Here is a 72089-nt window from a genome sequence, read left to right on the forward strand (position 1 = left end):
TGTCAATTGCCTGAAAAGTTTCCCCGAAGTTTCGCATATTTGCTAATTTTGATTTTGTGAAAATAATGTTATGATGTTGTTGAATGCTATAATATACAGAGATAAATGTACTTAATGTTACTACAGAGAATATCCACGATTCAAGAAATTTAGCAACCACCTCACGCAGAGAGGAACAAATCAGGGGGGCAATGTCAAACCGGAATGATTCCGACCCCTAATAAAAGTATAAAGGTGTCTTGTATTCAACAAAAACTCGTTAAAAATCGCCTTATTATTACTTGAATACAACGTGTTTCTTTATCGTGATATCTTAAAATTCTCGTGGACTTGAATATTTGGAATTGTCAATGAAGATCCACTAACTTTTTCGGCATTAGTGAAAATATTGTAATGATTTTGTTATATGACACAATTTATTTATATATAATACCACAAAAAGCATACAATTTATACAAGACATTTAGTATCCAGTTCACCTATGGCAGGGGTCAGCAATCTTTTGTCACTCGTGGGCCAAAATTACGGGTTGCAAGTATTTGGCGGGCCGCACATATTTTTAGAAAGTTAAAAACCGAACGACACATCTCTCGAATAGAATATAGATTTATTACTTCTTTGAATTGCATCTCAAAAAATTCCATTCGAATATTTTTGGCGCCATTGAACCCTTTGCACTTAGCATCAACTTTTCTGCGTTTCGTTGTCATTTGTCTATAATTATAATCAAATTATAGGCTCATTAAACGAGTAATTGTGAATTATATACTCGTTGGGTTATAATATAATTCAGTCAACACGTGTCGCACAATAAATTCTGTTATGTAAAGAATATAATCGTCAAAACAGCTGTTTTGTTACTATATTTCAGTGATGCGTCGCGGGACGGATTATTCAACTCGGCAGGCCGGATCCGGCCCGCGGGCCGTAGGTTGCCGACCCCTGACCCAGGGTGTAATACATTGGACAGGACATCCCGAATCGGAATGATTCCAATCCTTTATAGAATCCGTAGCCTTCTATAAATCGCCAAATATCAGTTTATGTTTGTACAGGCCTTGTTTGGAGAGAAAGTCACAAACCAAGTGTCGCATGAAAATGTGAGACCCATTTCTTTTTCATGTCTACACCAGCTGGGCAGCGAATCTTATGAACCGAGTGTCTGTAAAAAAGAGACTGTCTGAGACTCAATTTCGCGGCTTCTCGGCTGAAGCCAGTTGGGTTTAATATGGCCTTTCTGGATGACTTTATGACCTGTACAACGATGGTTATCGATGCAAAGCAACGATTCTACTGTTACTGACGAAAATATGAAAAATACCATTTCATTTAAAATATATTTCAGAAACCCTTCAAAACTGAGTATTCAATAGATAGTGCGTTCCATAGAAGCACGATACATCTTTTACCATGAGTGGCGTTCAAATACCTAGGCATATCATGAATGTAGCGATAGTTACCGTTGTAATGCAACTATTCTATTGTAACTGACGACAAAATGAAAATGTTGTCAAATACCATTTCACTCAAAAAATATTTCACAAGCTATTAAAACTGAGTATATTTTATAGATAGTGCATAGGGCACGCTACATCCTCGACCATAAGTGGCGTAAAAATAACTCCGCAGAACATCAGTCGGCCACACATGAAGTATCTTCAAATATATTTAGACTGCAATAAAATTTCATGCTTCAGCACTTTTGTGTTTACCGTTCAACAATACACTCAGGTAACTGAATGACCGAAGTAATATTTGCTATTTTTCGCGGTGCATTGAGCCAACAAGCCTTCCCTCCGTGTGCGATAGCGATACTCTCTTTGTATTGCAGAGGCGAGAGAGACAGAAGGTCGCTGCTACTAACTGTTTATTACAGAATTTGGAATAGAATTGATTTTTGAAGAAAATTAAAAAGGTACGTTATAGATGGTTTTTGAGATATAATTCTCAATGCTGAGATTATTATCAAACAATTATTAGGCTTATCATTACAATTCTATTTTTACACATTTTTTTTGAACGACGAAAAATTAAATGTATTTTATGATATATATGTAATGATATAAAGATGGGGTGGATGTTATAGTTTTATTTATTGTAACTTCACCAGGAAACAACATTCATGACCGCGATGAAATATCGAATTTATTTCACATGTTATTTCTTAAAGTTTTATATGGTGCTCCCGAAGTATGTACACAAAGATGGCGCACAACCTGAACATTGTATGTGTACCCGGATATGGTTCAGATTGTGCGCCATCTTGGTGCAAATACTCAAGGGGGCTCTTTTTAGATTAGTTATACTTGAGAATACTATTATCGAGGTCACTGCTTTTGAAATTCTTTGAAATGCTATACGTATTCCAGTATTCGCGGGCTGTCAAAGCTATTTGTTTCGAGCAAGACTCGAGTTAAACAAATACGAAGAGATATCTATCTATTCAATTCTCTATGAGCAAGCCAACTTGTTTGTTATAGGGGGAGATCTTGAACACTCAGTTAGGATCGCAGATTTCTTAACTGTATAACCAGCAAAGCGTTATTATTTGACTGTTTATTATATCTCATCCTTTTTGTTTCAACATAGTTAACTTTTTGAACAATTTTCTCGCAAAAGCCTAAAACGTTTGTCAGTGTCTCGCGAGTGATTTTATTTGACATCAGATTTCGAATGAAATTGATGTTTTCTTGCACGGTTTTTAAATATTCGACAATATCATTTATTTCCATACGGAAAAGAATATAGTAGATCTCCTACCTATAGATATCGTTGGCCGCTTTTACAACGCCTTGTTCGCAACGGAACGCAAAATGAGGTGTCAAATGAAACAATAATTTTACAAAACAAAATTTATTAAAATAAATATTACTCTCTAAAATTATTGTCATAAAAATCAACAATTCGATTTAAATATTAAATAATATAAAACACACACTACACTATTGGGATTACAACATTTCGAGGCAGCATACAGATATTGAAGTCTTTATAGTATTATAATGACCTGAAAATTCGGATATCTTCAAAAAAGTTAGCGATTTGCGTTAAAATGCTAAAAATATTATGCAACAAACAAAAGAATATAACTTTACGCGACAGTACACAAAATTTCATTTTTATGTTTTACTTGCAACATATAGAAAACTCGATGATATTATTGAATTGTATTCATGAATCATCCACGTACTAGTTATCGTTTGTTTTGGCTAATCAATTAAATATATTGAGTATGATTGATAAGGTTTATCGAGGCGTATGCTATTCCAATTCGTTATCGTATGATGAATGAAGACTAAAATTGAGACTAATTATTAACAAAATAATATTTATGAAGTGAATTTAAACTGAGTCCAATGTACTTATAACGTATTTCCGCTTGAACGTGACTCTGCACACGCTGCTACTGCTACTACGATGTAAAGGGCTGCTAAATTCCAGATCTTCTTAACTGAGGAATATTCACTAGAGGAGAAATATATTTTAGTGTAGTGCTTTCTTAATATGAATATATTACCAATATTTTAATCAAACAAAATGTATTTTCGAAACAAATTTAAAGAGCATTTTCGTCATAGATAAGAAATGCCTTTGTTGTTCCAATTTTATTGTGTTTAGATGCCAAATTGAACAGATGTTGTTATTCTAACACACACATTTTGTTCCCAGAGAGCAAAAGACATAGTTTGTTATTTCTCATACCTGGGAGGTTCAATTATAGGATGTCCACAATGTCTTGAAAATTTTTAAAATTGCAAAGAGAATTCATCGATACCATGTATTGTTTTGGCCCTCGCAGATGTATATAGAATGAAGTAAAAATACTCAAACAATTACTGTTCAAAGACAACAAACCTGGTTATGATATATTGAGAACAGACTTCCTAACAAAACTGAAATTGTAAAAGGATTTTATGGACACCCTGTATGTTATCTCATGAGTAAAATGTTCGATTTCTCTCTTTAGATGCAAAACAAATGGAAATGGTTGATCGGCGGGCTCAGTGGTGCAGCTGTGGTTGTTGTTATTGTTGTTCCGTGTGTTCTACTCATCCCTGGAGGTTAGTGTGATAAAATTGTTTAGATTTTGTCCAACTCAATAGTACTCAAACCAAAGATCTTGAGTGGAATATAAAAAATTAACCCACAAAAAACGGTCGCCAATTAAATTAATGAAACAATCGCTATTTTATTTATTTTTAAGTCACCGCGGTTATATTGAAAATTTTATTTGCAAGGATTATTAGACGCTTTTTTCTATATAGCCGCAACACTTTCGCTATAGCGGCTTTAGAAATGACGAAAAATAGAACCATATATGTTAGCTAACATTTGCTAGCACAAATACTTTGAGTTTTCATCATTTGGCCATATATTGTTATGCATTTGGCCTCATTGAAGCCTTTATATATATATATATTGAATCATGTATTTTTGCGTCGTGAAGTTTGCTTATTTTTTACCACAATTGACATGAAAATTTAAAATTCTGAAATTTGAAAATTGGCGTTAAATTAATACTGATTCTTAACCCAAAACAACAAATGTTATTCAATCATTGTTGATTAATGTTATAGAAACATATTAGTTGTGAAACACTTTGGAATGATAATTGAGTTTAGATTTTACAAATTGCGTTATTTCAGAAGTCGAAATTTCATGCTATACATAGACTAAGTGAAGAATATAAAGATTCTATAACACAATTGCAAATTTATTTACAATTAAGCGCGGTCCTTACTCATTTTGAAATATTTAAACTGTTTTCATGCATGTCCTCACTTGAAACTGAGAGCCAGTGTGTCCATGTAATGCAAATATTGCACATACCTAACAGCGGTTAATGTTTGCCCAAAAGCCAATATTTAACAATGCTGGATACACACAAAACAATTTATCGAGTATGACTACAATTTCACTAACATATTAGATATTATCACAAGAACGACCCAAATGTTTTTCAAAAATGTTTCTAAATGATCAAAAATATTTATTTGTTGAAACGCGCCTTTTTGATATCATCGATCGACAATTTTTCCAGAAATCTGCATTTCCAAACATTTCAGCATTACAGATTCATTTTAGTTAATTTTCTGAAAATTGTTTACAGTGAACGGAAATGCAGGTTATCATTTGTTTGCTGATGCGTTGGCAGAAATTTCCTCCATCTTGTGATATAATTCGAATGGCTAACAAATTGTCTATAAAAAAAATACATAAAAATTAACTGTTATTTTTGGGTTACGGGAGACTAACTGCCTAACTATATCCTTCTCTTATGCTTTTGCAACAGTCAAATGTTTCCCAAGCTTTTTTGTTGAATTCCTCCCTTCGTCTTCAAAAAAAAAAAAATTTAACCAGTAGGCTAGTTGTTATTTGTGAAGACTATCTAACCATCCTTCCTTTATGCTTTGCACTTGTGGTGCGGTTCCCAACTTTTTCGTTAAATTTCTTCCCTCGCCTATTTTCAAAATATTTATTCTTCCGACACTATGCATAAAAACTACTTTTAAATCTTCAATGTATCTTCAGCAAATGCTATGCGCAAGTTGCAATCCCGTTTTTGTACAGTTCAAATAGTTTAAAACGCGTGCATAAGTTATATAGGTATGATAGCAATATTCAAAAACTAAAGAATATTAGTAATATCACATCCTATCCTCTCCAAGAACGATCCAATATATTGGTAATAATTTGAATTAAAAGCATTTAAGAAGTTCAAAGCTGTAATATAACCTCATAGTACCATAAAACGTGATGCCACAATACTCCTTTCCAGTAACAAGGAAATATTTGGAACAAGAATAATAAACCTGATAAAAAAAATGAGACAAATTAATACACTTTAGAAATGAAAGAAAGAAAAAGACATGAGAATTAACTGTTATTTGGAGTTACGGAAGACTAACTGCCTAACTATATCCTTCATTTATGCTTTTGCACTAGTGGTGTGTGTTTCAAGCTTTTTTGTTGAATTTTCTCCTTCGTTTCAAAAAAAAAAAAAATTAACCAGTAGTTTGGATTTGTGGTGACTATATCTAACTATCCATTTATGTTTTGCCCTAGTGGTGTGTTTCCCAAGTTTTCTTGTTAAATTCCCTTCTTCGCCATCAAAATAAAAATCAGTTCTTGGGATTTGTGGAGACAATATCTAACTATCCTACAGTTTGCTCTAGTGGTGTGGTTCACAAGCTTTTTCATTAAAATCTCACTTTCGCTTATTGCTAACCTCCCTGTTCTTTTCTTACTATGCATAGAACCTACTTCTTTTTTTTGTAATCTTCAATAGATTCTTAGATAGTGTTATGCCCAAGTCGCACTCCCGTTTTTGTACGATTTAAAAGTTAAATTCTTTTGAATAGTTCAAAACGTATGCGTAAATTACTCAAGTATGCAAGTGGTAATAAAGAACTAAAGAATAAAAGTAATACTACATCATATAACATCCATAACAACTACCAAATTTCTCAGCACTGAAATATTGAACACAAATTACTTATGCAAACCAATTCCAAGCTCGTATTTTTATTTCGGGATCATGGAGTGTTTTTTTTGAAAGAGGCCACAAATCATTGAATAAAATTCCTATTTAAATTTGGGTCATAACAGAACCTTCCAAGGCATCAGATTTCTATGTTTACAGTGACACTCCATTCTATTCTATACTATAACGAATACGCATTGGATTTCACATTCTTTTTATGCTAAATTGCCAGAAGTTGCCGAAAATGGGAAATTTTGTTCCAGGCGAAATACGTACGCCAATCACGCAAGTTTATTAGTAATGAATTGAATTTAAAAACATTTAGGAAGTTCAAAGTTGTAATAAAACGTCATGGCATGAAAAAACGTGACGCCATAATACTTCTTTCTAGTAACAAGAAGGGAGGAGCTTGGCAAAATTACTAATAATAAATTTATCATTTAACGGGAATATTTGGCACAAGAATAATAAACCTGATTGAAAATGAGATAAATAATTCTTTTTATCCATTTAGAAATTACCCACTTGAAAAAATGTAAATCGGTTAAATTCGGGAACACTCCTTTACAATTTTAAAACGAATTAAAAATGAATGACAGTTCAAAATCGTATGTATGGTTTTCTATCAATCTTAGATCCCAAGCTTGAGTCTTTCAGAGCATTCGGTCCCTAATTTTACAGTTACACCAAATCCATGGCACCAAAAGCGCGCAACGAATTTTAGGGGTCGTAAGAGTAAACCAATTTCACACAAAGTATTATAACTAATGTACTTTTTTAGACTTTTGATTCGAAACACAACTACTCAAACTAGTGAAAAACATAAATCTCACGATTTCGATAGAATTCGGATGAAAAGAAGAGGCGCGATTGCATAACAATGACGACTTTAATTTTGTGTTGCGGCGCGCACTCAAAGCATGAGGTTGCGAAAAATGTTATTATATTGGAAGGGGTCGCGATCCTATTGGTTTGGGTAGCCCCACTCTTACTCTATAATACAAGACGTATTTTCTTTCACATGCTATTATTCCGCAAACATGGTTGGAAAAACAATTATCGCTTTATTCATTCATAGTATTAAGATTTTATACGTGGGAAAGTATAAAAATACATAGGTTTTAGAAGCTTTTTAAGCACAAACTCAAGAAGATATAAATACAAAAACAATCCCGCTGTTTGCTTTTTAAGTGACAAACCATTCGATGGCAGAAGTGATGTCAATTGTGAAATACTAGAAATATACCTTGAAGTGTTCCCATTAGTAACAAACTTAGTAATACTGATATGGGGAGCACTGCATTCTTTCGCGTAGAATTTATTACTTGTTTGTCAGAATACTCGTTGTATGCTGACGTTTTACATTCGCGGGGGGAAATCGCAATAAAAGCAATGATTAGAAAAGGTAAACACAGACGGATAAAAAATAAAGAAGTAAAATGTCCTCGCCGTCGTTACTTTGCAAATGTGCAAGTCGTGGATTGAAGAAAAGTAAACACACCCGCCCGATATCTAAATACAATGACTTGTGACCAAGTCCAGACAAGCTTTGTTTTGCCATTAAACTTTATATTTCAAAGTTTAAAGTTTTAATGACAACTATTAGCAAACATCTCAATAGTCGCACAAGATTTTAGTTATTTTAAACAGAACGAGTAAAACGGTAACACCCAAGTTTTTATTCGATGTATTAATAACCCCTGAAAAAGGATATGCGCAAGCGACCGGATAAAGAGCCAACGAGTTAGATGAGATTTATTGACGACGACTTTTTTATCCTTGTCATGTTATTCAATACTTGTTGTTACATTAGACTTGTCTCATTTGCCTATGCCAACGTTTCCCAAACTGAGAAATTACGACTATACTTTTTATGGATATAAATTTGCTTTGAAAATATCGATTAAAATAACGAATGGTTGGCTAAAATATAGACCGTAATTCGGCGTGTTAATCTGTAACTGAATATAATCTGCCTCTTGTTACATATAATTGTGCCACCTGGTACACTAAATGTTTGTTGTACGTTTGCTTTTACGCTAGGTATCTGTAAATTAACTGATTTTTATTCATAGTTTCATATTGATTTTTGAGCATCTGGCCCAGTAACCAAGTATAGAAAAGTAATTGCCCACATCCTGTGTTAGATCATATCTTAAAGCCTATTTTGCTCATAGCTTTTGTTTAATGATCAATTCTGTTGCAGATGATGAGGTCAATCCCACTGAGGACCCACAAGAAACAACAATCGATCCAAGCTCCAAACCAACCTACACTTTTGATGATTTATTTGGGAAGGAATACGGCTACAATAGTCTTTATCCAAACTGGGATAAAACAGGTGAAAGGCTTGAAACTTAGAACTAATGGAAAACGAAATTTTGTTGTCGGCTCACAATCCTAGTGACCGTAAATTTTTTCCGGTACTCCCCTAGTGTTTGTACCAGGTTAGGGTTAGGTCATGATTTTATTCCGATTATCCTTATGTTAGTTCTATTACGAGTTCGGGGACTGTCTGTGTTAGTCAAGCAAATATACCACCTGTCCATAGGCTTACGTTCTTCTCCATATTGGTACCCATACATCTAGAGCGCCTTTTTTCAAACCAATAGAAAATTCCTGTTTATCAAGAACATTTTGATTTAATTTTTATTTTTCATGACATTTGAGTGACACATTCTCATAAGTTTACCACAAAATGCTACTTTGCGAAGTGTCTTGTATTTTCTCCAATCTAGGATATAATAAATTGAGGAGGCAATGCCGAATCGAAAGGTTCCGGTCGTTTTAAAAATACAGGGTTGTCGCAGGAAAACAAAAAAAGTTGTCAAACTGCTATTTGTTATTACAGAGAATACTTTTTACAAAGTTTTTTAAAGGCATATGTTATATTACACACATAGATGCTCAAAATGTCGTCGGTTCACTTCAAAGCAGTGTTTTGTGCTAGAAGTCCAAGCTCTTTTATTGTTTCGAAGGTTAACTTGTGGAATATTCTTCTAATTTAACCTTACGCATTTTATTCGTGATCTCATCTGATCTTCAAATTTTCTGCTATTCTAGCGACCACCCTGTGGTCATTACATAGTGTTAGATATCAGATACTCCCGAAGTATGTGAGCCAATATGGCGGACACCTGAACATAGTATGTGTACCAGATTAGGGTTAGGTCATACCTTTCATTCCAATTTTTCTTATTTTAGTTCTATCACGACTTCAGGGACTCGCCAAGTGACACCCGTAGTATTTGTACCTGAAATTATGGCCTAATCCTAACCTGGTACACATACTACGTTCCGTTGTCCGCCATCTGGGTTCAAATTCTTCGGGAGTATACCAAATATTAATGGCTGCATGTATTATGCCTTGTGCATAAAACTTTCAAGTTACCGATCTACAAGCGTTTGTAAAAAATTCCTATATTTTTTCAGAAACCACGAACAATAAGCAATTCATTACGTACGATTCTGATAAAATTGTTATCAGAAACATTGAAAAGCACAACGATAATGTGAAAACGCTGATAAACGATGAAGGAGATGGGAAAACTACTTCATACTCTGTATCAGCAGATAACATGTTCGTCTATTATCGTGACGACTATAAGAAGGTTGGTGCAAGCTTTAATTACTGAGCCGAGGCAGCGACCGAAAGCGATATTGAAACAAGTCACAATGTATTGACTTCATTAACTAATTGTGAGATGTTCACTAGATTTGATTCACTTGATTAAATATAAGATGCACAAAGAATTATTTGTTATTCTTGTAGTTTTACCCTAGCATAGAAAATTTAAGGCGCCACGGAATTTTTGTGCAACAAAAATGGATCTTGACAAAAAAGATTTAGAACCACTGAATTAGACTCAAAACAATTCAAGTTATATCTGCCACAAAAATAGTTTGGCTGAGTTGGAATAATTCGAAAGAGTGACCCAAACAAACAGAATCCACAGAAAAAGAAGGAAATTAGGTACTCCTGAAGTATGCGCACCAAGATGTCGCACAACTTGAACCCCAACCTGGTACACAACATGAGTTCAGGTCGTGCGCCATCTTGGTGCTTATACTTGGGGAGGTCCGAATTTTTTTTAACATTTGATCTTTTATTTGTGTACGATTGTACCCAAAAGTTTCAGTAATGTAGGACGCTTTGTACAAAAGTTGTGTTGCCTTTAGAGCAGGGGCGGGGGTTGGCAGAGTACCTCGGTGCACGTTTCCGCCTAATATTAGTCATACCATACGTCCCGGTTGAACCCAGACAGTCCTGGTTTTTCAAGCTCACCCGGCCTCCCGCCTGGGGGACCGAACAGTCCCGGTCATACTTTATGGCAGTCATAAATATGTTTTTATATTTAACATTAATTAATACTGATCTTTTTATTTTCAAAGTAGGCATATCATTGATTTGCCACTCACATCAGAGTAAGAGAGAACAACTATTTTATTTGGTCATTAAGAAATACGTCAATTTAACGTATACGTTACGTTAAATTATTCAAAATGCCCGAAAGAGAGTTCTCGTTTTCTTATCAGTTGAATGTTACTAATATTCATAGGAACTAAAATTTTACTAAGCTTCGGAATTAAATCAAAGATTGCCAAATGTCCCGCTTCTTTGTTTCATGTATATGGCAAGCCTACTTATCAGTATTTACTTATTCCCAGGTTTGGCGTCATTCCCACACAGGAAACTATGCAATATATAAAATAGTCGATGGAAATGAAGCCGGAACGAGAGTCAACGTACCTGGCTTTCCCAGTGACGGCATGATTCACCATATGGAATGGTCGCCAACTGGTCATATATTGGTAAGAAAACGTATATTTGTAAAGTATTTAGGTGATGCACTGCTTTAATTTTGTGTAGTGTCAGTAGGTTCGGCACCTCGGTGGTTGTCGTAACTCAGAGATCAGTCTCTTTTACTTCTAAATGACTATGTGTGTCCTTGCTAATTTTCTGATATAGAAAATTGAATACAGATTGACAAGTTTTTAAGAGACCACAAGAAAGACTTGCTTTTCCATTTTGTTGTTCATTTGCTTGTTTTCTTATTGTTAGATAGTTCTTTGTGTGCATCTAGTTAACCAATTGTATTCAATTTTTAGCTTGAACTAAAAATAATATTTGAAAACAAATTTTATGACCAAGAGTCTTTCTGCACACTAACATAAAATGTATGACTTAAATAATTTGTTTTACTAAGCAGCGAAACTCTTAAATCACATAGAATATTCATTTAATTTTGCTACAGCATCGTCGCATGCATTATAAGTATACGGATCCAACTGAGCAAGAACATTGGCCAAGGAAAGATAGTTAGACTCGGGTAATCCCAACGGATAGTAAAGAAAAAACGTTATTTTTATTTTAAATCTATATTCCGTGCTCTACAAAAACTCGTAATAAGTTCAAAGCGCCGCATACGATCCGCGGGCCGTAGTTTTCACATCCCTGGGTTCAGATATTCTGAAATCTCATTACAGGCCTATGTGCACCGATGGAACGTATACGTCATCAAAGATTTGGACACAACACCCGTTATAACCCAAGTTACGGATGACGGTTCACAAAACGAAATTTACAACGGAATTCCTGACTGGGTTTATGAAGGTAAAATAGTTTGATTTGATTTGGTCTTTGTGATATATACAAGTATTAGGAAAATTTACAATGACAGCGACTGCCGACCCCGGGTTAAAAACGAAGTTGATTTTCGAATCAAGCTCCAGGTCCGGAACAAATTAAATGTTGTTATGAAAGACCTTGACACAAATCATCAACGAACTAACATTTCACAAGTTTTTTTCATTTAATATTATTATTATTATATATCATGGGCACTTCGCATTGAATGCATTTTGTGCAGAACATATATCAATCATACGGTACTCCCGTAGTATGTGAACCGAGATGGCGATCACAAGAACGTAGTATGTGTACCAGGTTGAAGACCATAATTTCAGGTACAAAATCTACGGGAGTAACTTGTCTAGTCCCCGAACTCGTAATAGAACTATAATAAGGAAAACCCGGTACACATACTACGTTCCGGTGTCCGCCATCTTGGTTCACATACTACGGGACCAATCCCACTTTGTATAATGTAGTACATTTAGCCGGCATGCAGCACAAATAATAATTGCGAAATAATGAAACGCACTTATTAATCGACGTTCGGTTACAGTTAGAGTTGGGGCTCAGCAAATCGCTTCATTGTCATTTTGAATGATATATTCTTCAGTAAATTGTTAAATTAAATAAAATTAAAGTTTTTTGAGTACGATTCAAAGTTTGCAAATGAATTGAAAAAAAAGGAGCTAAGAATATCAGTATAGAATATTTTGAGATCAAACATTGTTTTCGAAAAATATCTGCCTAATTTGAAATAAAGAGCTTACATATTCACTGTTTACATTTTGGGCCAAACTTCGATCTAGGTGTAGGAAACTCCAGTACAAAAACTCCCAAATTGCTGATAAGTCTAATATCTTAATCTTATATAACAACTTATTACTAATAGTTGACTTATGATATTTAGTTTTCGATCATTATTTTCGTTGAATTAAAAGGGTTACATTTTTAACAAACGGCATCGGTACACGGGAAATATTTGTCCTCTTGATGGTTTGCTTTTCCTTGTACATAGCAACAAGAATACGTAACCGTGGTTGCAACCGGGTGTGGCCTAAGTGGCAACTGATACGAATTACGCAACTATGTTTAAATAGATCTGTTAATGTATTACAGAGGAGATGATAGGCAGCAACAACGTTCTTTATTGGGCGCCTGACTCATCTTCGTTTGCTTACCTGAAGACTGATGATACAAACACAGAAAGAGTGAAGTTTTCGATGTAAGTTGAACACTTCGAAAAAGTGCGAATAACCCGCATATATCAATGAATTTAAACGCTTTTTTGACTTTTTATACGTTCAAAATAATTCGAACCATGTCGAAGCGGAAAATTTCAGCCCTTCCCAATATAAGAAATAGTTCTCCACTTATAAACAGCTATCAGTGGCTGGTTATACAAAATCTTTTTCTGAGCGAGAGGTGAGAATAAGAGTCGTGTAAAAGATTTTACGATAATGACAAGATAAACCACCGTTATATTCCCAATCCCTTTTTTAACAACTAATTTGAATCTTTTTTGAAAATTGCCTTTTCATACACTCAGTATTATTATCGCCCCTTGTGATGAGTTTCAATATGATTTAAAAGAAGATTCACTAAATAACAATAATTAGCGCTCCAGAAGTATGTGTACCAATATTGAAGTAACTAATTTTGTTAAAGTTGTCTGAAGAGGCGAAAGCCTATTAGTAGGGGGTATATTCACTTGGCTAACACAAACATTCCCCGAACTCGTAATAGAACTAAAATAAAGAAAATCGACCAACATTAACCTGGTACACATACTACGGAAGTACCCAATAATTTACTTTATTCACTCGTTTCGAAAGTTGGCGCATCGTGCTTAGCGTAAGGAACAGGACTCTCTACCCACCATGGTTCGCCATATGATTAGGTTAACTATGTCGTAGTATAGACTTTCCTTTTGGTTTGTATAAATATGAAAAATTATATCCTAATCCTACTTCAGGTATGGTGACGCTCAATACCCAGAAACAATTACAATTGCTTACCCAAAAGCAGGAACTACGAATCCTACAGTGAAAATGTTCGTGCATGACATTGCTGCAGCCACCAATGTAGAACTTCCTCCAGCACCATTTCCTACGGACAAACAAGGAAATTTTACGTAGGTTTTATTCAATTGAAGAGTCTTGGTGCAAACTGACACGAGTATACTTCTGTCGCTTCTGTCTGACCGAGGTCAGACTTCTTCGGACAAGCATGGCCTAAGGCTAAGCCAACAATTTCCAATATATAATGCCATATTTCAATTATCGCCTTGTTGCCATATTTCGACACTACTTTATTAATATTTTTGTCAAGTGTCAAATTTACAGACAATATTAGTAAAACTACACCAAATAAAATTAATATTACCTCCGGAAATAAAAATAATCTCCATGGAGAGAAATTCCTCTCCGTTAGAACACACTCGTTCAAGTAGTAGTAATTCAGTATCAAGACGCTCAACCTAGTCAACCTTTGAACTTTTTATTTATGTTCCAGGGACTACTACTTTTCTCGTTTTACTTGGCTTGATAATAACAATTGTCTCATAACTTGGGTTGATCGCCCACAGACTCACAGCATTGGAAACAAATGCACAAAAACAACGGGTTGGATCTGTGTTGATGTACGTAACAATTCTTTAAAGGAGTTTAACTCCTTTTTATCCCAATTTATTATTTACATGTTTTGAATAGTTTTTCTTACTTTTTTTTGCTCTTTATCTACTTCGAATTTACTACATATTTTTATTTTTTTTTTTTCTATTTCTATAATATTGCTTACAACTTTTTGTATTTTCTTATTCTTTCTTTTGTTATAAATTCTATGTCGTCTTAACCTACTTACTCTCTTCTTTCGCTTTTTCTTGCTCATGATTTACTTTTTATCATTTCTTTATTTTTCCTGTTTGTTCTCTTCTTCGATTATTGCTTCTTGTTTCACTACATCCTTTTTGGCGCTCCAAAAGTGTGTGCACCAATATGGAGGTAACTAATTTTGTTCGCATACTTTACATCAAGTTGTGCAAGGGGAATGAAACCTATAGGCAGGTGGTATATTCACTTGGCTAACATAGACGTCCCCAAACTAGTAATGGAACCCAAATATTCTCTGTTCAACCGGAAAGCATAAGGAAATTGTAAAAAAGGAAGAAATAAAAAAATTCCTGAATCGGTACGGAATAAAATTATGGTCTAAAAACCCTAACCTGGTACGTATACTACGGGAGTACCTCATTTTTTGATCGGTTCCCAATTTTTCTTTTGCTTTTTCGCTTTTTTTGGCTCATTTTCTCAACCTTCCTCCCATACTGTCTGTTCTAATTCTGCAGTTCTTTTTTTGGTATCTTCGTACATTTGAGCTCTCATGTTAATCTCTAAACTTACCTCGTATAATTTCTTCATTATATTATAGGGAGTTGGAACTCACGAGGAAGTCAGCAATGGCTGGGTTGGAAGTGTAAGTATTCAACGTTTATAAAATGCTGAAAAAATAAGAATACGATATAAACATCCAGTTATCAGTCCATATTGAGTATTGGAATTGGTTAACCAGTTATTTGTCTCAGATACATGGACCTGGTGGCGGAGAAAGCCATAGACGACCATATTGCGATGGGTCCAGAAAACCCACGGAATTCATCTATAGATCAATCGGTAACCCCACAGTTTGGTGGTAAAAGTCCTCAAACCCAAGCCAAGTCAAGTCACAGTTTGTTTGAGGCTCGAGTGAAATCAATCACTGAGTTAAATCTAACTTGTGGTTAGTTGATGACATTTCTGAGTTATTTCGTTTAGACGATTTTAGTCACGTTCAGTCTTCAGAAAATAATATGTCGAACGAAATTCAAGTCCGGTCAATGAGTAAACCCTCTCGAACGAAAGACATTTTGCTTCGAAGCATTTCATTCTAGGGGATGTCTACAAATTCAAAACTATTTGTATCTCAAAAATGTAGTTAACTAATTATCTGCAGTGGTATATGCCACACCTCAAATTTAAGGGGTTGAGGGAGGTGGTTCAAATTTTAGGGAAAGAAGGTGTTCACTCCTACAGGGGGTCTAGGAAAACCACTACTGATAGACGCTGAAAACGAAATGGAATAATTCATAATTTAATTACCAATACATAAAATTCAGTCACTAACTTTTACCATAATTCAAATCATTGAGATTGCGCAACTGCCGAGATCCGTGACCGGAATATTAGCCGCAGGAAATTGCGCCGTAAATAATTTCGCCGCAGGAAATTTCGCGCAGGACATTTTGTCGCATGAAAAATCGCCGAAGAGCATTTTGCTGTAAAACAAGTATTTGTGGTTGAAAACAGTTAGGTTTATAGGGTTAGGGTGCTCTTGAATAACAATTTTTTTTTACATGAAAAAGTACTTTGAAAATCTGACTGTTTTCATCACGAATACTTGTTTTACAGAAAAATGCTCTTGCGGCGATTTTCCATGCGACAATAGCGTAAAATATTCTCTAATAACCTAAGTAAATTTTTCGTTTATCAGTTTGGTCCTTTCGACATCGTATGGAAAACTGGAACTGTACCTAACCAATACTTCACCATTTACGCTCGCGTAGACGACAATGATGCAGAAGATGGCCGTTGGCAGATTGCAAGAGTCAGTGCAGATCTGTCTGCTAAACAGTGGGTCACGAAGACGGGCTATGATATTGTTGGGTTATATTTTTACGACGAAACAAATGATTGGCTGTAAGTATTTCCAAGCCGAGTTACTTGTTGAATATTGTGAATCAAAATTCACTTAAGAACACAAGACCTATACTTCATATACAGGCAGTGGTGCATGAAATATGTAAATTTGAGTTTTCCCAGATTTTACTGTTTTTTTATGACTTTTTTACTATGAATAAAGCTCTGTGAAAGCGATTGCTGCTAATAAGATGAGAGATGCTTTATTTGAGGAAGACTTGCTTTCATACTTTTGTTGTTATTGTTGTTGTTGTCCACATATATGTTTTTAAGAGAATTATTTTATCAACAACACGCTTATATTGTGCTACTTTTTAATCTTTCGGACGCTAATAATTTTAATCCAATGCACTAAATATTTCCCTTTTATTATTCTAGATACTTCACGGCTGCAGCTCCAGAACCACGAAAACGACATATCTTCAGAATTAAAGGTAGCGCAGATGGCGGAGAACCAGAATGCATGACTTGCCAACTCGACAAAGATTATGAAAATAGATGTGGGTGGATTACTCCTAGTTTCAATCGTGATAGAAGTATTGTCGTTGCCAACTGCAGAGGTGAGATATCATAGTAAAGGCTGGAAATTTTCGAATACCAGATGATTCAACTTAATCGAATGATGATTTTAGAATCGAATTGATTTAGGTCCTATTAACCAAATTAAAATAAAATTTGACAAGTTCGAAAAATCGATAATAAGTCGAGCGGCGGTGTGGCTCATCGCAATAAGCGTTGGAAATAAGGTAGCCATTGCAACTCTGATTAAGATAATTGCTGGACTCATCGCCGCTGTAGGGTAGTTCACGTAACCGCTGGTCGGTTGCGCCTTCCTCCACCATCAGGTCCATGCTTTCGAAAACAAATAACTATTTAATACCATACCCGACGTTGAATGGTAACCGGACGAGAAGCCGTGGTTCGCCATATGGTTAGACCAGTGATCGGCAACCTTTTTCAAGTGACGGACCGGTAAAGCATGACCAAACTTTTGGCGGACCACCTTTATACAAACGAACTAAGCCTATGCAATACATTATACGCATTAGGGAATTTAGGTTGACAATGTACTAAAAACGACGGCGATGCTATTTAATGAGATATCTTTATTTGTTTGATGGCCATTAATTGTTCCCATATTCGAGATATGGTCGACATGGACGCACGTAACGTGTTTCTTACATCCAGCCTATTTCGTTTTTGTAGTTATCAATATTGAAAACCGAGCCTCACATTAATTCGGAAAAGTTAACAATGCCTGTATCATTTTGTTGGGGAGACCTTATTCGGACTGATGAGACACATACTTATACGGAAAAAACAATTGACCTAGCATTATTGCGACATACTGACATGGCAATTGTTTATGAAGTCAGACATGCTGCTCAATATTGTTGTGCTGTGATCGGCAAACTTCATATACTTGCAGGCCAAATATAAACATTTCCGGTGGCGCGCGGGGCGCAATATTTCCGCCTTCGAAAAATCGCTACATTAATTAAACTTCAAATTATGGCACATTCGCAATGTTGCCTTTCTATTGCTGCGTTGAAAGCCTGTCCCAATGAGATGTGTATGTGGCGTTTTTTTCATTTGTTATCCAACATTACATTGTTTTCATTTACTTATTATCAATGTGAAAGATGATGTTTTTATGGCAACTTGTCGTCCAAATGATGATCTGACAAGCAAGTACAAAATTTAATCTAAGTGTAATGCATTTTAAAGCTGCTCAAGACCATATGCTCTTCCGGACGTGCACATTACACGTTTTGCACTGTCGCACAGATGAGCTGTGGCGCAGTCCAAGGTCGCGGGGTCAAATTTTTGACGACTCGTTTTGGAACGAGTTTAACATTGAAACCCCAACTGCGATGCTAACTGGGCATATGGAACAACTCGGTTTTGGAATGCGCAGGAAAGAAAAATATTTTCCCGTTCAAGCACTTTGGAATGCTCGTCGCTCCGTTTCCCAGATATTTTTAAATTTTAAAAATCCAAATTAACTCGAACGATATACAACAGACGCTACTTGTTACAACGAGCGCAGTCGCAGTCAGCAGTACTTGTCACCACATAAATCCATGTAGAGACCATATTAAATTTGGTATTAATTTTTTGTTTTATGTATTAAATGTTGGGTCGTTCGAGGGCCGCAACAAATTAGCTCGCGGGCCGCATTTGGCCTGCAGTTTGTTGACCCCTGGTGTTGTGTTTGTCTGGTTTACTGTTGGATGCTGTTTATTAGTCGCCGGGTTTGTGGTTGGATTGTAGAGGTTTTATTACGGCCTTGTCCGTTTTTGTGTCACCTCTCTGCGGACCGGCAGTAACCTTTACGCGGACCGGCGATGGGCCGCGGCCCGGTGGTTGCCGACCACTGGGTTAGACCACTTAATCGGTTTTTCTTTCTCCAGGGATAAATATGTAAATCCTATCCCATTTTAAGTTCTAATCCGCGGTGGCCGCGGTAATCCAGTTTCCGGTTTTTGCTTTAGACGTTGGACAACCGCACCAAATGGATATCGTGCACCGCAGATGAAGATTAACGTTATTTTTGGTGTTTTGAAAGTTATGTATTAGATTTATGTGAGGCGTGGCGACATCCAGCTTCTGAAATGAGGGAACCTGTTGTTAGTGAGTTTGGTACTCCCGTAGATGTGTACCAGATTATAGAGGGCATAATTTTATTACGATTTTCCCTATTTTAGTTCTATTACCGAATTCGGAGCTTTCTGTGTTAGTCAAGTGAATATACCCCCTGCTCATAGGTTTTGGTCCGTTTAAACAACTTGATGTAAAGTAAGCGAACAAAATAAGATAATTCGTTCACAAAATTTCGAATATACAATAAGTTAATACGCTAACCTAAAAACATTTCCACAATTCACAGGATTCTGGATTCCTATGACTGTATATTACACCATTGACACCGAAGGTAACTGGCAAGAAAAACCTACAGTGATTGAAGACAACGCAGAACTCGCAACAAAAGTAAGCGCTACAAGATGGCCGCAAAAAGAATATGGAGAGTTCCAAAGTGACAAATACGATAAAGGTGTTTTTAATGCTTGCATTTCCAACATTACCTAATTCGTAATTCAAAGCTCATTTATGTTAGTGTGCAGCAAGACTCTTGAATCACTTAGAATTCTCTTTTCTTGCTACGCATTTTTTCAGTATATGCATATAAAAGCAAAGAGGTAGGATAAGTAGATACCCCGGCAGAAACCCAATCGGTAACAACATGTATATTAATCTCTTTTCAGTCTCGCGAGAATAACAACTCAATTCGAACTCTAAAAACATATCTGTCTACTCAATTCAAATTGAACCCTGTTGGTGAAAATCGCGAACAAATTGTATTTTTCCTAATTAACCATTATTCATTTTTCATTCCAGCATACAAATATGAATTATTCAAACCAGAAGATTTTGATCCTAACAAGAAATACCCTCTGTTGATAGAAGTGTAAGTTTTTTTTTATTATAGGCTACTTCTTTTAAACAATAAAAAAAAGAACCATATGTCCAACCATACCACAAAATACATACGTATTCCACATACAAAATACGAGTAACCGTTTGTCAAATCTAATATTGCTATCCTCTAATATCGAGCTGGTCGCAATGAAGTCGTAATGCTGATACATATACATTTCATATTTAAATTACTCAGGAAGTTTCTAATACATGAATTAAAACACTAAATGCGCACAAGACAACACTTTATTTTTTAATATTCACACGAAATAACGTTTGACCTTTCTAGTCTAAAAACAGGCTCTTATAAGCAAATTATTCATGTTATATTTTTCAACTTATGTCTTGATTGTCAGACCTAAAAGTTGAACCTAAAAGTAGGCTTACCATATATATGAAACAAAAAAACGGCTGGAATTGAGGAACCTTGCTTCGATTTTAGGACTTAGTAATATTCAACTCATTGGAAAACATGCACATTTTTCGGATTTTGAATAAATTACAGATACGGCGGTACAGTTTTAGACGTTAGATCAGTGGTTATCAAACTTTTTAGATTACGCCCCCTTTTTAGAATTGGTTAAGTTTTGCGCCCCATCTATAAAATAACTAGCTGACAATAAGCTACACATAACAGGTAACGCTAAAGTATGATTTACACAAAAAACTCCAAAAAATGTCTACGCCACCATTGCGGGGTGCGCCCCACTTTTTGAGAACCACTGCGGATGTTAAAGTGACGTATCAATCATATAATATTTATGACAATATAGGAGTTTGTTTCTCCAACAGAACTAGATGAAGTAAGTCGCAAGTCTGTGATAAATGGATTGTCTCCAATAACAAAAAAAATTAAATGAATGATAGTGAATAAAAAATATTTATGACAGCTATACTGCACGCCATTTGAGTCTATCGGGAGAGGCGCCGGGACAGCTTGTCTCAATCGGAACTGTCCTTTGTTAAACCGGGAACGTACTTTAATTGTCCCATATGGAACGCAAAAAATAGGAATAACTTCACACATTATAAGACAAAACGTTTTTTTATACTATTTAAATTATTTTTGATTTTTTTCGTCGGATATACTTGACCCAAAGCCCATAATAGTGAATGCCCATGAAACAATCATTTTATTGTCTTGTATAAAGATCAGAAAATAAAGAAATATTTCACACTATACACGTTTTTTTCAATTTTTTTGTCAGGTACGCTGGACCTGAATTTCAAAGCGTGAATGATATTTGGACCAGTGGATGGTCATCAACGCATATGGTCAGTGACAAAGACATTGTCGTAGCCAGCGTCGACGGACGAGGATCAGCATATGAAGGTATATCAAGTTTAAATATTACTTATCGATCTCGATCGGTAAGTATGTTGATAGGTATTTGCCTGTTAGACACTTTCTTATGTTATGCGATATCTCATGAAAGCGAGGTTGAATCTGCTTCAATTGTATCGCATGTAAATTCATCATATCTCGGACCAGAAGCCTATTGATTTTGGATGGATTAGGTCGTATAATTAGCGAATTATTAATTAATTAGTGATGGGACACGCGGTGTCGCTATTGAGTAAGAGCAAATAAATCGAAACCGCAGGTTGATAAGTCGGCGGTCTCCGATCGCTATCTAGTTTTTCAAGTCTATTTGTTGGGCGCGGTGGCCTAGTGGTGAAGGCGTTATTTGACGATGAAGATTGAGGGTTAACATTTTGCTTTACAATCCAAGCTTTCCCACCATTTCACTCAGAATGTAATAAACATGACAGAGGATACCGGACCAAAAAGATTTTGGTCTTTCTAAAAATAGGTTATGGTTGAAAGACACGGGCGTGTCAAACTTTATGATAATGATGTCCTTATACCCAAAGTCAAAAATAATTTTGGGGAAAAACAAATTATAAATGTTGTTATATACAAGAATAAATAAAATAAAGGTCAAGATAGACTGAAATGTTTGTAATATTAATATTTAAATAATCAAACTAAGCAACAAACTCACCCCTATAACGTGCCGCCCTTGTGGCAGCCGTCCAGACACGCCCAGGGAGACAGAAGAATATAAAGATATCTAAAATCAATAAAGGAAATATATTGAAAACGATTTGAAACCGTTATCTCAATGCAATCATGAAATTATACGTGCATGCGTTTTGCCGTCAATTATTGCTAAAGTCAAGCGCATTTCGCTTCAAAGACGGCTATGAAAAAGCAGCCACTGCCACTTAAAAATATACTATAGTTTGGAATGGCTTCGATCTTTCCCTCTTTGACATAACTTACCCAATGTATTACAACCCAGATGAGCGCCGTCATATGATTTGAAACCGAGAATTTAACTGGCCATGTCCTCATAGATAAGTCCTAACGCTTTGACTCCCAAATCAACTCTTTTTGTAAATTGCAAACAGGATTGAATACAAAAAATAATTAAATTATTTTCTTCACTTTCTAGGCTACAAATTCATGCGCCAAGTATACAAGAAACTAGGACAGATGGAACCTGAAGACCAGAGAGATTTTGCTCAATGGTTGATATCACAGAACGATTGGATTGACCCAGCAAATGTTGCAATTTGGGGCTGGGTAAGAGAGAGAGAGAGAGAGAGAGAGAGAATAATATTTATTCCTAATTTTGAAATTCACAATATTGAAGAGAAAAACGATAACTAAAAATATAAGTAGGATTTACATACATAGTTCACCCTGCGGTGAGGAAAGCCGAAAAGACGGCGCAATCATGTGGCGAATCACGGCCTTTCATTGGGTTACCAGTGCATGTTGGGTATGGGTGTAGTCAGCCAGTTGTTAATTTCAATGTATGAACTTGATGGTAGAGGGAAGCCGTGGGAAAGACTGCGAATTCAGTTAATTTAGGGAATAGTAAGAAAGAAATATACAGATAGATAGTATGAATTCTTAAATACAAATAAAAATTATACTTTACTGAAGTGAAAAATAACGATTTTCTTTCTTTCATTATGAAATATTGCTAATTTTGGAAGTAATTATCATTTTCCTGTTTCATGTTTCTTGTGTCTCATGATACTCACAGTCTTACGGAGGATACGCTACTTCACACACTCTTGGTCTTGATGGCGGCAATACCTTCAAATGTGGCATCGCTGTGGCGCCACTGGCAGATTGGAGATTTTATGGTTAGTAGTACATCATAACATACAGACCAAAAACAAAGCCCATAAATTTCTTAATCACGTCTACAAAAAAGAAAAACAATAAATATCACTCGAACTTCTGTTTGTGTATGATTGTACCCAAAAAATTTAATAATTTAAGAAGCTTTGTAGAAAAGTTATGTTCTTTCTAAAATACGTTTCAAATGACATGGATTCTATTTTTTGTGGTAGTTAGTAAACCTTCGCGGCATGTTTTAATTACACTTCAATTTAGCTTTGATCTTATTTGGAGTTTGATATTTTGAAAATTTAGGCTGCTATCAAATTATTGTTTATTCGAATACGATTATCAGTAGATACAAAACCAAGGTGACAAATTTCACAAGTTTGAGTTTGTTTCTACTTTGTAAATAGATTTCAGAAAAGTGATTAAAGGTAATATAAAAACTCCTTTTCAAGTGATTCAAAATAGTCCTGGTTTTTCTTTTCTGGTTTTGTGTGCGCCTTGCCCTTTCCAGCTAGCAGATCTGAATATGCGGCATTTATTACTTGCTAGGTTATAGATTACAGAACTACGCCCTGGTTTGGGTACTCCCGTAGTGGTTTCCGTCCCTTTATACCACTTTATGTAAAGTAGTAGTAGCCAAGTGACTCCCGTAGTATTTGTACCAGACATTAGGGCCTAACCCTAACCTGGTACACATACTACGTTCCGGTGCCCGCCATCTTGGTTCACATGTTTCAGGAGTACCACAATTTGGAATAAATTCAGTTTATATTGCATTCTTGATATAGTATACTACAACCCTTGTAAGAAATCACTTTTGTGTATTTTTAGATTCGATGTATGCTGAAAGGTACATGGGATTACCGACGGGAGCCGACAATGATGCGGGATACACGGTGAGTGCCTGTTCGTTTTTCAATATACGATCATTTGTGATCCAAAGTTCTCGAATAAACCAAATGATTTTATATTACTTAAAATTATCGACATAATTAAACCTATACAGGGTGTCCATAAAGCCCTTCAACAATTTCAATTTGATTATGATGTCAGTTCTCAATATATTTTGACCGTTTTTTTTTCAGTGTTTATTTAGGTGTTTGCTTCACTTAATACACCAGTAGGGACCAACGAACTAAACATGTTTTTGATAAATTCCCTTTGATTTGATTTTACTTTATGGACACCATGTATATTTTTGTTTTAGCTTTTCTGAAGCTTATTTTTGATGTAAAGTCACTAATGACTCCAAAAATATTTGAATTTAGGATTGGATTTACATACTTATCCCGGGGGAGAGGAAATCCGATAAGACTTTTTAATCATAGGGCGAACTACGGTTTCTCGTCCGGTTACCATTCCATGTCGGGTATGGGATTAACTAGCCAGTTATTTGTTTCAGATGCATGGACTTGATGGTAAAGGAATTCGTAACCGAACCGTTCCAGCAATCTCACATAACAACCCCCTACGGGGGTAGTTCCCAAACTTTTTAGAGTTGTGACCCACTATTTATTACCACAGCTTGTGGCGACCCATTTTACTTTAATAAATTAATAAAACATGGATGGAAGAAACGAAAATAAGACTTTGCCTGAAAATAAAACCTATGTGAATTTTTAAAATGATTTTAATTAAACCCTACCCTTAAAATAAATTTAAAATGTGTGGGAGGGGAAAGGTTCAATGACCTGTCACCTGAGGTAAGGTGAAGATTCCATCACTATTCAAGATTGTGTGATGTCACAATCACAATTATCATATTTCTCACTTAATTTTTGTATTAGAAATGCAAAAAAAAACAATGGATGTCGGTTTTTAAATAATGTTTAATAAAAACTCTTGTGATTTTCTACAGTGTAATTTTATTTTTGACAAATGAACACAAAAAACCTATTCCAAAAAAAAAACATAGTCTTTAAAAGAAAATAAATCTGAATCCTGTCTAAATTTCGGGGAAACACGGTAAGAAGTACTGTACAGTGTTCAAAACTGCTATGCGTAAAAAAGCCACATGGTCATTCTTTGTGTTGCAAATTTTTGTTTCTTTGAGGAGGTCGTAAAAAGGAACATCACACAGATTAGAGTTCAAATTCAATTTAATTTTATTTTGAAGATTTACGTATTTGAGTCGCCACCGATACTAGAAATCAGTATATTTAATTGAAGCTTTCTACATCTTTTCACGATCCACTAAGATTCCTTTTGCAACCCACCAGGTCGCGACCCATAGTTTGGGAACCGCTGCCTACGGGATTCGAATCTGCGAATCCACGCAGGTTAATCAGAGATATTCCGTAACGCTTAGCACAATGCTTACTATCACTAACTCTATTCCCAAACTTCATTCGTTTCAGTTGGCATCCATCATCACTGGACATGACTTGGAAAACTTCAAGAGCACATCCTACGTTTTGATTCACGGTACTGCTGATGACAACGTCCACTTTCAGAATGCTGCAGAGATGGAAAAAGCTCTTGTTGAGAAAGATGTTGATTTTGATGATTTCGTAAGTATATGTACAATGATATTATATAACTATCCACACCAAAGTGTATTTGTGAGTATGTACCTCTTAGTATGTTTCTTAACCTCGAGTCACGAGTCACACGAGTCTCAAAACAAGTTCGTTTTTCATCTAATTCTAGAATTCCGTATCAAGTCGAGTCGAATTTCTGCTATCGAGTCCCAATTCAAGTCGTTTTTAAATATTTGAATCAGGCTATTTATTATATCCATCGTTCATTTAGATCTGATCTGCGCAACTACAGTCCGGCCCGGCAAGCCACATAGTTTGGACTTCACTCATACTTTCCCCTATCTTGTCATTAAATGCTAATTCCACAGTTTATAAAAAAAAAGGCGCTTACATGGGTGCCCCTAACGCTGAGTTAGATCTTTTGTGGTTTTCCCCAGCGTTCAAAATTATTGAAACATAGTATAACCAATTTTTTTTAGTTTTACGCCGATCAAGCTCACTCAATCAACACCGGGAATGGCAGCAAACATATCTATCGTCAGCTGACAATGAGAATGACCCAGTGCCTTGGGAGAAGTGACACAGTGTACCCAGGGTTGCCAGGAGCATAAAAGAACTTGATGAAAAAAATTATTAAAAAACTTGTAGATTATACTGTAATTAAAATTTTAAATTCACCCACTTTTCTAGTACAAGACCGACATTTTACAGTTGTACATTGTTTTTGTTTTTAGGGTAAAAATATGATACATGAAAGAGGACTAGCAAGCAAAAAGTGAGAGATGCCAAATTACAAAATTAAAACAGGTATATTTTAAAACTTAACCTAAACAAAATCACGGACTTTTATATTCAAGTGTAAGAAAAAGTCTTCCACTGATAAATAAGTGAACTTTTCATTAAGTATTTTAATGCTATATTGCTGATTGACTTTTCTAATTTTGCTTCGACTTAAGAAGATAGCCACACAGTGTATGATATAAACTCTGACTGCTTTTTGAAACAGTTAAATTTTCAAAAAGAGAAATGTAAAGAACCTTCTCCATCCATACATTGAACCCTTGAATATAAAAGTCCGTAGTTTTGTTTAGGTTAAGTTCCAAAATATACCTGTTTTAATTTTGTAATTTTGCATCTCTTACTTTTTGCTTGCTAGATCTCTTTCATGTATCATACTTTTACCCTAAAAAACAAAATTACTGAAAAACAGAATGAATTCGACAACATTTTTTAAAACATTATCCTAAAACGTTGAATAATTTAAAATATTTTGTCAAGTTTTGTTCAGTTCTTCTTGTTTTTGGTTTTCATTTTTCTGTGTGTATATGTATACTCGTTGCTGAAACTACAGGCCATATACAGGGCCGTTCCCCAGGGTGTGGTTTTGGGGGACGGGCCCCCCTTTTTGAAATGTAAAAAAAAGGTCTCAACCCTAAAAAAAGCCCCAACCCTAACCCTAACCCCCCTTTTCCGCGGACCCGCTAGCTGTTATGATCTAACTTGGTAATTATAGTTTTTAGAAACCCCATATCCCTCCTCCCCCCACCCCTCCAATTGAAAATTGGTGACCACGCCCCTGGTCATATACTACGCTACATTTATAAATCAAAAAAATCATTTTGTTGTTTGTTGTCGTTATGCGTTCCACTAAGATGTATATGTTACTGATACTGAAAAATGAGTTAGATACCAAAATTTTTTAAACTTCGTTTTATGCTTTTCAGCGTTGTATACTGCATATAATATGATTTTTAAAAATTGATTTAGCTTAGCATACAAAACACTCTACTACGTTTTACAAACTTGAATAATTACCTTTTTAAAGATTGTTATGTGCCTAAATCGCCGCAGTAGAACCAAAACATCTTATGCCACATTTTAAGAAGGAAGATTTTAAGAAAATTGCGTTTCTGTAATTTAATGATCTGTACAGCCAAACCTTAAAAAGCCATAAAATCAAAACTAAGACAGGTAAAGACTTGAAACATAGCCTTGGTCCATAATGAGAGAAGATCAAAAAAGTTCAATTTTTGAAAAATGTGACATAATTTACATTGGTTTTACTGCGACGATAGAGTAAAGTAATCAGCCTGAATACGATTCCTGAGATATATTGATCTTATTGTTCAGAAATTTCCGAATTTAACTTTGAGGCAACAGTTCTTTCAGCAGCAAATTAATCTAAAACATGGGACTTGCTCTGTATTAATACTGGTAAATATTTATGCATACAATTAATGGTGTGGGTGCAGCGGCGCATCTACGTAAAATGGCGCCGATGGCAAAGTTTTAATATGCGCCCCTTGATCGGTGATTGAAAAATTTCAACAACTGTCGTTGAACTGAGATACTTGTACGTTAATATTTGAGTAAAAATCAGAGTTTAAATTATTTTCAATTTAAAATTATTTTTGTAAAACAATTTGCGATTAAAACTTTTTACCCTTTTTGCGCCCACGGCACGATCCATGGCTGCCATACCCCTGATACGCCACTATGTGGGCTGCAAGAGAAAAGTATTTCGAGTTCACTTCTAAAAAATTGACAGCTTAAAATTTCCAGCGACTATATTTTCAATTGTCTATGAAGGATTCTTTGTTCAATATTATGATAAACAATATGTGCAACAATTAATGCTGAATATTTTGTGAAAATCTTTAAATATAATCATTTAAAAAAAATATGCTTGTGATAAATACGTGGATCAGAAGCAAGACAGTAAACATATCATATATGTGTTTTACCATATTTTAATTGCTCATCAATATCGAAAAGATTGAAAACATAAGTTTCGAAGGTTGCGTTATAAAATCGGCAAATATTACCGTATTTTATTCCAAGTGATTTAGTCATCACTTTTGCCACGATTTGTCCATGTAGAGCAGGGGTCAGCAACCTACGGCCCGCAGGCCAGATCCGGCTTGCGGAGTAATACAACTCGGCCCACGACGCTTCACTGAATTATAGCGACAAAATGGCGGTTTTGACGATGAATTAATTAACGTAAAAGAATTTTTTGAGAAACACGTGTGGAATAAACTATATTATAACCGAACAATTTAGTGAACAGCTAGCTACTCGTTTAACGAGCCTACAATTTGACTATAATTACACAAATGACAACACGCAGAGAAATTGATGCTGAGTGCAGTGGTTCAATGGCCCAGAAAATATTCGAATGGAGTTCCTTGAGATTCAATGCATTAGGAAATAATCTATTTTCTATTCGAGAGATTTTTCAATGCTTGATTTTCATTATAACAAGTATCATCCATCCGTTCGGTTTTCAAATTCCCAACTAGGTTGTTTTGTCTTTTAACAAGAGGGTAATTTTTAAATATACGGACACGAAAGCTAAGCAATTTAATTATAAGACAATGCTTATATGCAGGGTGGGCTCACTTAAAAATAGCCCGATCTTTCGATAGGATGTATCGGTCAAGGATGTGTAAACTGTGGCCCGCGGGCAAAATGCGACCCGCAAGGAAAACTTGTGCGACCCGCGGACAAGTATCAGTTTTTAATGGTGTGCCCGCGAAACGAGTTTTTAGTTTAGTTAATCTGGTACTTGCGAGGAATTTCAATCTCTTTGCGTCGCAAAGTAAATAACAGTACCCGAGTGCCACTGTCATATCAGCAAAACTAGCTAGTAAAATCCTGTTGCAAAATACACAATGTTATAAAAACGTGTTTCTCACTGAATTCGTCTTTTATCTATTTCTTTGCTTTTAGAAGTTGAAGATAAATCAAATAAAAAGACAAAAAAATTAAGTCGGTGTGACAATAAATTTGAATAGCAGTTTTCTTTAGAAACTTATGCGTTTTAACTTACCATTTCTGCAAAGATGTCGTAAGATCAATAACAAAAAGAAACAAGTGTTTGTGCCTGCAACTACTAGAAAGGCTAGCCTTAGTAAAAGTGCAGCCCGCGACTTCACCCAGTTGCTTGTATTTGATCCTCCTGTAATAAAGGTTGCACACTTCTGGTATAGGTGATAGGTTGATGGCCTCGGTAGGCTGTAAGTGAGTCAATATATTAAATATTTTATCTTACTCTTATCAATTTTTTTCAGATCAAGCTTTTCAATATGAAATCAACATTTGAAATTGTTTACAGAACCGATACTAAATATTTGGGGCTACTTTTTAGTGGGCCACCCTGTAGAATAGTCCAACCTGTGCCTTTACCCAAAAACGTTCAAAAACAAATAATTGTTGAGTCATGAGACATATCGCTCGTTTATTCAAGTTATTACGTAATTGGAAAAATACAGGTTGAGCAATTTTTCTTTTGTGAAATTGTAGACAAAATTACGCATTCCTCCGTTGATCGCCTTGTTATTGATGATAATTTCACACACAACGACGTCGCCGGGAACGAGTACAGAGGAAGATCCCACGAAGTTGAAATCATGGCACTTGTTCATTGATATGAAATCTTCGGTTACCGTGAAACAATGCTTCCCATTGTTATTGAAAGGCTCTACTTTAACATAAAAATCGTCGTCGTAATATGCTGTTTTCTGAGTACAAAAAGAAGTAATTTAAAAAAAAAAGAAGCAGTGTTATGCCATCCTAGAAGAAGTATTTAAAACCGTTTCAAAGAGATGCCTAGGACTATAATAACCTTCACGCCAAGAAACACCTAATACAACTTAATAACTCACCATGCGGTGTCGATCTGCTGCCCTGTTTCATTCGATGTGCCATGCCTCTGAACTTCACCACCTTTGCACGTCTCAAATAACAAAAATCTATATCGCTGAAGTACTAAAGTTTATACAAATCAAAATCAAAGAATATACAAATCTCTTTACTGGGTTCGGAATAGGTCTAGGCGAAATTTGTAGTTTTTCTCCTTGCTTTTTCGTGGAAATTATTGTCAAAATAAAAACATTTTGGTGTTTTAATCGAGACATCCGCTACACAGTATGCATACACAGTACTGCATTATTCCTGTTCTAAAACACAAAACTTGCGCTGCATGGAACCGGTTCAAGGTAATTCTGGGAGGTATGTTAATAAATTCACTCAACATCAGACGCGATCAACTACACGAGTGTTGGCCACCCCTGGATCATACAATCCAGACAACCACTGATACAGAAAAATTCTGACATATCAACAATCTCATACTTGTTGCATGGTTTCAACAACTCAAACAGACTAACTGTTCTCGACGGCCAGCTAAATCCCTCTAATCCTTGCACTATCGATACCTTAGCAATGGATCAAATTGTCTTTCCATTCTTATGCTGCAGATAGTAAATGCTTGACTGATCTTTCGATGAATTTCTTGTCGGCGAACGCATAGGAAATATTGCGTGGAGAGATTACCATACCTTGCTAAAATGTAATGTTTTGAAGCACGATCCGTGAGATAATTGATGGTTATAGAAAGTTTATAACTTCAGCTAAATGAAGAATAAGTCAATGAGAGATCCTCGGTTGATCCTTAATGAATGGATTCCCCTATAATTTTCGTTTAGGAAGGCTTGCGAAAATATCTAAAAATTCGCCTTATTTCGGAACGACCGAAATCTTTGCAATTGGCAACCCTGACAGGGGGGCCATGTGATATACGCATCCTTCTTCAAGGCGTGTACATATGTCTTATAAAACTATCTTTTTTTTATACAAATTTTTATCTCCATACACATTACGCTCTATTATTATTTCATTTTTGTAATACCAAAAAAAACGATTCCTGCAATTTTATTCCTCCGGTACTGGCCAAGCCCAAATAGACAGCAACGTGTCTGTAGTGTACGACAGGGTATTTTTAAGCAGATTAATTAACACATTTATCCTTCCTTTTACCTATACGATGCAATCCCCGTGTTTTAGAATAATAATTCACTGCTTATATGAATGTAACTTTATAGATAAATGTGCAATTTCTAACAATAAAATCAATTTATCTGAGGAATCAACTTCAGACTGATTGCCTAACTATATCGTCGCAGTAAAATCTATGGTACTTCCGAAGTATGTGAACCAAGATGGCGGACACGTGGTATGCGTGTCAGGTTAGGGTTAGGCCAGTGGTTCTCAAACTTTTTTTCGCGACCCCAATTTACATAAAATCAGAGCCTACAGATACTCGCGACCCAACAACTAGAAACGCTCAGCAACTTCAAAAATTAATATATCAGTTTTAATTGGCCCAACGGGAACAATTGTACCTGTATATCGACTGCTAGTGGACATTGGCCCAACAAAAGTATACGACCAAGTACGGCAATGCGCCGGAAAAACCTCAAAAGATTTTAAAACCCATGGCACCATATGAAAATCATATAAATTGTATAAATCTCTTCGATCAGAATTATAACTGTTCTTCGGTGAAACATAGACGGACTTGATAAAATGTGGTAGTTTGTAAGGAAGCGTACGATACTTCGAAAATAGTAAGATTGCTTCTGAATATACATAAATTTAAAATCTTATTTAGCATATTCCCTCAGTGCCTTTAATATTTTTAGTTCAATGTTAACATATTACAGATTTCTCTATTATTAATTCGAAAGTAAAACAGAGCATGAGAGTAAAGCTTATATTCCGGACTAAACTGGTAAAAAGTCAGATAACAATTTAGACTTCCAAGCACACCATCCACATTCTCTGGTTGCACAAAATACTAAACAAATACCCGCGACTAGCTGGAAAGGTTAGGTACTACATGAAAGTTTTATTAATCATTTTTGGTGCCGTTTGGACAAAAAATGCCCAAATTATTTCTGAAAAATCCGAAGTTAGTAACTTTCACGATAGTTGGCGAACAAAACAAATTCCACTTTCCAACTTTCAAATCTTGGTCATTTGTGAGCGCATGTTTGACAGAAATTAGGCGACCCCGGAAAATCTTCACGCGACCCACAGTTTGGGAATCACTTGGTTAGGCCATAATTTCAGGTACAAATACTACGGAAGTCACTTGGATAGTCTTCTTACTTGTAATAGAACTAAACTAAGGAAAATTGGAATAAAATTATGGCCTAACATCAACCTGGTACACATACTACGTTCCAGTGTCCGCCATCTTAATCAGTGTAGAATGTGTCACATATTTCAAAAATAGACAAACGATTAAGTTTGCATTATCAGCTATTCAAGCATTCTCCTCGCCCAAGAGTTCAGCAGATTTTATTCCTATCGACTTTAGAGATGTGTGGCTTAGATTTTAATGCTGAACGTTAAAATAAGTTTATGTTCGATACATTTTACGGGGTACGTTAACACGTCCCACAGATACTTCGGTACTCCCGAAGTATGCGAACCAAAAGGCCGGACACCGGAACGTAGTATGTGTAGAACGTAGAACGTGAAGATGTGTAGAAGTATAGTATAGAACAGACACGTGATCTTGATAAGGTAAAATGCACTTTCAGTAAAATTTATAAATGTTGCATAATCACAGCAAATTTTGTTTTTCGATCTCTTGCTACTTAACTCTCGTTTTTAGACACATACCATGCTTTTGACAACAATTTGAACGAAGACAAAATCCTAAATTTTCCATTTAGTATTATAACTTGAAAGATAGAAATATATGGGACTTGGCCTAAGATATTGCAAGGCTGAAATTTAAGTGTACAACACTACGAAAAAGCAAGTCTAGTAGGGGAAATCAGTACATTTTATTTGTTGTAACAGTTTTCCATGTGCTTGTTTCTTGTGATGACAAATAAAAGATTGATTAATTGAATCATTTCAAACACATCGCAAAAATTGACTTCTGTTCATCGTAATTACATCGTTGTTTATGTTCATTTTTGCTTAACACGTCAAAATATTGGATTACAATGAAAACAATGTAGTGTATCATTATCATCCGGCAGCACATATTTTAAATTACACCTATTTTAATGGGTAATAATTAAATATTTATGTTGACCAGTTATTTTTATTTTTTCAGAGTCCGATGACAGATTTTCTCGTAAAGGCGAGCGTTTCAATAACGACGGGAAACATTGTTTCGTGGTAACCGAAAATTTCGTATCAATGAACAAGCGCCATGATTTCAACTTCGTGGCATCTTTCTCTATATTCATTCCCGGCGAGGTTGTTGTTTGCGAAATTAATATCAATAACAAGGCGATAAATGGGGGAATGCGTAACTTTGTCTACAATTTCACATAATAAAATTGGTGAACCAGAATCTTTCTGAAATAAGTACAAATTTGAATAAACGAGCGATATTACTCATGACTCGAGAACATTTATTTTTGTACGTTTTATTTTTGTACGGGTTTGGCACAGATTTGGCTATATGAGCGTTATCTGGTTAATAACTTTTGTGTTAGAGCAGGGATGGGCAAATTACGGCCCGCGAATTGGATCCGGCCAACCGAAGTGTTTCATCCAGCCTGAGTCTGAAAATATTGATGAAAATAATGACCCCGATTGTTACATTGTGCTTCCAATTATTATATTAACTTTAGCCTATAGCTGTTGGACTAGCTTTTGTAAATAAAAAGTTTTTTATTAATATTTTTTCGATGAGCGTTAAGTCTCCGACCCAGCGTATTATCTGCGAATGGTACACTCAGAAAAGTAATTACCCACCCCTGTGTCAGAGGGCCTACAGTGCGTATGATGAACTCAGGGGAAAACTACACCAGACTGGACAGCACAACTGTTGACCAACCCCTGTACGACGTAGAGTGCAGTATCACACACCATATTCACATTCGTATTAATAGGTCGTTCGTTTAATTTTATCAAATACGTTACTTAATTAAGTCAAAGCTATATATAGATATGAACTGTTGTAAATACAATATCAAATTTATGTGGACTAATATCTTGGGTTGATTTCTCGATCACGCTACTAAATGTAGGTGATCAAGTGCGGCCGCGTTGACCTTCGAAGAAAAGGATTTAATTTTCACATATTTAACACGCAGGTGCACACATTAACTACTCTGAACTTTATATTTTCAGGTTTGTAATTTCTGTAAATATATATTATTTGCCTATGATTTGAAATCTGCGGCACAAACTACTATGTACTATGCACCCCATGCAGTGCAAGGATGTTGTAGCAAGAGTCAAGATGACTATTCTACAAGTCTTAGTGCATAAGAAGTCTGACCATATCACATAACATATTTGTGTTATTGTGCAGCAAGATTTTTAAATGACTTAAATCTGAATGAGGTAATAAGTAAAGTTAGCAATAGCAACTGAGCAATAAAACAATTTGTAAATTTTTCCAAAATCGGTATTCCAGATTTGAGTCTATAATAGGATGAATGTAAATAAAAAATCTGTTTTAGAGCTGTTAGTGAATTAACATAGAAAATTGAGCTAGCAAAACATGGAGGCCATACAAATTGCGATTGGGACCATATACCCATTCATGTTCCTAACCTATTGTCTATATAGCAGCAATAGCCAACTTTAAAATTTTCAGGCCCCACAACCATCCCTATTTTTAACCAATACCAACAATAATGCCAAGCCTACAATCAACTGATTAATAACAGTAAAGGTCACAAAGTAAATTTAAATCGAGCGCTATAATCAAATTGGGAGACGTATCACTTTGGGACTTTCAGTCGCCAATTTTTGCGTTAAACGGGCCTGAAAATAATCTGAATGTATCTAATCAAAGACGATGTTAATGTTACTTGAAGACGACAAGTTACTGAATGCGGCGGTAAAATAAGAACCAGGTATCATAGGTTTGCTTAACCTACTTTTGTAGTTACTGTCGTAGTATGTGTATCAGGTTAGGTTTAGGCCATAATTTTATTCCAATTTTCCTTATTTTAGTTCTATTACGAGTTCGGGAACTGTTTGTATTAGTCAAGTGAATTTGGTCAGTGCCCATAGGTTCTTTTACACAACTTGATGTGAAGTATGGGCGAAAAATATTAGTTACCTCCATATTGGAGCGCCGCTTTGTATCTGCAACTGGAAAAACAAAATTAACTTCTTTCTATCTATTCTATGAAAGACGGTTGCCTTCGATATCATTGTCATATCATTTCTGTTTTAATATTTTGCTTTTAAATGAGATATATTTTCAATATGCGAAAGTTAATTAGTCTTATTTTCAAACTAGACTAACAAAGCTTCCAATCGCGCATCAAAATACGCGTGCGGAACAATTTCACATAACAAAGAGAAATATCCCGACTTTGGGAAATCACCAGTTTTGCGTCACGGTTGCGGAAATGCGTTATTCATTTTGCGCGCATTTTTCAAATTGCAACACAAGCACCTCTCTAGCGAACCCATCTGTTATTATTTCTTGTTCTGATTCATTTCCACAGCTTTATTCAATATCTTAATCAAGTCAATACATTATGCGTTTTTATTATAAAATCTCATTTGTTCGAAGTTATAATTTGACTATACTGAATAACTTATTTTCCTGTCACATAAATGGGAATCTTTTGGGTTAAATTCTCGATAAAGCTAGTAAATGTATGCGACCAAATGTGACTGTTGGCCACATAGCAGAGAGTTTAATTTTCAATCAGATGACACGCAGGTGCTCGTAGTTTATATTTTATATTCTGAACTTTATATATTCAGGTTTGTAATTTCTGTGAATATAAATGATTTGCCAATGATTTGGTTTTTGCATCACAAATTACTATGTGTCGGTGGTTCCGTATATGCATGTGGTGCAAGGATGTTGTAGCAAGATTGAGGATGAATATTCTATGAGTGTTAGTGCATGAGAAGTCCGACCTCGATAAGACGAAACTAAATATATTTGTGGTATTGTGCATCAAGAGTCCTAAATCCGAATGAGTTAATAATTGCTCAATAAAACATTTTGTAAATTTTTCCAAATTTGGTATTCCGGATTTGAGTCTATATTGCCGGATGGATGTGATTAAAAACTTGTTTTAGAGTTGTTAGTGAATTTACATAGAAAATTGAGCTAGCAAAACATGAAGTATTATGAATGTCCGTTTGGGATATTGGGACCCTATACCCACTCTGTCCCAAATCTATTGTCTATATTAGCAGGAGGATTAGGAGTAGCAGCCTAATAGCCCTCCACAGAGAAGCCCATACAAATAGCGATTAGAAACCATCATAAGCCTATTGTAGGTAATTCGCAGCCCAGTATCCCTTTACAGGTGGAGCCATACATATGTCGATTGGGATCATATATTCAACCCTATTTTGAACCTCACGTGCATATGTCAGCCCAATAGCCCTCCACAGAGAAGCCCATAAAAATGGCGATTCGGGTGATCCAAAATCCTGATCTACTGTCTATATATGTATTAGCCCAGTCTAACCTCACAGAGGTGTCCATAGACAAATGACAATTCAAGCTTTATAACCATTCCTATACTAAACCGATACCGATAAGGATGATTAGCTTTGAATTAACTGATTAATATTAATGTCACAAAGTAGATTTATACTGATCGAGCGCTATATTTAAATTGTGAGAGAAGTGTCACTTTGGAATTTCCGACCGCCACATTGCGAGAAACAAGTTTGGAAATAATCAGAATTTATCTAATCAAACCGCTGTCAAGTGTGTGTACCAGATCAGGGTTAGGTCATAATTTTATTCTAATTTTCCATATTTTAGATCTATTACGAGTTCGGTGACTGTTTGTGTTAGCCAAGTGAATATACCCCCTGCCCATAGGTTTCAGTCCCATTACATAACTTGATGTATAATGGGCGAAAAAATGAGTTACCTCCATATCGATACACACACTTCTGGAGCGCCGTTTTGTATCTGCAGTTGGAAAAATAAAATTTTTCTATCTGTTCTATTAAAGACGGTTGCGGTTGCTTTCGATGTCATTATCATATCATTTCTGTTTTAATATCTTGTTTTTAGGAGATATATTTTCAAAATGTGAAATTTAATTTGTCTAATTTTTAAACTAGACTAACAAAGCCCCTAATCACGCATCAAAATACGCGTGCGGAACAATTTCACACAACAAAGAGAAATATCCCGACTTTTGGAAATCACCAGTTTTGCGTCACGGTTGCGGAAATGCGTTTTTCATTTTGCGCGCATTTTTCAAATTGCAACACGAGCACCTCTCTAGCGAACCCATCTGTTATTATATCTTATTCTGGTTCATTTCCACAGCTTTATACAATATCTGTTGTTCAAGTCAATACATTATGCTACTTTCGAAATATAATCCCATTTGTTATAAGTTATAATTTGACTATAATGAACAATAAAACCTATCAAAAAACAAAATATCATTCTAATGCAGTCGTGAATATTTATTGATGTTCATTGATTATATTTCAAAAAACTAGATTCGTTGAACTTCAGTTTCCTTTGCGTAGAGGATCTCTTGGAACTTTTGGTGATAATTAGTCCTCTTTATTCTGTTAAATAAAAAAAATTGAGATTTTTTGTACAAAGCACCCGCCACTGATGCAAAAAATGTGGTCGATTCAGAAGTATGTTTACCAATATGGAGGTAACTAATTTTGTTTGCTTGCTTTACATCAAGTTGTTTAAGGGCCTGAAACCTATGGGCAGGAGGTATATTTACTTAGCTAACATAGCCAGTCCCCGAACTTGTAATAGAAATAAAATAAGGAAAATCGAAATAAAATTATGACATAACGCAAATGTGAAATTTGCGGAAAACAGACCCGCCACGTTTGTAAGTACCAAATTAGTAATTATTCAGTTGGGATTAGGTTTGTGAATGATTTGAAAAACATGAATTTCTTTTGCTATGTGCATCCCTAAGTCTAACCATAAGTCTTATCTGGATAGATACCACTTTTTATGTGTTTTTTTTTTGGTTGGACTTTGTCTCAAATTAGCCACAAATATTTACTAAATCAGAATGGCTGGAAAGATGTCGTAATTCAATGACAGTTAGGATGAATTTTTGACTGAGATATTCAGGATATGGTTTGATAATAAAACTTAAAATATCATGTAAAATTTGCCGAGACACGTCATTAGAATGATTGGACTGAGTTCTCACATGTTATCTTATTACGAATGAAGGATTTTTTAAGAAAGTTCTTGCTCACCTGTAAAGGAGGGTAGTCTAGATATGGCACGAACTCTCCTGTCAGGACTACGTCGTCATTTATTTTGATTTCGCATATGATGAGATCATTTGAGTAATTACATTCAGGATGTTGAAAGTATGCGAATCACCACTATCCAACCAGTCGTTGAGCACCGTAAATGAATACCTCCCACCATTTCTAAAATACTCATCAACGCCCTCTCTTGGCTGTAAATATATAGATAAATACCTCATGAATTGATTATAAAGTTAGAAATGACGCTATTATAACACGTTAAGCTGGATGCGATATAAAACATAGTTTTTATTAAAGAAAGAGAATTATCTCACCTTTTTAGGGAATAAGCGTACTTGGATTAAGTCGCCAGCTTTCACCCGTGGAAGTATTCCGAGGGTTTAAAATCAATTTTGCTCCCACTTTCGAGAATTCTTCGTCTTTGTGGGAATATTTAAACGAAAACAAGAAATGAAACTCTCGTTTTCGTACGAAATATAACGACGCGTACATATTGTTCTTCTCTTCGTTAGTTGAGTTTGATTCAGACATCAGTAATTTCTCTCAATATAGAGTCAAATTCAACTTAGCACTGTAAAAACACTGATGAAAAACTTATAAATAGAGCCTTTATTTACTTAAAAAATTAGAAATGAAACCAAAAGGCAAATTTGTTAATCCTTATATGTTTATTATCTAAGTTGTTTAAGCCGACTCTAAGGTCTTTAAATTAATATTCGGGATATACCAAACTATAACTAGCTGACAGTCTACATACAAATACATAAACAGAACTACAGTATCGGTGGGTTGTTCTTTTTACGGTTATATAAAGAAGCACGACTACATTGCGTTGTTTTATGAATTCGCCGAAGTGTATCTCGCACCCTTTGAAAGTCACTGGATCATTTTAAAGGTGAACAATAGAAGTCACCTAACAAAACATACTCGTTCGTTATAAACTATAATATTACGTTGAAATTGATTGGGTCATGATTGATCGCGGAATATATATATATGCTTATTTTATTCAAGTTATTCCATTTATTTATTATAAGACACATAATAGAGCAACTACATAGTTGCCTCTGCTATCCTTACCATGACGGGTATTTATAAATACTACTTAAGTACTATAAGTACTACTTTTTGTATTTTTACAGGATACATGACTTTCCTATTTTTCCCGGGGACAAAAAGCCGATAAGGGGCTTAATCATTTGGCAAACCACGGCCTCTCGCCCGGTTACACGATCATGTCGGATATGGGTATAGTTCACCAGTTATGTGCATGGATGCAAGAACCAACAGTTACGTGAACCACATCAGAGCGTCGAGGAGTCCAGGAGTCCTTCTGCACATAAGATTTACAAATTTGTCACTAGGGAAAGGAAAGCCGATAGGACGGCCTAATCATATGTCAAACCGCGGCCATAATTCAAATTTTAACATAAACACAGAATTTTGTAATATTTAAACAAGTCTTTGTAAAACCGCGCTTCCTCATTTTTCCTTTTTCACTTCATATTTTAGGAAACAATCCGCGAAATTTTTCTTTAACGGACCTCACAACAATTGCGTTCAACCTCCTCGACCACCATCGCAAGGCGTTCCTTTCCCAATCAAGCTGAAGATGATTTGCAAACATGAAATCGGGATTCTTCAGGCGTTTTATTTAAATTTCAAACAGTTAGATGTTTTGCAGCTGAGAATGATAATGGTTTACCCAGAGGCCTATTGCTTTTTCATGAGTTACTAACAAAGAGATATATTTTCAGTTCAGTGGTTACTAACTCGTTATAAAAATCAAAGTAGTATTATTAGTAGTTTCTTACAGTTGAAAAGTTGAAACCATTACGATTATATGAGACATTCTAGCCGCTTGTTTATTTAATCATGAACTTTAGAGTATAATTCCTCACAACAAAGAATGCAATAAGACAACAATAACTCGAAACTGCATTGATACTAGTCTTAAAGTAATTCTTAGTCTTGTTTCTTGCCTGGTATTTGATGGGAAAACATCTCCGAGTTCTCCACATTACAGAGGGTGTCTAACATAACTGCTTATTTGTTACCGCTTCCGCCGCCACTCATAATGCGGAACAGTTACACTAACCATTCCAATTCGTATCTCAGTTTGTTTACAGGACAACAAACGGCTGCTTCATTTTATTATTGCTACGTCTTTTTGACTTTCTTCACCTCTGAAGAATATCGATATTCAGTAAGCTTTTTTCACAACTCAAAAAGGCTCTTACTACACCTCTAAAATTCCCCCCTGACTACACCTCTAAAAGCGGGTACGATTGGAATATAGAAACAGGTAGCAAGTTTACAGTGTCATATGCATTAACTTTGGTGTGGGGAATCGCAACCGATTAGTGGAATGGGAACCTTTGCGGTGTGAAGTCCAGAAATTATTTGACATATATTTATTACGCCTATTTATTAATATTTGCCTGTTATTAAACAAAGCATATCTTTCGCTGCCATTTCATTTAATTCTTCAGAAAAAAAAAAGTGAATAAAAGTCTTGTCTATGAAAAAGCCCATCTTTGCTCAAAAATCTGTGTTTGGTTTTTTATTATCCTACAATTCGGTTTCCCAAATCTTAGATTCGATGAAAATAACCACGTGATAAAAAATTATTTTTGCAATGTGCTGTGTTTACACAGTATATCGTATTTATATATTTTTTAACTTGCAGAACGGGCTGAAATTTCCATCAAGACAAATAAGTTTGTCGAAGCTATTGCAGAATTCAAGCAATCAGGGAATAAAAATTTCAGAATAATTTTTTTACTGGCACAATGCATGCTCAGAATGGGATCAATACTGGAATCGTTATTGAAGAATTAGCACAGATTGTGAAATCCGATTCCCCAAATATTATTTTGTTAGATTCGGGCATATTTATGTTACATAATAAGAAAATGCACTGCCTCTATGTCGATTGATGTGTATTGAATAGCAATGTGCATATATCGATTAAATGAAGCAATCAGAAAAGGTACATAAAACATAAGGTAGGTACATTAGGTACATAAAACTATAGCAAAATTACAGCAAATGATACCATAATAGCTCTAATTTTCGTTTAAAACCTAAATCGTAAGTTTTTAGGGTGTCCGAAAAATTCACCCCAATAAATTTCGCCACAGGAGACTCGCCGCATGAAACATCGCCGCAAGAGCATTTGTCTGTAAAACAAAGATTTGTGATAAAATCCCCTATGTTTATAGGATTAGAGTATGCTCTAAATACCTATTTTTTTTTTCAAATAAAAACGTACTTAAAAACCTAACTGTTTTTATCGCCTTTGGGACGAGGATTCATTACATTTTTTCATTTTTACAAGATGAAATTAAGTAGTCTCATGGACACATTACTTCTTTTTGTACTCAGAACACAACACATGACGGGGACGAGTATTGTGTTAAAACCGAGAGGTTCAATAACAAAGGAGAGCACTGTTTCATGGTAACGAATGACTTCGTAGCAGTGAACAAGCGTCATGACTTCAACTTTGTGGCAAGGCGTTCTGCATGGAGTCCCGGCGACGTCGTTGAGTGTGATATCAAATTCAATAAGAAGGCGATAAACGGAGGAATGCGTAATTTTGTTTACAATTTTACACGTTGAGATTGTTGAATCAGAATCCCTATAAACTAAGTATAAATTTGAATAAACGAGCAATATGTCTCATGACTCGAGAACATTTGTTTTTGTAGGGATTCATACTACGCCCTACTTACCCCTGATCACTAACCTCAAATTCATCAATACTGTATCCATAACAAAAATGTTCCAACTTACCCAATATTTGTCACCATCAGGGGCAGCCCTGCAATTACAGCCGGCATGTCGTGGTTACCGCAGCGAAATTTTACCCGCCATTGTTTTTTAATTTGTTGGCGTGGTACCGGCATCTCGACATTGGTTTGTGGCAGCTAAAATGTCAGTCACCCTAGTTTGAAAATCCCGCCATGATTTTGCGGCAGCTTTAGACGCCACAAAATACTTAAAACTGCACTTGCGGATCCGACCCACCGAAGTGTTTCATCCAGCCTGAGTCTGACGAAACTACGAGTAACGTTTTTATGAATATAAATTTCCCTTGAAAATATTGGTTCACCACTAAATTTGGATAGTGTATAATAGGTTCTTAAGTGTTTGCAATGTACCTCGAAACTTCATTTGTCTGACTAATAGGGCTGGGAATTTCAGGGAAAACACTTTAAACGTTGACCGGGTAAAATTAACCGGTTAACCGCCGCGTGAAGTTTCACGTAATAAATTTAAATTTTAGCTTGTTACGTCACAATTGTCACAAAGAAATTTCGCTTGATCTTATCCAGGTATCGCTCAAAATTATTCACGAATCAAATCGAGATAGTTTCATGATCGCCAATGAGCCGGTTTTTGCATCACAAATTACTATGTGTCGGTGGTTCCGTATATGCATGTAGTGCAAGGATGTTGTAGCAAGATTGAGGATGAATATTCTATGAGTGTTAGTGCATGAGAAGTCAGACCTTGATAAGACGAAACTAAATATATTTGTGGTATTGTGCATCAAGAGTCTTAAATCCGAATGAGTTAAAAAATGCTCAATAAAACATTTTGTAAATTTTTCCAAATTTGGTATTCCGGATTGAGTCTATATTGCCGGATGGATGTGATTAAAAACTTGTTTTGGAGTTCTTAGTGAATTTACATAGAAAATTGAGCTAGCAAAACATGAAGTATTATGAATGTCCGTTTGGGATATTGGGACCCTATACCCACTCTGTCCCTAACCTATTGTCCATATAGTAGCCTAATAGCCCTCCACAGAGAAGCCCATACAAATAGCGATTAGAACCCATCATAAGCCTATTGTAGGTAATTCGCAGCCAAGTATCTCTTTACAGGTGAAGCCATACATATGTCGATTGGGATCATATATTCAACCCTATTTTGAACCTCACGTGCATATGTCAGCCCAATAGCCCTCCACAGAGAAGCCCATAAAAATGGCGATTCCAGTCTAACCTCACAGAGGTGTCCATAGACAAATGACAATTCAAGCTTTATAATCATTCCTATACTAAACCGATACCCGATAATGATGCTTAGCTTTGAATTAACTGATTAATATTAATGTCACAAAGTAGATTTATACTGATCTAGCGCTATAATTAAATTGTGAGAGAAGTGTCACTTTGGAATTTCCGACCGCCACATTGCGAGAAACAAGCTTGGAAATAATCTGAATTTATCTAATCAAAGACGCTGTCAAGTGTGTGTACCAGATCAGGGTTAGGTCATAACTTTAATCTAATTTTCCATATTTTGGTTCTATTACGAGTTCGGTGACTGTTTGTGTTAGCCAAGTGAATATACCCCCTGCCCATAGGTTTCTGTCCCATTACATAACTCGATGTATAATGGGCGAAAAAATGAGTTACCTCCATATTGGTACACACACTTCTGGAGCGCCGTTTTGTATCTGCAGTTGGAAAAATAAAATTTTTCTATCTGTTCTATTAAAGACGGTTGCGGTTGCCTTCGATGTCATTTTCATATCATTTCTGTTTTCATATCTTGTTTTTAAGAGATATATTTTCAAAATGTGAAATTTAATTTGTCTAATTTTTAAACTAGACTAACAAAGCCCCTAATCACGCATCAAAATACGCGTGCGGAACACATTCACACAATAAAGAGAAATATCCCGACTTTGGGAAATCACCAGTTTTGCGTCACGGTTGCGGAAACGCGTTTTTCATTTTGCGCGCATTTTTCAAATTGCAACACGAGCACCTCTCTAGCGAACCCATCTGGTATTATATCTTGTTCTGGTTCATTTCCACAACTTCATACAATATCTGTTGTTCAAGTCAATACATTATGCTATTTTCGAAATAAAATCCCATTTGTTATAAGGTATAATTTGACTATACTGAACAATAAAATCTATCAAAAAACAAAATATCATTCTTATGCAGTCGTGAATATTTATTGATGTTTATTGATTATATTTCAAAAAACTAGATTCGTTGAACTTCAGTTTCCTTTGCGTAGAGGATCTCTTGGAACTTTTGGTGATAATTAGTCCTCTTTATTCTGTTAAATAAAATAAATTGAGATTTTTTGTACAAAGCACCCGCCACTGATTCAAAAAATGTGGTCGATTCAGAAGTATGTTTACCAATATGGAGGTAACTAATTTTGTTTGCTTGCTTTACATCAAGTTGTTTAAGGGCCTGAAACCTATGGGCAGGAGGCCTATTTACTTAGCTAACATAGCCAGTCCCCGAACTTGTAATAGAAATAAAATAAGGAAAATCGAAATAAAATTATGACATAACGCAAATGTGAAATTTGCGGAAAACAGACCCGCCACGTTTGTAAGTACCAAATTAGTAATTATTCAGTTGGGATTAGGTTTGTGAATGATTTGAAAAACATGAATTTCTTTTGCTATGTGCATTCCTAAGTCTAACCATAAGTCTTATCTGGATAGATACCACTTTTTATGTGTTTTTTTTTTGGTTGGACTTTGTCTCAAATTAGCCACAAATATTTACTAAATCAGAATGGCTGGAAAGATGTCGTAATTCAATGACAGTTAGGATGAATTTTTGACTGAGATATTCAGGATATGGTTTGATAATAAAACTTAAAATATCATGTAAAATTTGCCGAGACACGTCATTAGAATGATTGGACTGAGTTCTCACATGTTATCTTATTACGAATGAAGGATTTTTTAAGAAAGTTCTTGCTCACCTGTAAAGGAGGGTAGTCTAGATTTGGCACGAACTCTCCTGTCAGGAGTACGTCGTCATTTATTTTGATTTCGCATATGATGAGATCATTTGAGTAATTACATTCAAATGAAGAGAGGATGTTGAAAGTATGCGAATCACCACTATCCAACCAGTCGTTGAGCACCGTAAATGAATACCTCCCACCATTTCTAAAATACTCATCAACGCCCTCTCTTGGCTGTAAATATATAGATAAATAACTCATGAATTGATTATAAAGTTAGAAATGACGCTATTATAACACGTTAAGCTGGATGCGATATAAAACATAGTTTTTATTAAAGAAAGAGAATTATCTCACCTTTTTAGGGAATAGGCGTACTTGGATTAAGTCGCCAGCTTTCACCCGTGGAAGATTTCCGAAGTTAAAAATCAATTTTGCTCCCACTTTCGAGAATTCTTCGTCTTTGTGGGAATATTTAAACGAAAACAAGAAATGAAACTCTCGTTTTCGTACGAAATATAACGACGCGTACATATTGTTCTTCTCTTCGTTAGTTGAGTTTGATTCAGACATCAGTAATTTCTCTCAATATAGAGTCAAATTCAACTTAGCACTGTAAAAACACTGATGAAAAACTTATAAATAGAGCCTTTATTTACTTAAAAAATTAGAAATGAAACCAAAAGGCAAATTTGTTAATCCTTATATGTTTATTATCTAAGTTGTTTAAGCCGACTCTAAGGTCTTTAAATTAATATTCGGGATATACCAAACTATAACTAGCTGACAGTCTACATACAAATACATAAACAGAACTACAGTATCGGTGGGTTGTTCTTTTTACGGTTATATAAAGAAGCACGACTACATTGCGTTGTTTTATGAATTCGCCGAAGTGTATCTCGCACCCTTTGAAAGTCACTGGATCATTTTAAAGGTGAACAATAGAAGTCACCTAACAAAACATACTCGTTCGTTATAAACTATAATATTACGTTGAAATTGATTGGGTCATGATTGATCGCGGAATATATATATATGCTTATTTTATTCAAGTTATTCCATTTATTTATTATAAGACACATAATAGAGCAACTACATAGTTGCCTCTGCTATCCTTACCATGACGGGTATTTATAAATACTACTTAAGTACTATAAGTACTACTTTTTGTATTTTTACAGGATACATGACTTTCCTATTTTTCCCGGGGACGAAAAGCCGATAAGGGGCTTAATCATTTGGCAAACCACGGCCTCTCGCCCGGTTACACGATCATGTCGGATATGGGTATAGTTCACCAGTTATGTGCATGGATGCATGAACCAACAGTTACGTGAACCACATCAGAGCGTCGAGAAGTCCAGGAGTCCTTCTGCACATAAGATATACAAATTTGTCACTAGGGAAAAGAAAGCCGATAGGACGGTCTAATCATATGTCAAACCGCGGCCATAATTCAAATTTTAAAATAAACACAGAATTTTGTAATATTTAAACAAGTCTTTATAAAACCGCGCTTCCTCATTTTTCTTTTTCACTTCATATTTTAGGAAACAATCCGCGAAATTTTTCTTTAACGGACCTCACAACAATTGCGTTCAACCTCCTCGACCACCATCGCAAGGCGTTCCTTTCCCAATCAAGCTGAAGATGATTTGCAAACATGAAATCGGGATTCTTCATCTGATGATCCGCTGAATAAAAGGAACTCAGGTATCCATTTACAATTGTTGGTGTTGAGTTTGTTGTTGGGACAAAGCAGGCGTTTTATTTAAATTTCAAACAGTTAGATGTTTTGCAGCTGAGAATGATAATGGTTTACCCAGAGGCCTATTGCTTTTTCATGAGTTACTAACAAAGAGATATATTTTCAGTTCAGTGGTTACTAACTCGTTATAAAAATCAAAGTAGTATTATTAGTAGTTTCTTACAGTTGAAAAGTTGAAACCATTACATTTATATGAGACATTCTAGTCGCGTGTTTATTTAATCATGAACTTTAGAGTATAATTCCTCACAACAAAGAATGCAATAAGACAACAATAACTCGAAACTGCATTGATACTAGTCTTAAAGTAATTCTTAGTCTTGTTTCTTGCCTGGTATTTGATGGGAAAACATCTCCGAGTTCTCCACATTACAGAGGGTGTCTAACATAACTGCTTGTTTGTTACCGCTTCCGCCGCCACTCATAATGCGGAACAGTTACACTAACCATTCCAATTCGTATCTCAGTTTGTTTACAGGACAAGAAACGGCTGCTTCATTTTAGTATTGCGACGTTTTTTTGACTTTCTTCACCTCTGAAGAATATCGATATTCAGTAAGCTTTTTTCACAACTCAAAAAGGCTCTTACTACACCTCTAAAATTCCCCCCTGACTACACCTCTAAAAGCGGGTACGATTGGAATATAGAAACAGGTAGCAAGTTTACAGTGTCATATGCATTAACTTTGGTGTGGGGAATCGCAACCGATTAGTGGAATGGGAACCTTTGCGGTGTGAAGTCCAGAAATTATTTGACATATATTTATTACGCCTATTTATTAATATTCGCCTGTTATTAAACAAAGCATATCTTTCGCTGCCATTTCATTTAATTCTTCAGAAAAAAAAAGTGAATAAAAGTCTTGTCTATGAAAAAGCCCATCTTTGCTCAAAAATCTGTGTTTGGTTTTTTATTCTCCTACAATTCGGTTTCCCAAATCTTAGATTCGATGAAAATAACCACGTGATAAAAAATTATTTTTGCAATGTGCTGTGTTTACACAGTATATCGTATTTAGATATTTTTTAACTTGCAGAACGGGCTGAAATTTCCATCAAGACAAATATGTTTGTCGAAGCTATTGCAGAATTCAAGCAATCAGGGAATAAAAATTTCAGAATAATTTTTTTACTGGCACAATGCATGCTTAGAATGGGATCAATACTGGAATCGTTATTGAAGAATTAGCACAGATTGTGAAATCCGATTCCCCAAATATTATTTTGTTAGATTCGGGCATATTTATGTTAAATAATAAGAAAATGCACTGCCTCTATGTCGATTGTTGTGTATTGAATAGCAATGTGCATATATCGATTAAATGAAGCAATCAGAAAAGGGACATAAAACATAAGGTAGGTACATTAGGTACATAAAACTATAGCAAAATTACAGCAAATGATACCATAATAGCTCTAATTTTCGTTTAAAACCTAAATCGTAAGTTTTTAGGGTGTCCGAAAAATTCACCCCAATAAATTTCGCCACAGGAGACTCGCCGCATGAAACATCGCCGCAAGAGCATTTGTCTGTAAAACAAAGATTTGTGATAAAATCCCCTATGTTTATAGGATTAGAGTATGCTCTAAATACCTATTTTTTTTTTCAAATAAAAACGTACTTAAAAACCTAACTGTTTTTATCGCCTTTGGGACGAGGATTCATTACATTTTTTCATTTTTACAAGATGAAATTAAGTAGTCTCATGGACACATTACTTCTTTTTGTACTCAGAACACAACACATGACGGGGACGAGTATTGTGTTAAAACCGAGAGGTTCAATAACAAAGGAGAGCACTGTTTCATGGTAACGAATGACTTCGTAGCAGTGAACAAGCGTCATGACTTCAACTTTGTGGCAAGGCGTTCTGCATGGAGTCCCGGCGACGTCGTTGAGTGTGATATCAAATTCAATAAGAAGGCGATAAACGGAGGAATGCGTAATTTTGTTTACAATTTTACACGTTGAGATTGTTGAATCAGAATCCCTATAAACTAAGTATAAATTTGAATAAACGAGCAATATGTCTCATGACTCGAGAACATTTGTTTTTGTAGGGATTCATACTACGCCCTACTTACCCCTGATCACTAACCTCAAATTCATCAATACTGTATCCATAACAAAAATGTTCCAACTTACCCAATATTTGTCACCATCAGGGGCAGCCCTGCAATTACAGCCGGCATGTCGTGGTTACCGCAGCGAAATTTTACCCGCCATTGTTTTTTAATTTGTTGGCGTGGTACCGGCATCTCGACATTGGTTTGTGGCAGCTAAAATGTCAGTCACCCTAGTTTGAAAATCCCGCCATGATTTTGCGGCAGCTTTAGACGCCACAAAATACTTAAAACTGCACTTGCGGATCCGACCCACCGAAGTGTTTCATCCAGCCTGAGTCTGACGAAACTACGAGTAACGTTTTTATGAATATAAATTTCCCTTGAAAATATTGGTTCACCACTAAATTTGAATAGTGTATAATAGGTTCTTAAGTGTTTGCAATGTACCTCGAAACTTCATTTGTCTGACTAATAGGGCTGGGAATTTCAGGGAAAACACTTTAAACGTTGACCGGGTAAAATTAACCGGTTAACCGCCGCGTGAAGTTTCACGTAATAAATTTAAATTTTAGCTTGTTACGTCACAATTGTCACAAAGAAATTTCGCTTGATCTTATCCAGGTATCGCTCAAAATTATTCACGAATCAAATCGAGATAGTTTCATGATCGCCAATGAGCCGGTTTTTGCATCACAAATTACTATGTGTCGGTGGTTCCGTATATGCATGTAGTGCAAGGATGTTGTAGCAAGATTGAGGATGAATATTCTATGAGTGTTAGTGCATGAGAAGTCAGACCTTGATAAGACGAAACTAAATATATTTGTGGTATTGTGCATCAAGAGTCTTAAATCCGAATGAGTTAAAAATTGCTCAATAAAACATTTTGTAAATTTTTCCAAATTTGGTATTCCGGATTGAGTCTATATTGCCGGATGGATGTGATTAAAAACTTGTTTTGGAGTTCTTAGTGAATTTACATAGAAAATTGAGCTAGCAAAACATGAAGTATTATGAATGTCCGTTTGGGATATTGGGACCCTATACCCACTCTGTCCCTAACCTATTGTCCATATAGTAGCCTAATAGCCCTCCACAGAGAAGCCCATACAAATAGCGATTAGAACCCATCATAAGCCTATTGTAGGTAATTCGCAGCCAAGTATCCCTTTACAGGTGAAGCCATACATATGTCGATTGGGATCATATATTCAACCCTATTTTGAACCTCACGTGCATATGTCAGCCCAATAGCCCTCCACAGAGAAGCCCATAAAAATGGCGATTCCAGTCTAACCTCACAGAGGTGTCCATAGACAAATGACAATTCAAGCTTTATAATCATTCCTATACTAAACCGATACCCGATAATGATGCTTAGCTTTGAATTAACTGATTAATATTAATGTCACAAAGTAGATTTATACTGATCTAGCGCTATAATTAAATTGTGAGAGAAGTGTCACTTTGGAATTTCCGACCGCCACATTGCGAGAAACAAGCTTGGAAATAATCTGAATTTATCTAATCAAAGACGCTGTCAAGTGTGTGTACCAGATCAGGGTTAGGTCATAACTTTAATCTAATTTTCCATATTTTGGTTCTATTACGAGTTCGGTGACTGTTTGTGTTAGCCAAGTGAATATACCCCCTGCCCATAGGTTTCTGTCCCATTACATAACTTGATGTATAATGGGCGAAAAAATGAGTTACCTCCATATTGGTACACACACTTCTGGAGCGCCGTTTTGTATCTGCAGTTGGAAAAATAAAATTTTTCTATCTGTTCTATTAAAGACGGTTGCGGTTGCCTTCGATGTCATTTTCATATCATTTCTGTTTTCATATCTTGTTTTTAAGAGATATATTTTCAAAATGTGAAATTTAATTTGTCTAATTTTTAAACTAGACTAACAAAGCCCCTAATCACGCATCAAAATACGCGTGCGGAACACATTCACACAATAAAGAGAAATATCCCGACTTTGGGAAATCACCAGTTTTGCGTCACGGTTGCGGAAACGCGTTTTTCATTTTGCGCGCATTTTTCAAATTGCAACACGAGCACCTCTCTAGCGAACCCATCTGGTATTATATCTTGTTCTGGTTCATTTCCACAACTTCATACAATATCTGTTGTTCAAGTCAATACATTATGCTATTTTCGAAATAAAATCCCATTTGTTATAAGGTATAATTTGACTATACTGAACAATAAAATCTATCAAAAAACAAAATATCATTCTTATGCAGTCGTGAATATTTATTGATGTTTATTGATTATATTTCAAAAAACTAGATTCGTTGAACTTCAGTTTCCTTTGCGTAGAGGATCTCTTGGAACTTTTGGTGATAATTAGTCCTCTTTATTCTGTTAAATAAAATAAATTGAGATTTTTTGTACAAAGCACCCGCCACTGATTCAAAAAATGTGGTCGATTCAGAAGTATGTTTACCAATATGGAGGTAACTAATTTTGTTTGCTTGCTTTACATCAAGTTGTTTAAGGGCCTGAAACCTATGGGCAGGAGGCCTATTTACTTAGCTAACATAGCCAGTCCCCGAACTTGTAATAGAAATAAAATAAGGAAAATCGAAATAAAATTATGACATAACGCAAATGTGAAATTTGCGGAAAACAGACCCGCCACGTTTGTAAGTACCAAATTAGTAATTATTCAGTTGGGATTAGGTTTGTGAATGATTTGAAAAACATGAATTTCTTTTGCTATGTGCATTCCTAAGTCTAACCATAAGTCTTATCTGGATAGATACCACTTTTTATGTGTTTTTTTTTTGGTTGGACTTTGTCTCAAATTAGCCACAAATATTTACTAAATCAGAATGGCTGGAAAGATGTCGTAATTCAATGACAGTTAGGATGAATTTTTGACTGAGATATTCAGGATATGGTTTGATAATAAAACTTAAAATATCATGTAAAATTTGCCGAGACACGTCATTAGAATGATTGGACTGAGTTCTCACATGTTATCTTATTACGAATGAAGGATTTTTTAAGAAAGTTCTTGCTCACCTGTAAAGGAGGGTAGTCTAGATTTGGCACGAACTCTCCTGTCAGGACTACGTCGTCATTTATTTTGATTTCGCATATGATGAGATCATTTGAGTAATTACATTCAAATGAAGAGAGGATGTTGAAAGTATGCGAATCACCACTATCCAACCAGTCGTTGAGCACCGTAAATGAATACCTCCCACCATTTCTAAAATACTCATCAACGCCCTCTCTTGGCTGTAAATATATAGATAAATAACTCATGAATTGATTATAAAGTTAGAAATGACGCTATTATAACACGTTAAGCTGGATGCGATATAAAACATAGTTTTTATTAAAGAAAGAGAATTATCTCACCTTTTTAGGGAATAAGCGTACTTGGATTAAGTCGCCAGCTTTCACCCGTGGAAGATTTCCGAAGTTAAAAATCAATTTTGCTCCCACTTTCGAGAATTCTTCGTCTTTGTGGGAATATTTAAACGAAAACAAGAAATGAAACTCTCGTTTTCGTACGAAATATAACGACGCGTACATATTGTTCTTCTCTTCGTTAGTTGAGTTTGATTCAGACATCAGTAATTTCTCTCAATATAGAGTCAAATTCAACTTAGCACTGTAAAAACACTGATGAAAAACTTATAAATAGAGCCTTTATTTACTTAAAAAATTAGAAATGAAACCAAAAGGCAAATTTGTTAATCCTTATATGTTTATTATCTAAGTTGTTTAAGCCGACTCTAAGGTCTTTAAATTAATATTCGGGATATACCAAACTATAACTAGCTGACAGTCTACATACAAATACATAAACAGAACTACAGTATCGGTGGGTTGTTCTTTTTACGGTTATATAAAGAAGCACGACTACATTGCGTTGTTTTATGAATTCGCCGAAGTGTATCTCGCACCCTTTGAAAGTCACTGGATCATTTTAAAGGTGAACAATAGAAGTCACCTAACAAAACATACTCGTTCGTTATAAACTATAATATTACGTTGAAATTGATTGGGTCATGATTGATCGCGGAATATATATATATGCTTATTTTATTCAAGTTATTCCATTTATTTATTATAAGACACATAATAGAGCAACTACATAGTTGCCTCTGCTATCCTTACCATGACGGGTATTTATAAATACTACTTAAGTACTATAAGTACTACTTTTTGTATTTTTACAGGATACATGACTTTCCTATTTTTCCCGGGGACGAAAAGCCGATAAGGGGCTTAATCATTTGGCAAACCACGGCCTCTCGCCCGGTTACACGATCATGTCGGATATGGGTATAGTTCACCAGTTATGTGCATGGATGCATGAACCAACAGTTACGTGAACCACATCAGAGCGTCGAGGAGTCCAGGAGTCCTTCTGCACATAAGATTTACAAATTTGTCACTAGGGAAAGGAAAGCCGATAGGACGGCCTAATCATATGTCAAACCGCGGCCATAATTCAAATTTTAACATAAACACAGAATTTTGTAATATTTAAACAAGTCTTTGTAAAACCGCGCTTCCTCATTTTTCTTTTTCACTTCATATTTTAGGAAACAATCCGCGAAATTTTTCTTTAACGGACCTCACAACAATTGCGTTCAACCTCCTCGACCACCATCGCAAGGCGTTCCTTTCCCAAGATGATTTGCAAACATGAAATCGGGATTCTTCATCTGATGATCCGCTGAATAAAAGGAACTCAGGTATCCATTTACAATTGTTGGTGTTGAGTTTGTTGTAGTGACAAAGCAGGCGTTTTATTTAAATTTCAAACAGTTAGATGTTTTGCAGCTGAGAATGATAATGGTTTACCCAGAGGCCTATTGCTTTTTCATGAGTTACTAACAAAGAGATATATTTTCAGTTCAGTGGTTACTAACTCGTTATAAAAATCAAAGTAGTATTATTAGTAGTTTCTTACAGTTGAAAAGTTGAAACCATTACGATTATATGAGACATTCTAGCCGCGTGTTTATTTAATCATGAACTTTAGAGTATAATTCCTCACAACAAAGAATGCAATAAGACAACAATAACTCGAAACTGCATTGATAGTCTTAAAGTAATTCTTAGTCTTGTTTCTTGCCTGGTATTTGATGGGAAAACATCTCCGAGATCTCCACATTACAGAGGGTGTCTAACATAACTGCTTGTTTGTTACCGCTTCCGCCGCCACTCATAATGCGGAACAGTTACACTAACCATTCCAATTCGTATCTCAGTTTGTTTACAGGAAAAGAAACGGCTGCTTCATTTTATTATTGCGACGTCTTTTTGACTTTCTTCACCTCTGAAGAATATCGATATTCAGTAAGCTTTTTTCACAACTCAAAAAGGCTCTGACTACACCTCTAAATTTCCCCCCTAAAATTCCCCCCTGACTACACCTCTAAAAGCGGGTACGATTGGAATATAGAAACAGGTAGCAAGTTTACAGTGTCATATGCATTAACTTTGGTGTGGGGAATCGCAACCGATTAGTGGAATGGGAACCTTTGCGGTGTGAAGTCCAGAAATTATTTGACATATATTTATTAGGCCTATTTATTAATATTCGCCTGTTATTAAACAAAGCATATCTTTCGCTGCCATTTCATTTAATTCTTCAGAAAAAAAAAGTGAATAAAAGTCTTGTCTATGAAAAAGCCCATCTTTGCTCAAAAATCTGTGTTTGGTTTTTTATTCTCCTACAATTCGGTTTCCCAAATCTTAGATTCGATGAAAATAACCACGTGATAAAAAATTATTTTTGCAATGTGCTGTGTTTACACAGTATATCGTATTTATATATTTTTTAACTTGCAGAACGGGCTGAAATTTCCATCAAGACAAATAAGTTTGTCGAAGCTATTGCAGAATTCAAGCAATCAGGGAATAAAAATTTCAGAATAATTTTTTTACTGGCACAATGCATGCTTAGAATGGGATCAATACTGGAATCGTTATTGAAGAATTAGCACAGATTGTGAAATCCGATTCCCCAAATATTATTTTGTTAGATTCGGGCATATTTATGTTAAATAATAAGAAAATGCACAAAATACTTAAAACTGCACTTGCGGATCCGACCCACCGAAGTGTTTCATCCAGCCTGAGTCTGACGAAACTACGAGTAACGTTTTTATGAATATAAATTTCCCTTGAAAATATTGGTTCGCCATTAAATTTGGATAGTGTTCAATAGGTTCTAAAGTGTTTGCAATGTACCTCGAAACTTCATTTTTCTGACTAATAGGGCTGGGAATTTCAGGGAAAACACTTTAACCGTTGACCGGGTAAAATTAACCGGTTACCCGCCGCGTGAAGTTTCACGTAATAAATTTAAATTTTAGCTTGTTACGTCACAATTGTCACAAAGAAATTTCGCTTGATCTTATCCAGGTATCGCTCAAAATTATTTACGAATCAAATCGAGATAGTTTCATGATCGCTCTGCAGCGTGGTTCAGACATATGGTAGTGTTTTAGTAATACCCGATTCCATTAATAAATGTCATTTATGTGACAAATTTTCATGTTCGATGTGCAAACTCTACTTTGAGATATCATAAAGAAAAACAGTATTATTTGCGCACTTGTTGGATGACATTGAATACACGATTTTGCAATGAAATCATGAACAGTATATTTCAACCGAAAACTGATTCTGAATTTATCATTGTCAAATTTTGCACAATCAGCAATCTTTATACTTCTATAATTTTTCACTTTTATTGAGTTGGATCGAGATAGTGATATTATTAAAGTTAGTGATATTCTTTTGAACTAAACGCCACAGAAGATAAATTTGCGATGACGTGATCATTTTTGAACGAATTGTATATTCTGAAGATGATTTGTACCTGAGATGTCAGTTAACGGTTAAAATAGATAGTAACCGTTAACCATCTAAAATCGGTTAACAGGTTAACCATACCCAGCCCATTGCCCCGAATTTTAACCATTTAACCATTGCCCCGAAGTTAAAAATAAAACACAGCATAGAATTCGAGAAGAAGGAGCTGAAGAAAAAACGATCATAAGAATATGCCATGTAATTCAAGAGTTTTGTTGCACACTAGTACAAATGTATTTCTGTACGGTTTCGTCTGGCCAAAGTCAGTCCAAAGTCGTATACGTATAATGCAAGGATGCTGTTGCAAAAATAAATTGGACTATACTTTGCAATTCAAGAGTCTTTCTTCCCACCAACACAAATATATTTCTGTAACGTTTAGTCTGACCAAAGTCAGACTTCCTCAGACAAGCAGTTTACAACAATAAGAATATGATTCTGAAAATCTATGTTTCAACTAGAATGTTGAACATAAATTTTTTTTTATATGTTTGCTGTCGCTTCATTAATATTCACTAAACTGGGTTTCCTAACTTTTAACCTATCTCATTTTTTTATTACTTTGCACACATTCACTCCCTACGAGCAGCTATGGGGAGGGGAAGTGGGGAGATTTTTTGTGATCTTTACGGTTTGGCTATTTTCATTGCAAGTTTATACTCTGGATAATGTATAATACACAACAATAAAATTTCGCGCAACTCATAATTTTTCGTTACGTTACCATGTCATCACGTTTGTATATATTTTTATCAACTTTATGTAGAATTCGAGTAGCTTGTGTATGTGATTAGTAATTGACAACATATGAACAGTTATTATACCAAAACTTAGATGTTATAACAATCGCCATGGCTAAGAAGAGATTCACATTTTGTCAAACTATAATGAATACAAGCAAATAAGAAGTGTATGTTGAAGATGGTTTTTGGGCGCTCCAGAAGTGTGTGTACCAATATGGAAGTAGCTAATTTTGTTCGCCTATTTTACATCAAGTTGTGTATGGGGACGGAAGCCTATGGGCAGGGGGTATATTCACTTGATTAACACAGATAGTCAACTAAAATAAAAAAAATCGGAATAAAATCATGCTCCAACCCTAACCTGGACACATACTACGGGAGTACGGGTTTTTGTATAATTTCTACTTGTTTCACAGAATATAAATTTGTCAGCATCTATACTTTCACCCAATCAGGATTTACTCACTTCATCAAGTTTCAGTTTGGTCAATAGTTTCCTATCTTTAGTTTGATGGTTTTCTATGAAGCTTCGGATATTTCAGTCATGTGCATCGTTATTGAACGAGCTTGTTGAAATTTGATTTCTTTGGAAAAATTTCCCATAGAAAGTAAAAATTTTCCCGATTAGTAAAACACAAATAGTTTGAATTGCGATAGTAATATTTTTGATACTTCCGTAGTGTGTGTACCAGGTGAGGGTTAGGACATAATTTTATTCTAATTTTCCTTATTTTGGTTCTATTACGAGTGCGAGACTGTCTTTGTTGGTCAAGTGAATATATCCCCTGACCATAGGTTTTAGTCCCTTTACACAACCTGATGTAAAGTAGGCGAACAAAATTAGTTACCTCCATATTGGTACACACACTTCGGGAGCGCCATATATTTAAACAAATTGGTTCGTCATTCTTAGTTATACCTACAGGTAAATGGCATTGTTTTTATTATTTATATTTAAAACAGTATACGCCATCTTTATATCTATCGATTCACAACTATCTGTAATAAACCAGAATCATAATCAAGCATGATATCACATAATATTCTGGACGTATCTATGAAAAGTGAACAGTGACTCTCATCGACTCATATCACCTATGAATGCGTGTTATTTTTAAGCTGAAGTTCGTTTTGCATTAAAGTCAGAGGCGCACCCAATGGGGAGCGGGTCGTAAAAAACAAGCATTTCTCCATATTTTAAAGAGCATTTTTAAGCAAGAGCTGGGTGTTACAGACTACCTTCCACTGATTACAGTTGACTGGATTACAGTTATAAAATCCTTACGTTGAGCACTATATCAATTAAGCTGATGACTTTGTGTTTAGGTTTTAAAATGCATATCAAATCAATAGATTTTTAAATAATTGTTTTACAAACAGTAGCTAGCTCACGTGCTGAAATTTAATGGGTGTAAGGTGCATATTTTTCTCTTAAAAACAATGCCTCTGGAAAGAAAACTGTAACTGTCACTTATGGCGGTGAAAAGTCCAACAACCCCTCCGCACATTCTCTATTCCAGGCGGGATTCGAACCTGCGATCCCGTGGCGTGTTAACTGAGGTGCGTATTGCTAACGCTTAGCGGCATGCGCCACTCGCCGCGCATGAGGATAGTTAGTGTACGCTCGATTTCATAGCTGCGTCGAACATCCGAATATATATCTGTATATCCTTATCCAAAAAACAAAATGTATGATAAAAGATTATGTTTTCCTTAGAAACAAGGATACGGGCTGATATTTAATGTGTCTTGAAGAGGCTTTTCTATTCATAGATATTGTCGGCGACGACGATTTTAAACCGCCGAGATGTCGTAGGGTTTATCATTAGGGGTATCTCGTACGGCCGTATCTGTGTCATGATCGCTCTTTACGAAGCGATCAAGAGTATTTATAGGCTTTATCTTACCCAATGCATTGCTGCTCTACTAATATAACATAAGCAAAGTTTGTCAACTAAGCAGTCAGAATGGGTGTGATTTCCGATTGTATGTATGAGATTGACGCTAAATCTAGACATTATCAGTTGTTGTGACCGATCAGGGCTTTCTTGACAAGTCAATTATAGATACTTCACATAGGCCGTAGATTAAGGCTGTTTTGGTATTTGCCTTTTAACTTTTTGGTTCGGCGGATAATTTACTGTAAGCTAAAACCGACTGCCATGTACTAAGTTTTCTTATGGCGCGTCAGAAGTGTGTTGGGCTCGTGGCGATAAAGGGTTAATCTAAAGCAATCGGAGTAATCAAAAAACATTTAATTACAAATGATTATTTGGTGTTTCGTCAAATATTTCGCGCGGGAAGCCACAAGCGAACGCTTCAGTCGCAACAGTACATTATGGGATACGGATGAGTTTCGGCGTAGGATGATCAATGGATATGTTTGGTACCTTCGAAGCAATATTCAGGTTAGCTAAATGCACTTAATAACTTATGTTTTTACTGATGTTATACTATTTCCCTTTTTAGAAAGTCAAATAATTGGATTTTATAACTTACTACGTAAAACTTACCGGATCACAGAAATAAGTTATTGTTTTGTGATTTATATGTCTTACGGGTTGAAATCGCAGACTACAGCTTTTTGAATCGAATACAAATTTAACTCCATCAAAGTTCCATTCATGAGTAAGCAGAGAATGTAAAGTTTATCGAATTCGTGGCTAATTTGTATCTGGGTGTGATTATTACAAATAGAAGAACGTTCTGAATATTTTTCCAATTTGTATTGTTTACATTTACTCAACACACCGGCTACCAACATGTTAGTTTTGTGGGAATAGCTCTGCTGTTTCATCATTGAGATTTTCGATATTTATCTGTTGTCTGCGTTATCCCTGTGGAAACTCCAGATGTATTTTTATCAATATGGAAGTAACTAATGTTGTTCGCCTATTTTATATCAAGTTGTGTAAATGGACGGAGGCCTAAGGGCAGGGGTATATTAACTTTGCTAAAGCAGACAGTCCCCGAACTAGTAATAGAAATAAAATAAGGAAAATCCCTTAAAACGATGGCCTAACCTGGTACAACTCCCTGCGTTATATCCTCGCGTCGTTGCGCACATAACATACGAGCCCACAAATGCGTTCACACATTGTCTTGCGTCAACGGCGCTGATATTCTATTCGGGATTCCTGACTTATGTTCTTTACAAAAATTCCTTTCTGTATAGAACTCGCTAACAACTTATACGATCTATAAAAAATTAATTTTAGGAACAATATTTACAGTGTTACGAAAGCAACAGTGGAAAACAATAGGCCTCGTGCCTGAAACATCAAAATTTGGTTTCATTTTGATTGTGGCAGTATCAGGCGGGACAGATTTTATTTGATGAATAAAACTCACGAAAGTCTGAACCAATACTAATGTTGAATACGGACGGGATAACGGCAATATGATAAGATTATGATTTATTTGTATGGTCGTTGTGAACCCTCTGTGCAGTCATCACGGACCCCAGTTTGGGGAACCCTGCTCTACGTCATCCAAATTACCATGACCCCTTCATATAAATCTGATGCATAACTTTAGAAACCTTAAATATATAAGACCTTAAATATTTAGACTTCCCATGATATTTCTTTCAATTTCGTTATATTTTATCGATTGCGAATAGATTCAGTACTATCATGCACGAATAATTGTGTTATGCGAAAGCCTAATATTAATCTATGCTTTCCAGATTCAGAACTATGAAAAATGGAGTTACGAAGAAACTGACAAAATTGAAGAAAATCTACAACACAGGTAAACAATAATTTTTAAATTTAAGTTGACTTTTTAATATCCGTGATTTTCGTAAACGAATGTGACATTTCTTCACATTAGTGACCCGGAAATAATTAGTCATAAATTCCATGAAACAGTTGTGAACGAAAATATTGTGTAATTTGATATTTTAGTTATTGTAAATTGTGCAATTGAAAAATTATCTGTTAAAATATTAATTTAGGACAGAGGTTTCAAACTTGCGGCCCGGGGGCCAATTGCGGCCCGCAGGATTATAGTTTGTGGCCCCCGCCATAGCATGGAGGTTTAATATTAGAGTGGCCGCAACTCACTTAGCTCAGTTCGCATTATTAATATGTTCAATATAATTTGTAGATTCTTGAATGTTTGACGTCACAATATCACCGGTTCTTATTTCATTTAGTCCTAATTTGTTTATTTATGTTTTCAACTTGTTTTGCGTTAAAAAAAAAAGAAATTGGAGGAAATTTAAATTTTTTAAAAACTAAGCTTTTGTTGTGGAGGAAACCTGATGCCGCTCAGACCCACCCATATTCTGCCTCCAGTGGCTCCTGATTTAGGAAACTAAATGGCTAAATTTACTATTGAAGTAGTTTTTTCAAATTGCCTTATATTTTTAGGTTGGAATAGAGAGACGTGCAAAATCAGTGGAAAAAACGGTAAAAACCTCTGGAAATCTTTCACCTGCAGATGACATAACAAGGTACTCTATAATACACTAACACATCCTTCTAAACAAGTAATATATGTAATTTTTGATGCCATAAATTACTTCTTTATGTAGTCGACGTTTCCGTGTTAAAGTATCGAAGACTCGGGTAATAAAGTTTATATTTTGTTAACTTATTGTTGCTGATAAATTTGTTGAATTGTTCGCTGGAATTTTTTTCTTACAAAAATGGGTAATTGAGCTTTTAGGATTCAATTCAGGGGTAACGATATCAAGAAGTTTGGTAACCACTGTAATAAAGGGATGCTTTATCGAAATAGAGAATCGTAGGAGTTGCGTTGTGGTAGCCTAAAAAAGTACAATATTCGGTACTCGCGAAATATGTGTACCAAGTTAGGGTTAGGCCATAATATTAATTAGATTTTCCTCATTTTAGTTCTGTTACGAGTTTGAGGACTGTCTGTGTTAGCCAATTGAATATACCCATTTCTCATAGGTTTCAGTCATTCTACAGCCACACAACCTAATGTAAAATAGGCGAACAAAATTAGTTACCTCAATATTGATACACACACTTCTGAAGCGCCCAATTTTTTTTTTGATGTATGTCCAATGGCAATGCCTTGTTAGGAGCAATCCGTCGTTAATCCAATGACCAAAGTGTGTTTCGCCACAAATTGTAGATCAGTCAGACTGCCCTATTGTATACCGGTAGGTGGATCAGACAAAGCAATGTTACAATCAAGCAATCAAATGTTACTGTAAATCCCCCATAATAATCAGTTGACCATTTCGTTCATATTTATAAGTGTTTCCGAATGGACTAGAATACTATATTTTCAATACCGATGTTTTATAAGTGGGTCTAACCAAGTATATTAATGCCGTATAACAGTAAATCTCCCGTAGTCGTACACCATCTGGTAATATTTAACCATGCCATTCGTGTTAAAAACGATACTATATTCTCAAATACAACGTAGAGTGTGTATCAATATAGCCGTAAACCCCTATGGTCTGTATATACCCACCCCCTCCCCGCCCCTCGTAAGTTCTATTAACCACCCCATCAATATTTTGTTGAACACTAGAATTATATTACAAATTTGTGTCGAACAGTGCGGGTACCGATGTGATTTATGTTCTTATGTTCATACATCTATATACGATGGAACAAATAAAATACATACTTAGTTCTTGAAGGGAATGCGGTTAAATAACAGTAGCTATGTTAAATAATGCCCTGTTGGAAGGAATATGATTAAGAAGGATACCCGATCTTATAGTCATGCACTGCATTTCTTTCTTCATTGACAGCATATTCCTCATTATTTTGCATAGCATTTTTTGTTCAATCTAATGTGCGAAACCCGTTTTTACCACAAATGGTAGATCACGCGGAGTACCATACTGTATGATAAATCCGACAAAGCGTATAAATGTAAAACGTTAAATGTTCCCGCAACTCTCTCATAGTCGTGCATTTTCTAGTAATAGTGAACCATGCCATGCGTGTTCCAAACTCAAATTAATAACGATACTACAAATCGGATCTAACCAAATCAGTATACACCCTTGTTAGCAGTCCAGTTAACCATCCGATTAATGTGTATAAGCGTTAGAAACTAGAATTATATTCCCCATTTCTGTGTCGCAGAGTGCGGGTACTGATATGTTTGTTATGTTGTTATGCGTAATTATCTATATATAATGTAATAAATTACCTACATACTTAGAAATTGAAAAAGAATGAAGTTCTTCAAAAGTATGAATTCAAATAACACTAGCTATAATTGCCAGACCGTAAGGCGTCGTGTACATGAAATTCATCGGTTCGTTGTAACCACAAATGGTAGATCACTAGTAAATATACCGGTACTAGTTTTTTTTAAAGTGACTTACATGTGTGTTTTTATGTGTCTTTCCCCCTCCCCAGTGGGCGGTATAGCAAACTTTGGGAGAATTGCTGTCATATATTTCCGATACAAACAGTTCTAAATTTTTTTAGTTTTATATCTGCAATATTTCCTTCTTCGTTGATAGCATAATCTTTATCATTATTCGTAGCATTTTTTGGTTTAACTAGATGAGCGCGGTGATTTTTTACCACGAATGATGGATCACACAGAGAACCATAATAATAGATGAGTGAATCTGACAAAGCGTATCAGTGTAACTGAGTTAAATCCCTCATCGTCTATAATCCCTGGTAATAATTCAGTTAACCATGTCGTCCATGCTCATAAGTGAATTCAACCAAGTGCATATCGTTAATCTCCCATAGTCGTACATTTTGTGATACTAGTTAACTACTAGCATTCGTGATCTTAACTAAAATAGAATTAAACGATACCATATAAAACATACAATCTAGTGTTTAAATATAGCTGTATATCCCTTATCCTCTGTGTATACCCGCCCCTTTTGTTTGCAGTCTTAGTAACCATCTCTTTCCCACCGATGTTCATAAGTGATGCAAACAAGAATTATATTCCCAATTTTTCTGTGTCGTATAGTGTTAAATTGCAAAATTTTGCAATTTTCGATCGGAAACTATACCGTAGTAAACTGAAGTTTATCATTTAATTATCATTTAATAATTTACAGCCGGATCGCACACGACCTATTACTGTGGTGGTGATATAAAGCTAACCATTAATAATGTAAAATTTTATCGTCGACCTTTGAATTTCCCTAAAGGTGATACCTTGAAAATAATCTTGAGCGTCTCAAATTTAACAATTTACCAACATCATAAAAATGCAAATATATTCAAATCCGACAAAGCTTATCAATGTATCCGTAAATCTCCCATAGTGTATACCTCCTGGTAATAATTAGTTAACCATGCCGTTTATGTTCACAAGTGTTCCAAACTAGAATCCGACTAAAATTTCAATAACGATATTATATTCGTAGGTGGATCCAACCAAGTGTGTCCTGCATAACCTGAAATCTTCTACAGTCCCACACCCTTTGTCATTCGTATTTCGAACTGGAATAAAATTAAAATTATAATAACGTTACTATACAAATCATATCCATCCATTTTTTCAAGTGTATCAATATAACTGTAAATCCAACATAGTCTGTAGATACCCAACCCCCCTCCCTTCAACCCTGGCTAGAAGTCTAGGTAACCACCCCAATAATATTCAGAAGCGGTATTTTCATATACTGGAGATGTATCGGTATCGGATATCCCAGTATATATAGGTAATCCCTTAGTATGTGTACCAGCTTGGGCCATATTTTAATCCGATTTCCCCTAACGATGTTTGGGACTGTCTATCTTAGCCAAGTGAATGCACCACTTGCCCATAGCAATCGGCCCCTTTAATCAACTCGTTGTAAAATAGGCGAACAAAATTAGTTCCCCAGTGGTACACATACTTCTGGAGCGCCGATATCCATACTGATATGAACTAAATGTACAGACTATTATTTCTGATATAAGTTAGAATACTAATCATGAAATTTTTTGCGTGGAATCAGGGGCGTGCCAAACTAGTCTGCTGCCCGGAGCGAGTTTCTGATAATGCTGCCCCTTATACCTAACTTCTAAAATAATTTTGGGGATAAACAGATTATAGAGGTCGTTGTACACGAGAATAAGTCAACTGAAGGTCAAGAGAGAAAGGAGCGTTTGTTTTATTAAAATTAGCATCAAGAATATTGCAATTGTAAAATATAGGGAAATTTATTTCCGGGGTCAAGAGTCGGGGAAACAACTCTTGTTGAATAAGCATCACCACAAAACACATACAGTTAGTTTTTAATTAAATAAGAACACATCTAGAAGAGCATGTGTAAAAACGCAAACTTTACAGCTTGGTTTTGCTGCCCCCTACAATGTGCTGCCCGGGGCGGTTGATCCCTTCGCCCCCCTCTTGGCACGCCACTGCGTGGAATTATCATGTTCGTGGTATTTATTGCCTCCTCAATTCTGAGCCATTTTTTTCCTGAGTCTAGAAACAGGATTCTGACTAGAGATGTACCAATGTATCGTTATCGGTTATCTATATCGGTCATTTTTTCGATATTGGTATTTGTAAATGTATCAGCTGAATGTAGACCGATATTTTTGATATATTCACTTTTTCAGCCTGATCCAGAACCATTTGAAAAATAAGTCAGAATACTAACATTGCCATTCTTTGTTGCTCGAGGTAACTTGTTCGCGGTATTTGTCTCCTTAACTCAGGGCCATTTTTGTCCTCACCCCCGTGATAAGAAACGGGAACGAAATTTTGACTTGTTTTTACCTATTTGTCAGCCAAACTAGCTCAACTAATTTGGCTATCTTTGCTGCCAATTATTTTTAATGCGTTTTCATGCGTTCATACCTATATATGATGAGTAAATTAAAAACTCGCTTAGTTCCTGAAGATTATAAATCAAATAACATAAGCTATGATTGAAAGGCCGTATGCCGCCGAATACATAAAATATATCAACCTGAAGATATTTATGCGTGAAGGCTTAGGCGAAAAAATAGATCACCGAGGAAAGTAAATAGGTTAAGCCACCCAATAAGGCAACCCCAGAAAGTAAAGGCAAAATACGGGTTCAGATCATGGTCTTATTAGCCAAAAATCAATTAATACAATTAACTTAGACTACTTCATGTCTGTCTTTCAGAACACTGCTTGAAAGTTTAGACAATTTCTCATCGCACCGAAAGATGAAGATTAAAGATACGAATAAGCAGGCGAGACCGATGAAAAATTAACAAGTAAATAATATTTTGAAATTCAATTTAACTTTTCGATATCCATTGATTCTCTCTCGTTGAAGATGTGAATATGTAGCACATTAATGACCGACGGTAACTATATTCCAGAGTTTCTCTTGGGTAGATCATTACTGTGGTAATATTTGTAATTTGTGCAATTGACATCTGATAAGTAATATTTAGAATTTCCTCACACTTGCGAAATAAAGTGAAATATGACACACTAATAAATAATTCTTTAGCCAGGATTATTGTAAATGAGTAATGTTCGTTACATCTGGTCAAATTTGCGACGTATTCGAAAACGAACCGAAAAGGGATTATCAGTGACAGTTGATGTAAGTTTACAGTGAGCTTATTGAACTTATCTCGTTTGTAAAGTGCCAAATGTGTAATGTGAATTTTTTAATTTAAATCTAAGGAGATGTAAAAAAAATGATACTCCCGTAGTATGTGTACCAGGTTGGGGTTAGACGGCTAGGCCATAATTTTATTCTGATTTTAGTTCCATTACGAGTCCCAAGGAGCCTAGTGAATATATCCCTACATATAGATTTCAGTCCCTTCACACAACTTGATGTAAAGTAGGCGAACAAAATTAGTTATCTCCATATTGGTACACATACTTGTGGAGATCCAAAAAATTATTTTATTATAATTAACTCAGGAAAGGTTGTGTATATTTAAATGATGGAAGGTAGACATTTTATATATAATATTATTTCAAAAATTTGTGTAATGCAGTGATTTCCAGCCGCTGATCCGCCTACCGACGTCGGACCGCACAGTTGTCTACAGATCTGCGATAAATTTTGCTACTTTTTTGTCTGCCAGCGTACCCCTTAGTGGCCAAAACGACTAATGTCACGTTGCTTTATTCGTTTTTGGTCGTTGAATCGTTTGTAATTGCAATTGCGAGCTTCTAAGTGTATCCATTTGTATTTCCTATGGGACACGTTGGACACGAAATACCGTATGATTTTCGAGGAAATCATGGTAAAACATATCGTTATGGACTTTGTGTCCAGATATTTGAGCATATCTCTCTAGTTATAAAGAGCAAAATATGTTCAGCAACTCTTTTCTAGTCGCCTCTCTGAGCCATATTGCATGGGTATTTTTGAAATATTTTTTGTCCGTCAACCATTAAGCCCTAAAGCTTCTCATGTCTTTTTATAAGCGTGCGCTATAATTCTAGTCAGCAATATATCTTAAAACACACTTCTCTAATAGTATTTTATCTATACGACAAAATTTCGAAAATTTCCAATAAACCAACATCATCTTATGATATATTGTGTCTAGTAGAAGGTTAATAATTATTTATGATTGATTAATTTTTATTCCAACGTTTTCTTGTTTTTTTTTCTACTGAACAATACCACAACCACTATTATAGCATAAATGGTTACTCTGAAATTCACAATTGTATATACATAATTTTCAATTTCAACGCTTCAATTGATTATAATTTACTGCGCAGAGCCCCCGACCTGAATCTAGATTCTAGACCGATATTTCTGATATATTTACTTTTTTATCGTGATCCAGAATCATTTGAAAAATAAGTTAGAATACTAATATTGCCATTTGTTGTTGCTCGAGGTAACTTGTCCGCGGTATTTGCCTCCTTAACTCAGGGCCTTATTTTCTCTTCTCTCATAACGGGGCAATACCGCAATAAATAGCTGAGACCGATATTAACCTTTAGGAAAAGATTTGAACAGATAAAGGTACCATAATCCCATATTGGCGCCAGAGCCTAAGAAGGGTTCAATATACTTTGTGAATGGGCTGATGGACACATGTATATTAGTTAATGTATATGAAGTTAACAAAGTCAGTAAATTTTGTTGTTTAGCATGTGTCTTGGTACATGTAGTTCTATTTAGTTCTATTTAGTTCTATTTAGGACGGGCATACTTGCTATGGGATGGGATGGGACAGAGACATATGTCACGTGGACAAGCCTGCATATTATATACCAGTAAGTGAATCCTACAAAGCGTACATGTCAAGCGTACATGTCATTTTTTGAATGGCTCAGTCAGGTGGGAGTTAGGAACATGGCAAATACATACTTATTTCTTGAGAAGTATGGAGTCAAAAAACAGTAGCTATGATTAAATAATGTCCTATTGGCAGCAATTTGATCAAGAAGGATACCAGATTTTGTAATCATGAACTGTATTTCTTTTTCCATTGATAGCATAGTCCTTATTATTCTGCAGAGCATTTTTGTTTAATCTAATGTCTGAAACCCTATTTTTTACCACAAATGGTAGATCACGATGTATATGAGTAAATCCGACAAAGCGTATAAACGTTAAACCTTCACATAGTCGTACATTTTCTGGTACTAGTTAATCATGCGATGTGTGTTCCAAACTCTAATTAATAACTTATAACAATACTATAAATCGGATCTAACCAAACCAGTATACACTCTTGTTAGCAGTTCACTTAACCATCCCGTTAATTAATGTGTATGTGCGTTAAAAACTGATATGTTATGTTGTTATGTGTAATTATTCATATATAATGTAATAAATTACCTACACACTTGGTAATTGAAAAAGAATGAAGTTCTTCAAAAGCACGAATTCAAATAACCCTATCTATGATTGCCAGACCGTAATGCGTCATGTACATATAATATATCAATCCCTCGTAACTAAAAATGGTAGATCACTCGTAGTACCTTACTAGAAAATTGAATTCGATAAAGCTTACGAATGTTACCGCAATCTTTCATAGTCTGTACCCCATGTAATAATCGGTTAACCATGCCGTTTATTTTCAGAAGCGTTCGAAACTATGATCACACTAAATTTTCAATAACGATTTTATATACATAAGTGGATCCTATGAAGTGTATTAATATGGCATAACTGTAAATCTCCCATAGTCCTGTTGTCATTTGTGCTTCGGACTAAAATGAGATTGTGTATCAATATACCCGTGAATCCCACATAGTTTTTATATGCCACCCTTGTACATACCCCCTTTCTCACCTGTCAGCCGTATCATGTTCCTGGTATTTGTTGCCTTCTTAATTCTGAGCCATTTTCGTCCCCACGCATGAGTGTAGAAACGGAGTGTAGAAACAGGATTCTGACTAGATATTTACCAATGTCTCGTTATCGAGTATCGGCAACATCGGCCAATTTTCCGGTATTGGTATTTGTATCAGTATCGGCTAAATATAGACCGAAATTTTCGTATAATATCTTTTTATTTTGATCCAGATATCCATTGATTCTCGTGAAAGGTGTGGAAATGCTACACATTGCTGATCGCCAGTAATTAGTCATATATTCCAGAGTAGTAAAAAAAACTTTTTCATTGGTTTTTCAACAGTTCAGTGATAAGGAATTGTAATTTTTTTTAATTTGTGCAATTTGAAAACTGACTGACATCTTATGGGTAATATTTGGAATTCAAGAAATTAAATGACTACATATACCTGCACTATTGAAGTTATTTTTCAAAGTGGCTTACATGTGGTGTTTCTTTGTGGCTTTCCCCATCCCTGGACGATATAGCAAACTTTGAGAATTAGTGTCATAGATTTTCGATACTAACAAGTCTATATAGTTTTAGTTTATATCTGCATCATTTCCTTCTTCGTTGATCCATAATCTTGTTTAATCTGATGAGCGAGGTGAATTTTTACCACAAATGCTAAATCGCGCAGAGTACTATACTATGTAAGTGAATCCGACAAAGCGTACCAGTGTACTGACTTAAATGCCCCATCGTCCATAACCCCTGGTAATAAATCAGTTAACCATGTCGTTCATGCTCATAAGTGAATTCAACTAAGTGCATATCGTTGATCTCTCATCGTCTTACACCTTATATCATATAAAACATACAACAAAGTGTATCAATATAGCTGTAGATCCCCTATACTCTATATATATATACGCCCCATTTTTTGCAGTCTTAGTACCTATCTAATCAATGTTAAAAAGTGTTAGAAACAAGAATTACATTTCCAATTTTTTGTATCGTTGAGTGTGGGTACTGGTGTTTAATATAAACTTATATAGAAATAGATGTATTTAGTTAGGGTAGGTCATTAGTACGGCAATATTTGTAATCTGTGCAATTTGAAATCTGGGACTGACATCTGATTGTAATATTTGGAAACTTGCTGAATAAAATGAAATATAACACAATGGTAAATAATTCTTTTGTCAGGATCATTGCAAATAAGCAATGTTTGTATTTTTGTCAAATCTGCGACGTATTTGAAAATGAACTAAAAATGAATATCAGTGAGAGTTATCTTTATGTATTTTGTAAGCTTATTGAAGCTTATCTCGTTTGTGAAGAGCCAAATGTGTAATGAAAATATTTACAGTTTTTCAATTTAAATCTAATGTCGTACTCCCTTAGTATGTGTACCAGGTTAGGGCAGGTCATTATTTTATTCCTATTTCACTTCTATTACGAGTTCGGGGCTAAGTGTATACCCCCGTACCCTTAGGTTTCAGTCCCTTTACAAAACTTTAAACTCAAAGGTTGTTGATATTTGAATGATGTAGGGTAAACATATACATATATATAATTTAAAAAGGCGTGTAATGCAGGTACGCGAACCGCACAGTTGTTTATCGATTTGCTAAAATTTTTGCTAATCAGTTATTTCTCTGCCATCGTAACCACTTAGTGGCCCCAAAAGACTAATGTCATGTTGCTTTATTCGGTTTTGGTCGTTAAATCGTTTGAGTATAGTGCTAATTGAAGGTTCTAGTTTGTCGTCAAAGTGTTCTGTTGAATCTCAAAAAGGTGTCAAAAAGCTACAAAATTGAAAACTCGATATTTCATTTAAATACGAACAGAGATTGATAACTAATAATTTATTTTTTTAAAAATTTAATTCAAGCAGTATCGTATAATGATACCGAAATACATGTGTAAAGGGGAATAAATAGACGAGCCTGGAAGAATACAACATTTGTGCCGTTCTGAATTTTGAGCGAGTCCAATGAAAGATGATGTTTGATGAAATAATAGTTTTACAAATTTTGTTTTAGAGTTGTCAATTTATTTGTAGAAAGAATTAAAGACCACGATATTGTTCTTAAGAGACCAATCATGAATTAGATTACTATCAGAAATGCGCTCGTCATTTTTAAGGGACTCTGTACGCGAATGGAATTTAATTAATTAGTAGAACAATTTCATTCGTAAACCAAGATCTAAAATAACAAAAGTTGATTAACTTAAAGCTGTTCTGCTGTCCTATTTAATATTTTCGAAGAGATCCGTGCAATCAAATTTAGTTAAAAAAGGCGCTCTACACGAGACCTCATGTATGTTTATAATTCTTTTTTAATGGGATAAATTATTTTTATGTTTCCATATTCTGTTTCCGGCCTTCGGGGTAGAAGAGTTGGAAAAACTGATTTAATGGATTTGGAAAATATTAATCCAAGCCTTCGCTTGACATTGTATGTTGTAAAAGAATTCATGTATTCATAATATATTTCAATTCACTCTAGCTTTATTTAGAATTTAATAGCTTATGAATGATTTGATTTTTTTCCATTTTTGAAGAACATGCAATATGAAAATATGTCTATTCATGTTGTGAAGCATTTCATTAACTAATGCAAGATTAAAAATAGATTTCACTATGCTCTAGGAAACTATGTCAATTGTAACATACATTAAAATAAAATAATTTGCTCAAATTTTTTAAGTAGCGTACGATGAATATACTGTATACTGCATAGACTGTAATGTACGACAA

At 35.3% G+C, this 72089-nt stretch overlaps 2 protein-coding genes and 1 long non-coding RNA gene across 4 annotated transcripts in view; 2 read left to right on the top strand and 1 right to left on the bottom strand.

Annotated features, from left to right (window-relative positions):
- Positions 1-1772: 1772 nt before the first annotated feature.
- LOC120330326 (prolyl endopeptidase FAP-like) lies at positions 1773-27053 on the top strand. The gene is made up of 20 exons (XM_039397219.2): positions 1773-1915; positions 3968-4061; positions 8691-8825; positions 9917-10095; positions 11153-11296; positions 11972-12098; positions 13236-13341; positions 14092-14250; positions 14631-14757; positions 15546-15590; positions 16644-16849; positions 17228-17409; positions 19740-19904; positions 20249-20318; positions 21538-21662; positions 22789-22919; positions 23389-23491; positions 24309-24373; positions 25835-25987; positions 26437-27053. Exons 2-20 carry the CDS (start codon positions 3968-3970, stop codon positions 26566-26568), a joined length of 2448 nt encoding a protein of 815 aa, XP_039253153.2. The 5' UTR covers positions 1773-1915; the 3' UTR covers positions 26569-27053.
- Positions 27054-51822: 24769 nt separating this feature from the next.
- Positions 51823-53204, bottom strand: LOC120330110 (uncharacterized). The gene is made up of 3 exons (XM_039396940.2): positions 52942-53204; positions 52600-52818; positions 51823-51933 (listed from the first exon to the last, which is right to left on the bottom strand). Exons 1-3 carry the CDS (start codon positions 53155-53157, stop codon positions 51919-51921), a joined length of 450 nt encoding a protein of 149 aa, XP_039252874.2. The 5' UTR covers positions 53158-53204; the 3' UTR covers positions 51823-51918.
- Positions 53205-61538: 8334 nt separating this feature from the next.
- The window catches only part of LOC144430643 (uncharacterized), a 16217-nt gene continuing 5666 nt past the window's right edge, over positions 61539-72089 (top strand). Inside the window, exons 1-2 of one of the 2 annotated variants that reach the window (XR_013479645.1) lie at positions 61539-61623; positions 66232-66325. This is a non-coding gene — a long non-coding RNA (uncharacterized LOC144430643). The remainder of the gene's footprint in view (positions 61624-66231; positions 66326-72089) is intronic. The other variant, XR_013479646.1, reaches the window with a different exon arrangement.

This window comes from Styela clava, chromosome 12 (assembly GCF_964204865.1).
Source record: "Styela clava chromosome 12, kaStyClav1.hap1.2, whole genome shotgun sequence".
Classification (NCBI taxonomy): Eukaryota; Metazoa; Chordata; class Ascidiacea; order Stolidobranchia; family Styelidae; genus Styela; species Styela clava.

Bases quoted from the DNA above. Each gene is read 5' to 3' on its own strand.
- LOC120330110 (XM_039396940.2), bottom strand. From the start codon at position 53,157: ATGTCTGAATCAAACTCAACTAACGAAGAGAAGAACAATATGTACGCG. The intron at 52,819-52,941 runs GTGAGATAATTC...ATATATTTACAG, and splicing joins TACGCTTATTCCCTAAAAAG to CCAAGAGAGGGCGTTGATGA.
- LOC120330326 (XM_039397219.2), top strand. From the start codon at position 3,968: ATGCAAAACAAATGGAAATGGTTGATCGGCGGGCTCAGTGGTGCAGCT. The intron at 4,062-8,690 runs GTTAGTGTGATA...ATTCTGTTGCAG, and splicing joins TGTTCTACTCATCCCTGGAG to ATGATGAGGTCAATCCCACT. The intron at 10,096-11,152 runs GTTGGTGCAAGC...ACTTATTCCCAG, and splicing joins ATCGTGACGACTATAAGAAG to GTTTGGCGTCATTCCCACAC.